This window comes from Medicago sativa, chromosome 5 (assembly GCF_051527215.1).
Source record: "Medicago sativa cultivar Bolivia chromosome 5, Bolivia_mono, whole genome shotgun sequence".
NCBI classification, from domain to species: Eukaryota; Viridiplantae; Streptophyta; class Magnoliopsida; order Fabales; family Fabaceae; genus Medicago; species Medicago sativa.
In genome coordinates this window covers 61,831,054-61,901,500 of record NC_140753.1, presented here as the reverse complement: position 1 = coordinate 61,901,500, position 70,447 = coordinate 61,831,054, and the positions used below count along the sequence as shown (strand labels likewise).

At 36.1% G+C, this 70,447-nt stretch overlaps 3 protein-coding genes, 1 long non-coding RNA gene, 1 other non-coding gene and 1 pseudogene across 7 annotated transcripts; 5 read left to right on the top strand and 1 right to left on the bottom strand.

The window, feature by feature from the left end:
- The first annotated feature begins 11,966 nt into the window (after window positions 1–11,966).
- Window positions 11,967–13,445, top strand: LOC146923796 (F-box protein SKIP23-like). The gene is made up of 3 exons (XM_085711780.1): window positions 11,967–12,373; window positions 12,536–12,720; window positions 12,806–13,445. Exons 1-3 carry the CDS (start codon window positions 11,987–11,989, stop codon window positions 13,119–13,121), a joined length of 888 nt encoding a protein of 295 aa, XP_085567906.1. The 5' UTR covers window positions 11,967–11,986; the 3' UTR covers window positions 13,122–13,445.
- Window positions 13,446–27,383: 13,938 nt separating this feature from the next.
- Window positions 27,384–27,490, top strand: LOC146923795 (small nucleolar RNA R71). Its single transcript, XR_015012952.1, has one exon. It is a non-coding gene; the product is annotated as a small nucleolar RNA R71 (small nucleolar RNA).
- Window positions 27,491–33,657: 6,167 nt separating this feature from the next.
- On the top strand, window positions 33,658–36,553 carry LOC146923794 (uncharacterized). Of its 3 annotated transcripts, none has more exons than XR_015010928.1 (7): window positions 33,658–33,731; window positions 34,565–34,676; window positions 35,026–35,062; window positions 35,195–35,261; window positions 35,518–35,587; window positions 35,885–35,963; window positions 36,276–36,553. It is a non-coding gene; the product is annotated as an uncharacterized LOC146923794 (long non-coding RNA). The 3 variants fall into 3 exon arrangements; XR_015010926.1 differs by having other exon boundaries at window positions 35,505–35,587; XR_015010927.1 differs by lacking the exons at window positions 33,658–33,731; window positions 34,565–34,676 and having other exon boundaries at window positions 34,699–35,062; window positions 35,505–35,587.
- A 2,820-nt stretch (window positions 36,554–39,373) lies between these two features.
- Window positions 39,374–41,953, bottom strand: LOC146923793 (uncharacterized; annotated as a pseudogene).
- Window positions 41,954–54,589: 12,636 nt separating this feature from the next.
- Window positions 54,590–55,264, top strand: LOC146923792 (uncharacterized). Its single transcript, XM_085711779.1, has one exon. The coding sequence runs from the start codon at window positions 54,590–54,592 to the stop codon at window positions 55,262–55,264; it is 675 nt and encodes a 224-aa protein (XP_085567905.1).
- Window positions 55,265–69,428: 14,164 nt separating this feature from the next.
- LOC146923791 (uncharacterized) lies at window positions 69,429–70,317 on the top strand. Its single transcript, XM_085711777.1, has 2 exons — window positions 69,429–69,634; window positions 69,861–70,317. Exons 1-2 carry the CDS (start codon window positions 69,429–69,431, stop codon window positions 70,315–70,317), a joined length of 663 nt encoding a protein of 220 aa, XP_085567903.1.
- Window positions 70,318–70,447: the final 130 nt, after the last annotated feature.

Below are 70,447 nucleotides of genomic sequence, written 5' to 3'. Positions count from 1 at the left end.
AGTTTTTCTCATCTCTTTTTGTCTTTTATGCTTATATATATTTCAATTTTTTTTGATAATGACAAAAGGGGGAGTATATGTGACAAGTATTTAAAGGCTCTGAGCCCCATTAATGGCATTTGAAATTTTTGAAAAACTTCTATCATCTTTTTTACCTTATTGGTATAAGCTATGAACGAACGAAGGAGTATCAAAATTCAAGTAAAGTTAATTGAACCATTCTTCTTATCTACAAGTTAATTCTTTCAATGATTCAATTTTGTTTTTAAGCTCTGATAATATTATTGCGCGAAAAATGAATTTAATTAACCTGGATAGAACTTAGGGGGAGCTTACAAACCTCACCTTAAAGACTATCAGACTCAGGGGGAGTTTGAGCTTACAAACCTCAGATTCTGAGCTTACAAACCTCAGAACCCCAAAGTCAACTTGTTAATTAGATTAACAACAATTGATCAATTTTAAATACTTTTGTTTGTCATCATCAAAAAGGGGGAGATTGTTGGAACAAAATGTGTTAAACAATAAACCTTAAAGAGTTTTGATGATAACAAGGTATTAAAAATTGTAAATTGGACTAGCTAATATTTGTTCAAGTGTACAGGACCATAATTATAAAGTTACATCATCATTGGTTCTGAATGAGCAAATAAAGAGCTAAGGAAACAACAAAAATTTGAAGCTTGGACGCTCCTGAAGGCAACTTGTTACTGAAGAGGAAAAGCGCTTCTGAAGTTAAGTCGCTTCTGAAGTTGGAATAGTGCTCCTGGAGTTAAGACGCTTCTGAAGTAAGAATAGTGCTCCTGAAGACAAGAAGTTCAGAAGTCATATCATCAGAAGCTGTATCATCAGAAGCTGCATCATCAGAAGCTGTATCATCAGAAGCTGCATCATCAGAAGCTGCCTCATCAGAAGCCATTTCACCAGAAGCTGAATTTCAACTGGATTTGCAAAGAATCAAGAATTGAAGAATTATCAATGCAAAAGCTGTCTATTGGATTCGAAAACACAAACAAAGGATTAGTGGAATTTTGCAACGGTCATTTCAAAGGTGTTTGAAGGCCTGTGCTTGCAGTTTGAACGAAAGCGTTGACATTGTACCCTGTACGAATTGTACAACCACGTTCTCCACTACTCTGTTTTGTGTCCGCGCTACAGGACAAGAAAACAGCTCCAGAATACGGTTTCGCCTGCATAGATGTTCCTTTGGATAAGGAATGGATTTCGAATTTGTTCTTCATAGGACAACAACCAAATCAGGCAAAAGATCATTGGTGAAAGATCAAGCTTCAACAACGACTCTTTGGTGTGCTGGCAATTTCACAACGTCTCTTTCACACCTCTATATAAAGGAGTGAAGACCTAGAGAATTGGTAATGCAAGAACGCTGAACGAAAGACTCACAAGATTTTCACAAGTACCAAACCTCTGCTGAAATTGTTCTGCATTCACTTAGAATTTCTGTGTCTCAAAGTCATATCTTAGAAATTCTTAAGTCCATTGAGTCTGTATCTGATTTGTATTGTGAGCACCTCTGATTGTATATCAAGTGTTCAACCTTAAACAATTTTCTGTGTAATTTTGTTTAGTTAGGAAGTCTCTTGCAATTGTGCTTGAGCAGGAAGTCTCTTGATTGTGTTCTTGAGCAAAGGAAGTCTCTTGCTTGTGTGCTTGAGCAAAGGAAGTCTCTTGCTTGTGTGCTTGAGCATTTGTGATCAGATATTACTCATAGTGAAATCTCCTTGGAAGTGCAAGGGGGACTGGACTACTTCCGGTTTGTGGAAGGAACCAGTATAATTGCTTTGTGTCGTTCTTCTTCTCTCTCTCTGTTTTATTCTGCTGCACTTAGATTCTGATCATCACTTCAGAAGCTGTCTCACTTAGCTTCTGATCAGTGTATTCAGTTGTTTAGAGAAATTGAAGAATTTTTCAAAACACAATTCAACCCCCCCCCCCCCCCCCTTCTTGTGTTTTTCTCACCTTCACAGAGGATTATGGCTCTCACTCCTAATGAAGTGGTTTGGCTCACTCCCGCTTCTAGGGTTAAGGAAATCATCTTTGGTGGTGGGAAGTTTCTTAATGTACCTCTTCTTGGTACCCGGGGTGGAATCAACTATAACCCGGAGCTCGCTTTGCGACAATTTGGTTTCCCGATGAAAGGAAAGCCCATCAATCTTGCTACATCTCCTTACTTCTTCCACTACTCCAATGCTCCCACGGGAATAAAAGAGGATTTCATGGAAGCTTGGTCTAAACTCCGAAAGAAAGAGGTGAAACATATGGGTATAAGATCCAGTGTTGCTCATGAGGCCTATACACAGTGGGTGATAAACCAAGCTGAGGAGATTGGTATGCTTTACCCCTCTATGAGATATGTGTCTGCATCTGTTCCTACCATGCCTTTGCCTCTACTCCCACCTACCCAGGAGATGTATCAGGAGCATCTAGCTATGGAGAGTCGGGAGAAACATCAGTTGAGGGCTAGATACTATGAGGCAGAGAACTTGATCATGACTTTGGATGGAAAGGATGAGCAGCAGACTCATGAGGTGATGACACTGAAGAAAGAGTTAGCTAAGGCTAGGAGAGAGATTGAAGAGAAAGATAGGTTGCTTATGAGAGACTCTAAGAGGGCTAGGGGTGCCCGTGACTTCTATGCACGATACTGCAGCTATGAGTCTGAGTCTGAAGATGACGCTTCCACTTCCTATGCTTGAGAATCTCCATTTCCTGTTGTTATTTCCATTTGTTTATGTTGTTTTACATTTCAAAGTCTATCCCTTGGCTTAATATTTCAAAGGGAATTGTTTTGTAAAACTATATGTTGGTTGTTTGTTTCCCGTTTATGTTAATTGTTGTTTAGTAATACTTACAAACTTCTAATTTGTCTAAAACCCTTCGATAACACAAAAAGAGTCCTTTTGCATATGCATTTACACATTTCATGCATCATATGCATTCAAATCGTATCACGATTGGTTGAATCGTACTGCGATTAAGCTTCTTCAAAAACATGCGTTCTGACTTCAAGAAATCGTATTGCGATGGTGCAAATCGCAATACGATTGGCAGCTTGCAGTTGTTCCAATTTTCTTGCTTTTCTTGCTCTTCTTGCTACTTAAACTTGCTTGTGAACTCAAAAATATCATGAAAAAGACTCTAAAAATAGTGCATGACTGACTGTCATCAGCTAACAAGAACATCAAGAAGATTGTTCAGAAGATGGTCATTACTTACAAAGACTGGCATGAAATGCTACCTTTTGCCTTGCATGGTTACCGTACTACGGTGCGCAGTTCAACCGGGGCAACTCCTTTTTCTCTTGTGTATGGCATGGAAGCAGTTCTCCCTCTGGAAGTGGAGATTCCATCTCTTCGAGTAATCATGGAAGCAAAATTAACTGAGGCTGAATGGTGTCAAAGTCGTTACGATCAATTGAATCTGATTGAAGAGAAACGTATGGATGCTATGGCTCATGGACAGTTGTACCAAGTGCGGATGAAGAATGCTTTTGACAAGAAAGTCCGACCTTGAGAATTCAAGGAAGGCGAACTTGTATTGAAAAGAAGGATAAGTCAGCAACCCGACCCAAGGGGCAAGTGGACACCTAACTATGAAGGTCCTTATGTTGTCAAGAAGGCTTTCTCTGGTGGTGCTTTGATTCTTACACACATGGATGGTGTTGAACTCCCAAATCCTGTTAATGCCGATATAGTCAAGAAATACTTTGTCTAAAAAGAAAAGAACAGTGTGGTAGGTCGAAAACCCGAAAGGGCGGCCTAGGCAAAAAGGCGCTTCCCGGTGGATTGAAAACCCGAAAGGGCGATCCAGGCAAAAGTTAGGGACAAAAAAAAAAGATATGAAAGAGCTCGCTGAGATTGTACGCAACTCAGGCAAGAATGAGCGCCTCGATGAGCCGAAAACCCGAAAGGGCGGTTCATGCAAAAATGAGGTTGATAAAAGACAAGTAACTATATCTGGCAAATCACCATCACCCCTTGGGGCATCTACAACTGTCAATGATCATCTTCATCAGAAGCTCCTGTACTTGTGAATTCAAAATTTCTATGAAATGTAGCGGTCAGCGTGTTCAATGTACCACCAACCAATAAAATTACCATTTTCCAAGCTTTGTAAATCCGTGGAGTTATGCCTTTGGCTAATTTTCACTCTTCTACATCAATTTGAGCCTGTGCTATTGTTTGAAACTCTATTTTTCTTTCTACTTTCAATTCTATATACAAAACACTTCCTTTCTATTTGATAATGTCAATGTCTGAAACAAACATTTTTGAAAATTGAAACATCTTTTCCTGTCTATTTTGAAACCAAACCTGAGCAATAGGGTACATTTCAATGAAACATGCATGAATGAATGAGTGTCAATGTCTATTTCAATACATGTTACAAGCAGGTTACTCCCCAGGATGATCTGTGGTCAATGGCAAGAATGAAAAAATAGAATGAAAAATTTAAAAAAAATAAAAAGCTCGCTAAGTTGAAAACCCGAAAGGGCGGCTTAGGCAAAAATGAGCACCCCGCTGAATGACAACCTATGAAGGCAATTCAGGCAAAAATGGGGCAATGAAAAGAATCTTATTCCCCGGTGAATCGAAAACCCGAAAGGGCGGTTCAGGCAAAAATGGGATTGAAAAATGAAAAATAAAAAGAATATAAAAGCATTGACCACATATGCGATCCAATGTTTACCCAGCACTGACACGCCTAACAACGGCGACCTGTATCCAAGAATCTTCCAAGGGTCCCTCCTCTACAAGTTTTATTGCCCTCGGCCATGGTTTTGATACGTCTTCCAAATGACGGTCTCTCCAAAGAGGATTTCTATGTGAATATGTTGCAGCACGAGCCACTACGTGCCAAATCTTCCAATGTTTCATCTGCCTCTGTGCAACTTCTCTGTCAAGTTACGAACCAACCATGCATTTCAAGCATTCATACATGCATAATCATGCATTTTATGTGCTCATACATTCAATAATCTTGTTATACCATACATACATGTTGCATTTCCAATTTCAATTTTCAATCTAAATCAATTTTCATTTTCAATCCAGTTCAATTTCCACTTCAAATTCAACCCAATTTCAACCTCCAACTCACTTCCAATTTCAATCTTCAATCTCAATTTCAATTCAATCCAAATTTCAACTGCCAAACTCAAATCCAATCTCCAATTTCAATCCAATCACAATCCAATTTCAACTGTCAAACTCAATTTCAATCTCCAATTTCAATCCAATTCCAATTTCAATTCAATTCAATTTCAAAATGTCAAATTCAACTCAATCTTCAATTTCAATCCAATCTCAATTTCAATCTCAACTGTCAAATTCAATTCAATTTCAACTTTCAATTCAATGTCAATGTCAATTTAACTCAATTCAATTTCAACTTCCAATTCAATTCAATTTCAATCTCCAAATTCAATTCGATTCCAATCCCTAATTCAATCCAATTTCAATTCAATTCAATTTCAATCTCCAATTCAATTCAATTTCAACTTCCAGTTCAACTCAATCTCAATTTTCAACTCAATCCAACTTCAACTCTCAATTCAATGTCTATGTCTCTGATTTAATTTCAACTTTCAATCTCTCTTTCAATCTCAAACTTTCAATTCAATGTCTTTGTCAATATTAATCAACTCTCAATTTGCTTTTGGGCCAACAATAATGGTCATGTCTATTTTCAAATCAAGCCAGTATCAACTTACTCTCAATTTGTATCTTTCCAAATCAAACTTCCAATTTGTATCTTGTGATCGGTCAAGTGACTAGTTTGATCCAAAGAACAACTTGTACCTGCTTATATACCTATATTTCCGGACAAACGACAAGTTCGATCCAAAGAACAGTTTGTACCCAGCTTATGCTTTGTTCTCAGTCAAACGACAAGTTCAATCCAAAGAACAGTTTGCACCTACCCACTGGATGTGGTGATGATCCAGCGGCAAGTTCGATCCAAAGAACAGTTTGTATCTACCCTTTTGCCTATATCTCCAGCCAAACAGCCAGTTTGATCCAAAGAACAGTTTGTGCCTGTCTATCTGTTTGTATTTTCGATCAAGTGTCAAGTTTGATCCAAAGAACAACTTGTATCTGCCTATATGTCTATGTTTCCGGTCAAGTGCCAAGTTCGATCCCAAGAACAGCTTGCACCTATCTCTTGTTTTGTATTCCTTGGTCAAGTGGCTAGTTCGATCCAAAGAACAACTTGTACCTTATTTTCTATCCCCTGGTTTGTCTACCCTGTCAATGTCCACCTGAATCCCCAGTGACATGACATGTTCCATAGACTCCAGTCGTTTGTCTTGCATTCATAATCAAAATGCTGCATGGCATTCATATTTTTGAAAATCTGAAAGCGTATTTTTATGTCCAAAAACAGTGCAAATGTTAATATTTAAGTATCTTCGTCCCGTCAAATCAAAGACTTCGCCTCTTGACTCTCCGGACAAAGAAACTTAAATAGGGGCAGCTGTTATACCCTAATTTTGGACCTAAAAATACTTGTTCAATTACTCTTTTCTTGCACTTCAAGTCATTTGAACTGTCTCTGATCAATTACATCTTTCTCTGTATTTTATTTCACTGTTGTCTGCAAAATTCACATGAAAGGGTATTTTAGTCATTTCCTATGTTAAAATTTCTTTCAGTCTTTTAAAAATTTGTTTGAGTCCTTTCAAATAGTTTGAATAAGTCTTCATTTCAATTCTATGTCAAAATCCTTTTCAAAGATCGCATTTGAAGTCATTTTGAGTCAGTTTAACCCCTAGGGGCATTTTAGTCTTTTCATGTGTTAAAGCTCTGTTTAATCTCTTAAAATTGTCTCTGAGTCTTTTAATTCGTTTGTAAAAGCTTTTGCTTCAATTCCCTGTTAAAAATCCATGTTAAAATTTGCATCTGAGTCATTTTTAGTCATTTTAGCCCCAGGGGCATTTTGGTCATTTCACACGAAATTTCGGCAGAGAGAGGTTACTTTAAAGTACCTCATTTAGGTAATTGGTTCATTTTACTCCGTTTTGTCAATTTTAATCGTTTCACTTTACGTTTGTTTCAAATTACTTTTTTTAATTCAATTTTATTATTTTTTCATTTTTTAGTCCTAAAGTTTCCAAAAATTGCATTCAAGTCCTTTTAGTCCTTAATAATTTTCTTTTTTTTTGTAGAATAGGCCTTTTAATTTTGCATTTTGCATAATAGTCCTTTTGTCTCAAAATTTTTTAAGTCTTTTTATTAAAATTGCAAAGCAGTCCACGTTTGTCCAGGATTATTTTCTAGTCCTTGTTTAAAATTTGCAGGTTAGTCCCTTAATGTCCAGAAATTGCACAAAGGTCCTCAGGTTCAAAATTCAGCAAGGGACGAGTTAGTTACAAGTCCAGGACACATGTCACCATTTCAATGGGTCTCAAGTACACATGGCAGGATATAAATAGGGCACAGTGTCAGAATTGGCCACAGAATCAACGCCACATCACAGACACAAATCCAATTTTTCTCTCAGCAAAATCAAGATCAAACACAAAAAACTTCCAAAAAAAACTTCAAGAACATTCATAACAGAAACCCTAACCGTTTCCAGAACTTCAAAATTCATCAGATTCATATCAGTTTCATCAACACAAAGCTTAATTCAGCAGTTATTGTGCAAAATTAATTCGAATTGATACGAATTCTCAGAGATTCATCAAGAATCTTCATCATTGAATTCGTACCTTCGCAATTCAAGCACAAAGTGCGATCACGAAGGATTTTCTTGAGAAGAGAAGAAGAGAAATTGAAGCAAAATCAAACCAGTTCGAAGAAGAAGAAGATCAAGCACCGATTTATTTTCGGTTTTGAAGCTTACCAGAAGAACCAAAAGCTCGCAAGGATCTATCTGTTCGAATCTCCGAATCAAACTCAGGTAAACACACAAATCTTCCTCGTTTTAACTTTAAATCATCATCGAAGGTTCGTAGTAAAAGATAAACGGTGAATCGAAGTGAAGATCCTGAAAAGCTTTCGAAAAATTTCAAAGTCGAAACCCTAAGATGTAAATTCTCCAAGATTCACCGTTTATTTCATGAATCCAAGCTTATAATCATCATCAGCATAGAAAATAAGACGAGTTAGGGTTTAGTTTCGAAAAGATTAGGAAAATTTTTGAAACCCTAAAACGTAGATGCAAGCGAAGATCTGTTCAAATCCATGCCTTATTTCGAAAAACAAGTTTAAGAATCATGGAGAAGAGACTCAGACGAACACAACGATGAGAAAAAGTTTTAGAAAAAGTTCAGGCATGGCAAACCGCCGTACCGTCGCCGTTTGTGTTCGTCGGAGAAGATGACGGAAAGATGAGAGAAGTTGCAGAGCTTCTCTCTCTAGAGAAGCTTAGAGAGAGAGGGAGAGGTATGAAATGAGGCTTGGACCGGTTTATGTGCTTTTATAGAGCGTAAACCGGACCGGTTCTTGCAAACCAGTCTGGTTTAACTTCGGTTCATCCTCTCCCCTTCCTTGTGACCGTTAGATCCATCTCTTGATTACGTGTACGCTTCAGATCATTTGTTTCTGTGCACCTGAACCTGTGTATTGTGTGCCTTGTGTTCCTGGCCATTAGATTTTGGGTTTTGGTGGAGTTGGATCTATCCAACGCCTCTGAGGCACCTGGATAGTCCAAGATCCATCTTTAGTTTGGGCCTGGGACTGGATTTCTTGCTGCTTTCGTTTTTAGTGTTTTTTTTTTGCTATTTCATCACTGATTCTTGCTTTTTTACACTACTGTCCTGCCCAAAATTGTTGTAAAAATTCCTAAAAAAAAAAAATACTGTGTTTTTAACGAGTTGTTTGATGAATTTGTGACATTATTTTTTTTTACATGATAAAATTGATGAAAATATGTGTGATGATTCCTTGATTAATATCTTGCTTTTTTTGTTAAAATTGTGTGAAATTTTACTATAGTTTGGCCACAATGCTTTGACATATGATATGAGTGTTTGATGTGTGATTTTGTAATGAATATTACTCTGAATTTGTGATTGTTTCACTGCCTTATGAGTTGATTTGTGAATTTCTAGTGTTACAAGATATGAAAATGCTTTAGTGTGTGAATAAAGTGTAAAATATGTCTAAGAGTGAGTCATGATTTCTTGGCTTGGTACTTGCTTCTAATTCTCATGATTATGATGGAAATAAAACCTTTGTAAAATGTCATAATGTGAGGATTAGAGGTCATAGTATTTGCCTCATTGTTGTGATGAATTCTTAGGTATATTTTACTACCTTTTGTTAAGTCTAGCTATTTCTTTTATGGTTGTTTTTGGTTGTTTTACTATGCAAATTTTACTTGCTTACATTTCATTTTATGCCTTAATCTACTAACATTTTCATTTCATGTTTCATTCATTCATGAGCATTCCATACTTCATCTCCTCCTTCACTTTAATTTCTTGCACTTTAAGTTGTACCAAGACTTAGAATGTAACATTTAGGACTTCTTGTACTTTACTTTTATGCAATTTTAATTTCTTGCAAGACCATAGAATGTATCTAGGCCAATGATGTAAAGGACAATGGACTCTAATAATGTACACCGACACAAGCACCGACACATGCACACACCTCACTTTAGATATATGCTTAGGATATGCATGTTTAGATGTATGTTTAGGATTGTATGTTTAGATGAATGCTTAGGATTTACACTTAAAAAAATCAATTTTCCAAAAAAATATGAACAACATCACTCAAAATATTTTTCTTAATAAACCTTGGGATCAAATTCCCATTGAATTTTCCTTTTATTTTCTTAATCAACCTTTAATGAATTTTAACCATACTTAGACCACATTTTGCAAAATAACTAATCTCACCTCACATTTTTCCAATCTTATGCCCTTGAAGCCTCTCAATCTCCATTCTTCAAAATTCCAATTTTCAAACTTAAAATCAACCAACAAAAACAAAAACATTTTTGGAAGAGAACTACGGTGGATTTGATCCCTTAAACGGGTACGTAGGCAAGGAATCAAAATTCCTTCAATTCAAATAAAATAAAAATTCAAACACATTCTTCTCCCTCCAATTCTTCACTTAGTAAATTCTTAGGTGTAAATAACATTTTCAAATAGCATTTAAAAATAAAGCGCGCGCGTAGAAATTAAAGACGGTTCCTATAGGATACTATAGTCGTTATGGGTGCCTAACACCTTCCCGTAGCGAAAACAACTCCCGGACCTCGATTCTCAAGGGTTTTGCTTACTTTTTCCCTTCCCAAGAAAAAATAAGATATCACCGGTTAAAAAAGTTCAAACGTAATCAATGTTTGATACCCGAAAACCAAGATAAAACACTATTATACTCATCTAAGCATAGTTAATTCTAATAGAATTCGGACTTGGACATGTTAAATTCAGCATTTTTCTTTGGTACATTCAGCATTTGTCTTGATTTTGTAGTTTTCATGTAAAAGGTAATTAACTGAGTGAGGAGAAAATCTGGATCAGTCTAAATCCATCTTTATATACTACTATTAGCCGGAAACAAGTCAAGCCGAGTCAAACTCCGATTAGTTCAGCTCGATAAGAATTAGATTTGCTCAAAACTCAACTCGAGTTCGTAACAAACTTTTTTTCTAACTTGAACTCGATTCACACTCATGAACAACTCAATTCACTCGGTTCAACTTGATAGCTCGAATAAAATAAAATAACTGGAAAAAAAACTCCACTAAGCACAAAAGTAGCTCAAACAATTTCAACCAATCTCAAAAGCAAATGAGAATTAAAGGCAGCACTATGAATAGTCATAGTACTATTGATATATTCCCATAACATGTAAAACACCGTTTCTTTTAAAGGCAGTACGTCTTGCTCTATACTGTTCACAATCTTGCTGTTGTGGGACTAAGTATGTTCACACTAAATATTTTCTTTGATAGCCCCCACTCATGCGGACATATGAATGGATAAATAGGATAGTATATCATAAGAAATTATAAGAGAATTAAAATTAGAACTGAGAGACATTTCTAAAATAAAAGTTGATTTATATATACAAACTCATAAACAGGATATATCATAAGCAATTAGTTGAGTTCATAAACGTGGTATATATGTGTTCGTTTGTTTTTTCTAATGACATTTGTAACACAAAATATGACAATATATAATATTATATATTGTTACTAGATTACAGACATAAAGATTATAGACCTAAAGAGAAAACAACTTGACTTATGAGAGTATAATTTTCTTCCTCCAATGGGGTCTTTAACAGGAAGTGGTAATTGTTAAGTAAAGAACCCCATTGGAGACGCTCTTATGTCAAATTTAAAATAATTTGAGATAGGAAGTCCAAAATATTTCAGTAGTAATTTAATCCAAACAAAATTTTCCCCGTATTAGTATACAAACTAATTAACTCTCTTATTGCCTTAATATAATAGAATCGTAAAATACTTCTCTAATCACCCAATGTAGTCCAACTGAATACTTAATACGTGTGAAGTTCAAGTCTCTCCTCAGCATCCTAACTAATACTATCAAATTAAATTTCTTGGATTCCTACTATATCTTACCAAATTATAATTCGTAGATTTCAATTTAATCATGGACATGGATGGTAAAAGCTAGAGTGTTGAACTGTCTTATATGGTACATGTGGTTGTAAAATGAAAGGAGTCTTGGTGGCTAGAGTTACTAGTACTTACTTAGTACTATTAATATCCAAGTCTTACCGGATTTGATTTGAAATTATAAAAGCGTAGGGTAAGTCAATATTTAATTTATTGCGCTAGTTGCTTGGACTTGTGGTCCAATGATTACGAACATAGTTAGAAGCCACCTAATAAATCCTTTCAAGTTTTTTTTAGTATATTATTGGGGAAGGAGGAGATAGAGATTAAGAGAGAGAGAGTTTTTAGTACATTATATTGCCAAAACTGGAAACGGATCTGTAAAACATTATATCTTGCTTCATCTAGAATGGGTTCTTGCTTGAGCAGCAGAGCCACAGCACAATCCATGTCAACGGTAAATTGGAGTGAGCTACCAATGGAACTTGTGAATCTCATATCGCAATTCTTCGACAATGAGGTCGATCTCATTCGCTTCCGCTCGGTTTGTTCCCATTGGCGTTCTTCCTCCATCATCAACAACAAAGACAACACTTTCTTCTGCGGTTACCTCTCTAAACAAAGTGTCTTCCTCATCAAACCACAACAACAATTAGCCAAAACTCGTCCTTGGTTGATAGGAATTAGCCAAAACTCAAGTGGCCAAAACAAACTCTACTCTACCACCCACTCCCCCCATATCACCGAATTAGTTTCCCTCACGTTTTCGATTTCAACAAAGTCTCCATCCTCCATTTGAGAACCGAATTCAGAAGTGACTTTATGGACTACAACCACACAAGTAAGGCCGTTGCTGTCACGTGCCAAGGAAAAAAAAACTCTTGTTCTCGGCATGCTATCCTCCACCCCACATTCCCCACATTCATTACTTCTGAAATGCGGTAATGAGAATTGGAAGGTGATCCCTGGTATGTCAATAAAATCCGGAGATGTCTGCCGTTTTAAACGCCGGCTTTATGCTGTTGACAAAACTGGACAGACAGTTGCTGTTGGACCGGACGACTCCACTGTTCAGTTAGTGGCTAAATCTTTGGTTGGTGGTGGAGACGTCAAATTCTTAGTGGAGAGCAAGGGTGATTTGTTGTTAGTGGATGTTTATGATTGTACACGTATCGGCTTCCCTGGTCACAATCCTGTAAGGATTCATTTGTTTAAGCTTAATGAGAAGGAGACGGCCGGAGTGGGTGAAGTTAAAGAGTTTAGGAGATATTGTTTTGTTCTTAGGGGCTGACTGTTCCTTTTCTGCATCTGCTTCTGATTTGTCCGTTGCCAAAGGGAATTGTGTCATCTTTTTGAAAAATGTCTTCCCATCATTTCAACACTTCGGATTTGTCCATCGCCCAAGGGCTTTGACTAGTACAACTACAGGATGTATCTTGGACTTGGATAAACATCACCTTTCACCTTTGTCCGATTATCCGGAATATTTCAACTTGTTCCCGCAGCCTCCAGAGTGGATCGTCAAAAGCTGCATTCGTAACTGAGTACGTTATCCTGCATTTGATATAGCTTTATTGTGCTTGGTTTATGTTGTTAGATTGGAATAAACTTTTCCACTAGTAGTACTTATTGTGCAAGACTTCACCATGGCAAGTTATTTTTATTATTATTATTATGAAGTTTCTAAACTAGCCGCAACAATCAATGTATTTTATTGTTCCTTTTGGAGACTAGCTATATGTTTACTAAAAAGCTACTAGCTCTTAATTATTACATGTTCATATGTAATGATGCTGGAAAATGATTGAGTTGCCGGATAAACGTTCTAATGGATTATTCAACACTCCTTTGTAAGAAAGTTGTGATTATTCAGTGTTTGTTATGTTATTTTCAAGCTCACCACTTGCATTATTATGGTGTTGTAAAGTTGAAACTTATTTCATCAGTTACACTTATATCTCAAGTAAGTTTACTTAATCTTGATCTTGGCTGGTGAATTTACAATTTCAATATATTATATTTAATTGTCTACAATCTTTCTATCAAATGACTTTCAAATGTGTGACTTGCTCTATACCTATGTACTAAAAGGCTGTCTCCTTAACTCTTCCCAATTTTAAAAGGGTCGTTATAAACTTGGATTAGACGTACCGCTCCATCATTTACCAAACTTTACGTTTTTATTTAAGAGAGATAATTTTTGGGATATAATTTACCCTCTCCCAGTTTTGGAATCCTATTCTCTTCAAGATGTGTTGTCTTCAAGGGCTCTATGCGTTTGACTTCCCAACATATGTTACATAATTATGACGACAAACTCTATGTTTCTTGCTTGCGTTGTTGGAATAAGCAATTTGAAAATTCTGTTCTAAATAACTTATCTTCGACTGACCATGTCCTCTTTGTTTCTAGTTTACTTAGGATCAGGTTTTGATAGTTCATCCTTTATATGTAGCTTTTGGAGGTTTTCTTCATTGTGCATTGTTAGGGACTTTAGTATTATTCCCAAGTCCCACATGGAATTGCATGAGATGATAGGGACTTTAATGCCCAAGAAACTTTATGATGCTAGTACGCTAATTTCTGAGTTACACACATACATCAAGAGTTCTCATTTTAATTAGATAAGCATAAATTATCATGGTACTAAGAAGATGCTTCCCCAATAATGTAATTTGTCCCAACATGTGAAAAATATTATTTACTTGCCATCTCTGCAGGAACATCAATCTGGCCAAATTATATTGCTGAAGTAGTTCTTAGGAGTCTTAAATAGCCATAATCATTCTATGGCTCCTTGCAGAAACAATTTGCTATTGGGATGGGTTGCCATATTTTTACGACTATAGGCTAAAAACTTTTCAAAATCATCTACCAAAACATTTTGAGTATACAAATCTACAAAGTTGAGTCAGATGGAAATGTTTTACAATGACCATATATTAGTCTTTACAATAATTTGCCTAATGCTCCACCTTGTTTTTTGCTACTTTTGATCGCGTGATCAGGTTTAACACATATCCAACCTCCTATTCTCTCACTCTTATAATATTTCTGCTTTGCTTTGCTTCTTCGTCCTACTTTTCATCTGCTGATCTATGCCATTTGCATTCTCTCCCCAAAGAACTATGTTTAGTACCATAATGAAAAGGAACAGATCTGCAATTATAAAAGAATAGTACCAGTTTAAAAGTAATCAATATATCCATTCAATAAAGAATACTAATCTAACTTCCAAAATCAAGTCGTGTACGTAAATATTCAAAATTGTCTGAAATATATATATATATATATATATATATATATATATATATATATATATATATATTCTCTTGCTGTATCAATATTTTGAAAGCGTCTATGACTTTACAAATTATTGATCGGTTTGATCTCTGTTAGTGTCAGTCAGGTAATAAAGATAAGAGCAATGTTAGTAGGACTGAGTTAGGAGCAATTCTGATATCTGCTTTAACTTGCCTTTTGGCATAAAGCTTAAGTTAACATTAGTAGTGCATCCTGCCACAAAGACTACAATGTCCATACTTGTAACAAGAATCCAGGTGTAAGTGCATCTATGAGCATGTAATAAGAAGATGGAAAACTATTGAATTTGTACGGAGATTTCAACAAATGGGCTTTTGATTTGATGCTCTGACTTCGAGGGGAAGCTGGAGTCAGTGATAGTTGTTTTAAAGGTATTAAAAGAAGGTAGGTCTTTAATACCTTTAAAATAAGGGAAACTCATTGAAATATGTTTCACTTGAGAACTCCCGTAAGATAGAAAAACTAACCCAAACTGGGCCATACTACCTATAAATAAGGGACTAACAAATATTGCATACGAATACTGTAAGGATCGTAGGTCTTTGTCATAGTTCATTCATTAGAACCTAGGTCTCTACAGGCTTATATTACATACCTGAAACATGGAATGCACATACTAGTTTACCTACAAAAGAATACTGTGTTTTTGCTTGGATAATCGTCAGATTTCGCATTTGTCTGATTTACCGGATTATTCTAAGTTGTTCTGTCCACCTCTAGAACGGGCTGGGTTGGGTATTGACAACAACACAGTATTAATCTTGGACTGAAAGGTTCGTAATTTAAAACTGTTGAATTGTGCTGGAAATAACCAACACTTATTGGTTAGTACTGTTTTATATGTATATAAGCTCTACAAAACACCAAACGATATTATTGTTACTATTTTTGTGTTAATGTACACATTTGCTTTGTTTCTGTTGCTAGATTAGATAAATTTTTCAACAGGAACTTGTAGAAAAAGAAATGTTGAAATGTTCTTGCAACGTCTCTAACTTTTTGTATAAATTGAAACGTCTCTAACTTTTTGTATAAATTGAAACGTCTCTAATTTTTTGTATAAATTGAAATTGTCTTATCTAACTTCTTCATAAGCAGCTTTAACTTATGAGAGTTTTTTCTTTAGGAACTAAATGCTTAACTCACTCGGGAAGTTCCTATAAGATACAAACTAACCTACTGAGCCATACAACATATAAGTAATGAATTTTTTTTATGGAAATCCAAATGTTGGTAAATTATTAGATTTGTAAGATGTTAGTTGAGAGTGGGAGTTTTACACTAGCTCCTTTATCTCACTCCCCCAATCACCAAGCATCTTTATGACTCGCTTTTAATTAAGGGATTGACAAGTATTGCATAAGAATTACTGTAAGGACCATAGGTCTTATTCATAGTTCATTCATTAGAACCTAGAAGGGATTTTACATATACAAATTATGAAATGACCTAGAAAAGCATTCCAATGTACCTTTACATTCATTTGTTTTGCTCCTAGTGAAATAAGTTTGATTTATTCTAAATAAGAATGAACTATCTTGCATTGGTGTCTGAATTCTGATTGCAAACATGTTCATATATTTTAAGGTGCAAGAGTTAGTGGAAAAGTTACAGAGGCACACCCAGAATGCTATTATTACAAAGAAATAACTCAGCTAACTTTTGAACTTTTAATGAAAGTAGGTTTTCAAAATAGTATGATTAAAAAATGATAGGGTGGATGAAAAAAGTACTTGTAATAAGCCTCTCATAGTGGTAAGTATTTATTCCTAAGACCTACATAAACAAAATGAAAAGAAAATAAATCGAATTGCTGCATTGCTACTATTACATTACAGAAGTAATGCACGACTAACAACATCTTCCATCTCTCTAGAACAAATGTCCAGCATCACTTGATCAGCCGAAGAAAGTATCTGTGTGCGATTCTGCAGAGTGTGCGCCAATCCTGCAATATCCCAGTATTCTGCCATAGTTTTGCAGTGAAATAATAAGTGCCAATCGTTCTGTACTTGATCCTCACACTGCACAGTTTAGTGGACCCTGTACTCGACGCTCATGCAGCCTACGTCTAGTTGGAAGGCATCGTCTGCAAATCCTCCAGGCAAGGTTCCTGGTTTTTGGTGGTACACGAGTATGCCACAGACTGCTCCAGTCCCCGGTGACATGATTCTTACCCTCCACTGCTAATCTCATACCAAAATTGTACCCCGACCTAACAGTATAGACTCCATTCATGTCCGCATGCCACATCAAAGCATCATCTTATAAAGGATGAATAAATGTTGTATTGGTATTATAAAAGAGAAAAATAATTCGAGACAAAGAAAAATAGTAAAGGAAACACCTATTTTGAGAGGGAGTAAATTAATTTCCTTAATCATTAAGTCAAAACTCTTTTCTTTTTTTAAACATTGATTAATTAGGCATAAGGTCATTTATTTTATTTTAATTTTGGTATCTAAAGTAACTTATTTTTAATGAAAGGCTAATTTCTGATTCTTTTTTGGAAATTAATTTCACCATGAAGTAGACATAGGAACTGTTTGAACAAAAAGTAATCCGTTTGTTTATCGTGGATGAACTTATAGCTAATAAATTATAATGAATAAACTAATTGATTGAATTTGTAGTGTTTGATAAAATTAATATTTGAACAAACTTATAATTGTTTAATTAATAATTTATGATATGCACTGCAGGTTGTATTGTATTGTTATATGATATCATACTTTCTCTAGCTTATCCCTAATAATTAATTTCACTAATTTTAGGTTTAATTAATTCTATTATGTTGATGAAAAATTATTTATAACGACTCAATGCTTTTTCTTTTTCAGGTGTGGTTATGACTTCTGCTACTTGTGTGGTAGGTATTGGCAACTGTTGCATCATTGCAAACATTCTTCACGGTAACTCTATGAAACTCTTTGCATATGGAATTAAAAATAAGGCATATAAGAATGCATGTAATCCTAGTACCACACCAACAAAATTACACATATATTCACTCTAACAAAGATCACTAATAAAGCTAAAGGTTCAGTTAAAATATTTTTAGAAGTTCTTTGTCAAAGAATTTTTCTTCAACTAATACAAAGTGCTTTATAAGAAGGCATTGAAGATAAGCCACAAAGAACTGACTAATTTTATTCTAAAATGTTGTCTGATCTTCCAGATTTCTGGAGCCGCTGGATTTTGTCGGACTGTTTCAATTACTGATTATCTTTTTAAGGAACTCAACAAACAACAATATTTACATTCTCAAGGCATTTCTGATAGTTTGCAAGCTCAAGAATTTCAAACCTAACTTGATCTTTCTCAATCATTCTTATCAAGAAACTCTTCCATATTTTCTGCCAAAATCAGTCATGTGGACTATTGAACATGTTCTTAGGTACTTGGGTTATTTTTATGCTTCTCCTAATTTTTGTGTGCTTAACGACTTGATTTATTTTGTGATCCCTTCTTTTAAATTTTTGGAGATTAACTGTTGGATTATCATTATCGCACAAGTTCAATTGTAGTGTAAATTTTTGTGTGCTTAACGACTTGATTTATTTTGTGATCCCTTCTTTTAAATTTTTGGAGATTAACTGTTGGATTATCATTATCGCACAAGTTCAATTGTAGTGTAAAAGTACAATGAGTTATTGTGTTATAGTGTGGAGGCACACATTTTAAAGCTTGAACGAATGGACTCAAACTTTCCATTATTTGGTTTTCTTGTTCCCTCATGCGAGATTTCTTCCTTTTCTTTTTGGGCTTGTCCTCAATGAGGAAGGGTCGTTTGGCTACATATGTACGGATGTACCTATCTATTTATGTTTTTTTAGTGGTTGTACTTATTCTGTGTTCCGTGGTAGAGACCCTCCTTGCCATGGTGATGACAATGGGTATGGGTTATTTAGTGGATTATGGCACATGCCCAATTGCAGTGTAGAAATATACAGTAGAAACTCTTTAAATTAATACTCGGTAAATTAATAAACTCTCTAAAATAATAAATTTGTCCGGTCCCGACTTGGGCCAATGTAAAAAATTGAAAAACTCATAAAATAATAAGATAATAATTTTTCGGAGGATCCCTTTATAATTTTCGGTCCCAAGAAAATCATAAATTAATATTTCATAGAAACTGAAAAAAAAAATATATATTACACTCTATTGAAATAAGATTCAATAGTTGTCTGTTTTCCTTTAAAGTTCAAGTCTGTTTGGAGCTCATCTCTAACTTTTCTTATCTCATCCAATAGCTCAGATGTTGTATTTTTGTATTGCATCTCTAATTTGCCTTTTTGTTTGGTATGTACAATATAATTACTTAAAAACTCTTTAAATTAATAATTATTAATTTATCGATAAATTAATAACTCTCTAAATTAATAAATTTCTCTGGTCCTGACATTATTAATTTATAGAGTTTCTACTGTAATGTGTTTTTAGTGTGGAGGACGACAATTTTAAAGTTTGAACGACTGCACTTAAACTCTCCATCACTTATTAATACTATAGGGCAAATCTATAGTAGTAGTAATTAATTAGGCATAAGGTCACTTATTTTATTTATCGGGACTACCTTCGTCCCTAAATATAAGACATTTTTGTCTAAACCACGGGAACTAAGAAAATTGATAGTACTATTAAATTTGTTTGTAATTATTGTTTTTACAATTTTATTCTTTTAAGATAGTAAAGAGTTTGTTTATGTTTTCGACATACTCCCTCCGGTCACTTATTTAAGCAAAAAAAACTGTTTACACACATATTAATGAATTCAGTTAAGTGTAGTTAATGCTTTTGACTTGATGAAAAATATGAGTAAAATTTACTAAATTAACCTTGATACAAAAGCAGACAGTTTATTCCTGTAATAAATTTGGCTATTGAAAAGTTCAATTCAATACAACTCCATCATTTACTCTCGCTCAACTAAAAGCCACACGTGCCCAACAAAAGCATTGGTTCTATAACATGTGAACTTGTTCCTAGAGCAAAAAAGGACAGAAGCAGACTGCACACGTGCTCAACAAAACAACAAAAGAGAACTTCAAATTGTAAAACTCTTTGTCTTCCTCTTCATTTCATCACTAAATTTAGCAATTCATTTTTTCCAACAACAACATTCATTTAGCGGGAATAAAAATGAAATTCAAATTTTGTCAAAATTTTTCAAAAATCTGAAGCAGTTCATTTTCTTGTTACCCGCCAACATATTCAAAGGAGGTTCCTTTATAAACTAAACACCTATTCACCATTTTTTCCCAAGGTCACCATGGTTTTGGTTATTGACTTGAATGAACCATACAATGATTTTGATGCTAGTGATGGTGCATCGGCACTAAACGAAAACAGAGCACTAACACCAATCGACTTAAACGTGGTTGTGTCGTCCATAAATGAGTATAGAGCTCCACTAGCCATAGATTTATACGTGTGCCCTTCCTTTGAAGAAGATATTTTCGACTTGAATGTTTATCCTCCACATGAAGGTGAGTTTGGAAATGAGATTGAAGATGTCATTGGTGAAATTGATGATCTCTTTGAAGATGAAGCTATCGAAGAAGATGAAGATTTACGTGACATTGAGGGTGAATATGAATATTTTAATGACATTGGTGGAGAATATGAAGATTTAAGTGACATTGGTGGAGAATATGAAGATTTAAGTGACATTCATGTTGAAGATGAAGATATAAGTGACATATTCGGTGAAGGTAACACAAATGATCCATACCTTTAGTTCTTCAATTACTAGTATCAGAAGAGAAGATGGAAGGATACATGCAGAAGTACCTTGGAACTCATAAGAAAAAAAGTGGATAGATATACTAGCACGCTGCACTATAAATGAGTGGAACTCATAAGAAAAATAGTGGATGTCTTAAAAACCCGGCATAAATGTCTTAAAAAAGTGCAATATTAAATGAGGATAAATTAGGAATAGTAGTATTAAATACTTTAAAAGTAGTTAAGTTTTGCTTATATTTGTGACCAAGATTTGAGAGTTTTTTTTTGCTTATATTTGTGACCGGAGGGAGTACCAGCATTAGAAATGACATGCTCAAACAAAAACATATACTAAATGCAGACATAAAATCATGTGAAATAAAACGAACAAAAAAATCACCATAAACATCATTGATTAGTTCATTAGTGTATGGAGAATCCAAAATAATGCCCCTCCAATTAATTTTGGCTTTCAATTCAACTTAGAAAGTGATACTCAACTCACTCAAATAAAAACTAAAACTTCAACTTCAATTCGAAGCACTAATGTTGCATTGTATACAGTACCTTCAGATTGAAGGTGTGTTTAGTGAAATTAAATCACTTTCATTTTCTTAAATTATTATCGGTGTCTACTTGTCAGTACTAGTGTCGTATCTGATGGACACTGATACATATGGTTACATTTAATTCCAGTTGTGATTTATGATAGGGCCAAACCGCAAGTGCACGGCCTATCGAAGTAATAGTAGTAAGTAGAGTTATCGTTCCGCTAGGGAGTTGTTCAACTTAATTAACTTTTAGTGAATGATTAGAGGAGAGAAAGTTAGAAAAAGGGAGTTTTATTGCTGAAGGTAAAAACAATAATAATAAAGGGCCTCGGGATCATTGGTTCGTCATAATGACAAATCCTTCACTAGACAAGACCTAAACATCTAATTTCATGGTTTACACACTAATTTCTAAAGACCGGTTTCCCTTAGCCCCTCACCTTTCCGATGAAAGTCCGGTGAGGGTTTACTTCTAGCAACCAAGCCTATTTCGCTGACATGATTACTAGAAGATGCATAGAGGATTGAAACTACTCTTTGTCTCAATAATTGCAAAGACTATTTCACTGTTTTGCAATTATTGTCTAGATTCACTTGTTCCAACATCAAGACTCCGCTCTCGCTTTATGAATTGATGTTTGGGATGATGGATTAACGATTATCAAACCCTCCGCTTTCGCTTCCACAGTTTGATAATTGTTAATCCACGTTAAGACGGTGAATCTAGATTAGAAATTAGGGTTACATAGAAATTAGGGTTTAGGCTTGTTTTGTTTAGGATTGAGTCATTAGACTCCCCAACAATCCCAAGACGAAGAAGTCTACTCACTCATGTTCATCGTAGACATGGGGGAAGAAGAGAGATAAACAGTAAAATAAATTGCAAAGAAAGTAAAAAGGAAATAAAGACTTTTTATTGAAATAATACTTGAAATAAACAAAGTAAAGGGTGATTGTTTATGGTGGAGAGCTACTCTATTTATAGCTTTGCATCTGACTTAGAAACTAAGCAACTAAAAGGATAAAACGGTAAAGCTGCAACAGGGTAACTTGGGCTTGAAGAAAAGCAGCAAAACAGGTCCTGGAGACGGGCACGGCCGTGCCACATGTTGGCACGGGCCGTGCCAAGCTTCTGACTTTGGGGGGACATATTTTTGTCCCGTATCTTCGTATTCTTGCGCTATATTTGTTCCAGCCCTCTTTCTTTTGCTCCAAGGCACCTTCCACCATATATTTATTCCTAAAATAAAATAAAACATAATTTGAAGTAAAATATTCTAAACTAAAATAAAATGCAATAAAATAAAATCAAATCTAAAATAAAACTAAACTAAATAAGGCAATAAATAAGACTATCTATGACTCATCAAACTCCCCCACACTTGAATCTTTGCTTGTCCTCAAGCAAAAGGCAACAGACATAGCAGCAACAAAAGATTTGATTATGGCAATATTAAGAACAAATGTCTCAAAAGAAAGGCTTTGCTTCAAGTACACTAATTACAACTTCAAACACTTCTCATGAACCTATTCTACCCAACATCAAGTCTCAAGTGAGTGTGTGTGTGCAGTCCAACCCTTTTCTTGCTCCTGTATAAGACATATATTATGAGGAATAGGTTCTATCCCTAATGCTAAAGTAACCAAGAAAAGTCCTTTCTTCATTTCATATAAGAGTGATGGGAATTTAAGTTAAGATTGAATTAATTTAACAATTAAGCACAAGGGGCTGCAGATGCTTAGGGGCTATCTATCCTCGTAGGAAGTCTTCTCGGATGTAATTGTCCTTTCCCCCTAGATTCAAAATCACCCTAAGCAGTGCTGCAAAATTATTATTTGTTTCATCTCCGCGTAGGAAGTCTTTTTGGATGTAATTGTCCTTTCCCCCTAGCATTGATGAATTTGTTTCACTTTAAGTTCAAATTAAGGAGTCACCACCACAATTAGGAAGTTAGGATGTAATTGTCTTTTCCCCCATATGTTGGTGCCATTCTCCCGCCCCCATTTAACATTAACAAATTAATAAGAATATAACAATTAAGAACAATTTGATTAATTTTCCCACACAAACTTATACTACTTTTACTCTTAAGATTTTAAAGGGTCTATGTTAACACTAAAGATAGAACGTGTTCCTTAAAATACCTATTCATACATTTACTCAAGGATTGCAACCAGGTGCTTTTCTCATTGGAGAATTTCACAATAAAACATGACATGGGCATAGCAAGAACATAAGAAACACAAGAAACTACTTTTATGTACAAGAGGCAACCTTTAAGAAAGAGACAAAACAAAAATTTTCATGCCATATTTACATTAAAAACAAGCTACTAGTCATGCCTCTTGCTATAAAAACAAAACAAAAGAATAAAGTTCAAGGGAGTTTGGGAACACTACGACTCTAGACACTTTATTAGGCCCCCCCACACTTAGGGGAAGCATTGTCCTCAATGATTCAAAGAAAAAGAAATTAAAATAGAAGAAGAAGAAGATGGAGTAGAAGAAGAGTAGTAGGAAGAGTGAAGAGAGAAAGGAGAAGAGGAAGAGGAAAGGGAAGAGAGGAAGAGGAAAGCTCACATGTTCTCATTGAGGTCCATAAGGAGGACCTTGGAGATTGAATTGGTGCATCATCCTTCGGAGCATTTCATTGTTTTCTTCCGACAAGCGGTTGCCCCTTTGGGCATCATTTCTCAGCCCCAAAAGTTCTACACCTTGCCTTTGTTGCTCGGTGCTTATCCTCTCTATCTCGGTTCGCATCCATGCCCATCTTTCATCATCATTGAGCTCTTCGGCATCATGGTCATGGTGTTCCTCCTCAGGGTGCAAGTTAGCACCTTCTCCCTCATCATGGTGCAAGTTAGCACCTTCTCCCTCTTCATCATCTTGCTCACCAAGAACCTGCACATCATTAACATACAACCAATTTTCTTCCACCTCGGTGGTAGTCCGAGATGGGTTAGGCAATAAAAACATGATTGGCACATTTAGCTTAAGTTGGTAATGGAGCGGTGGACGATGTTTGATGAAATTCATAGCAATAAGGGTTTCTATATTAAGCCTATTGTTTCCCTCAATTGGTTTGATCCCCTCATCTTCACCTACTCCAAAACACCTAGCTATATATGTAATGATGCCACCCACCACTATGTCTCCTCTACCGGCCGGTCTAGTACCGACAAAGTCTAGGTAATCAATCAAATAAAAACAAGTATTGACGGGGTGGTTGTGGAGCATTGCCCATAGCATGAACAATTCATCGGTTCTAGTGTTTCCTAGCTCGGTTCTACCCCAAATAGTGCAAGCCATTACCCTTTGGAGGTACCTAAGTACGGGGTTGTGGATGTTGCTAGCTTTGTTGGCTCTAGGAACATAGTTGGAAACGCCGGTGATACGTGTCCAAAAGGCAGCTGGGTCATAGTTATCCGATTTTAGGCTAGGATCCCAATGATCATGAATATATCCTTCATTTGCAAAACCTAAGGCCTCACAAAAGTGCTGAAGTGACATGTCATAATCAATATTCATTAACCGAAAAACAACTCTATGGTTAGGGTTATCAAAATTCAACTTATCTTTAGTGAAAACAATTGAGCTTTAAAAATTCATAAGTGAAGTTTTCATAACCCCGCATAGGTTTCAGCAAATCAGTCCAACCTAACTTTCCTATCATCCTAGAAACATCATCAAACAGCTCTAGCACATCTAAAGTATTGGGATCAGGATAACGAGAAGGATGCAAGTGTTTAGAGATTAGAATTTTATACCTGTCCCGTTGCTTGTTGTTTTTGAAGTTTATTCCATGATTCTTCACTTGTGCTTGCTTCTTTGGGGGAGGTCCTCCTTGAGAGCTTGCTGGTTCTTTACCACTTCTTCTTGAAGCCATTGACCCTTGTTGGAATTGGTTTTGAAGGTTTAGGGTTTGGGAGGATTTGTGGTGGAAAGGATTGGTTTAGGGTTGGGGTTGATGTTTAAGGAAGGTTTGTTGGTTTGGATGTGGAGATTGGTTAAGGTTTTGTGGTGTTTGGGTTAGGTTTTGAAAGATTAGGGTTTTGGTGAATTATGGGTTTGAATGGGTGAAGGATGTTTTTGATTGGTGGTTTTTGTTTTGGATGAAGTTTGTGGTTGATTGGTGAAAGAATTGAGTATTTGGTTAAGTTTTGAAGGAGATATGAGGGTTTGAAGGTTTGAAGGTTATGGAGGTTTAGAGAGAAGTTTGAAAGATGAAAGAGGGTTGTTGTTTGTGAATGAGGAAGAAGAAAGAAAAATTTGTATATATGGGCAACAAGAGGTCGGGCACGGCCGTGCCACCTATTGGCACCGGCCGTGCCATCTTTCTGACTTCATCCATCATTTTTTTGCTTCAAAACTTGGCACGGCCGTGCCATACCTAGCACGGGCCGTGCCTCTTCTCTGGTCCTGGGGCTTCAAAATTTTTCCATTTTTTTCGAATCAACTTGGACAATTACCTACAAAAACGCTTAAAACAAAGAAAAACAAAACAAAAGCAATTAAATGCGTGGGTTGCCTCCCACGAAGCGCTCTTTTAATGTCATTAGCTTGACGGTTAGAAAGAGTCCTTAGAATGGATCAAAGATATTATATTGTGTAGATGACGCTATAAAACGTTCTTTCACAACATGATCGTTAAGCATGCAACAAGAGTAAAGAGAGGGACCCTTCATAACATTTTCCAACTCGTATCCTACCATTTGATCACTCACTTGAAAGACTATCCTACCAAGTTTAACATCAATGAGAGCTCCCGCAGTTGCGAGGAAAGGTCTACCTAGGATTATAGGGACGTCATCGTCCTCTTCAATGTCAACGACTACAAAATCAGTGGGGATGTATATCCCCTCTATCTTAACAGGTATGTCCTCGACAAATCCTACAAGTTTCATGGTAGAACGGTCAGCTAACTTTAATTCCATTTCGGTAGGTTTCAACTCTCTTATCCCTATCCTTTTAAGAAGAGACAAAGGCAGCAAACTAACACTAGCTCCTAAGTCACATAAGGCTTTGTTTATGGTTTCATTCCCAATTTCACATGGTATGGCAAAGCTACCTGGATCTCTAAGCTTAGGGGGTGCCTCTTGAATGATTGCACTAGTGTCCGTAGCCAAGGCTATTGTCTCATTATGCTCTATAGCCCTTTTCTTTGAAAAAATTTCCTTTAAAAACTTGGCATATAGAGGCATCCTAGACAAAGCTTCAGCAAAGGGAAGTTTAATGCAAATCTTTCTAAGTATGTTAACAAATTTTTCAAACTTACCCTCTAGTTTAAGCTTATCAGGATTTAAAGGGGATGGAGTTTTGTTTTCTTCAAGCGGTTTTGCTTCTTCTATCACAACTTTATCACCTAAAGGCTTGACATTTTCCTTCCCAATGTTTTTAACCTTAGCAAAAGTTTCGCCTAACTTACTACCCCCAAAAGATATGACATTAACTTGGGCTTTGGGATTGGCTTCGGTTTGACCAGGAAAGACTCCCGGTGTTTGGGAAGAGGTAGCCACTTGTTGGGTTATTTGGGCGATTTGAGTTTCAACCATTTTAGAGTGAGTAGCAATAGAATCGACCTTGGTATTGAGCTTGGAAAGAGAATCATTCAGAAATCCAGTTTGGTTTTTAAGTTCTTGAAGTTGTTTGTTTTGGTTGGCAATATAATTTTCCAACAAAATTTCCAAATTGGATTTTTGAGTGAATCTTTGGTTGTTTGCATAACCGGGTGGTGCTACTTGTCCATAGGGATTTTGGTTTTTATAAAAATTTTGATTTTGTCTCATCCCTTGGTTGTATTGAGCATAATTCATTTGCTCAACACCATTAATAGCACTACCTAGTTGGCAATCAACACCAGCATGACCAGTTATACCACAAATTTCACAAGAGGGAGTAGAAGCAGAATTGACAGCACTAACATTGAGTTTTTCAAGTTTTTCAGTTAGTGTATCAATTTTAGAAGCAAGGTGGTCATAGTTAGAGACTTCGTGTATACCTGCCTCCCTTTTGGAGGATGAAGAACTAGAGATGGCTCTCTCGTCGGTCCATTTGTAATGATTTTGAGCCATGTCTTCAATCAAGGCATACGCCTCCGTGTAGTTCTTGTTCATAAGTGCTCCACCTGCAGCTGCATCAACAGACATCTTAGTGGTATAAGATAAGCCATTATAAAAAGTGTGGATTATAAGCCACTTCTCTAGGCCATGGTGGGGACAAAGTCTTAGCATTTCTTTGAAACGCTCCCACGCATCATAGAGAGACTCCCCATCTTTTTGGTTGAACCGCGTAATTTGGTCTCTAAGTTTAGCGGTTTTAGATGGTGGAAAGAAACGGGCAAGGAATGCTTGCCTCATCTGATCCCATGAAGTAATGGAACTGACTTCGAGGGAATGGAACCAAGCGCTAGCTCTATCCCTTAAGGAAAAGGGAAAGAGATGAAGTCTTACGGCTTCTTGGTTCTCCTTCATGGTTCCACTAATTCGTAGGAAAACAGAGATGTGAAGATTGGGATCCTCAGTGGGGGATCCCGAGAATTGGTTTTGCAGCACCAAGTTAAGTAGGGCAGGCTTAATTTCGAAATTGTCATCCTCAACCGTTGGGTACACAATAACGGCTTGTGGCTCAGCCGTAGACGGCGTTGCATACTCTTTGAGAGTGCGATTGGCCATGGCGGTGTTATTTCGTGCGTCTCTCTTTCGTCTATGCAAATGTGATAATAGAAAAATAAAAATAAAAATAAAAACAGAAAAAGAAAGAGAAGAAGAGAGAATTCTAATCACTAAGAAAAAGCTAATTAAATTAGTTAACTCCCCGGCAACGGCGCCAAAAACTTGATAGGGCCAAACCGCAAGTGCACGGCCTATCGAAGTAATAGTAGTAAGTAGAGTTATCGTTCCGCTAGGGAGTTGTTCAACTTAATTAACTTTTAGTGAATGATTAGAGGAGAGAAAGTTAGAAAAAGGGAGTTTTATTGCTGAAGGTAAAAACAATAATAATAAAGGGCCTCGAGATCATTGGTTCATCATAATGACAAATCCTTCACTAGACAAGACCTAAACATCTAATTTCATGGTTTACACACTAATTTCTAAAGACCGGTTTCCCTTAGCCCCTCACCTTTCCGATGAAAGTCCGGTGAGGGTTTACTTCTAGCAACCAAGCCTATTTCGCTGACATGATTACTAGAAGATGCATAGAGGATTGAAACTACTCTTTGTCTCAATAATTGCAAAGACTATTTCACTGTTTTGCAATTATTGTCTAGATTCACTTGTTCCAACATCAAGACTCCGCTCTCGCTTTATGAATTGATGTTTGGGATGATGGATTAACGATTATCAAACCCTCCGCTTTCGCTTCCACAGTTTGATATTTGTTAATCCACGTTAAGACGGTGAATCTAGATTAGAAATTAGGGTTACATAGAAATTAGGGTTTAGGCTTGTTTTGTTTAGGATTGAGTCATTAGACTCCCCAACAATCCCAAGACGAAGAAGTCTACTCACTCATGTTCATCATAGACATGGGGGAAGAAGAGAGATAAACAGTAAAATAAATTGCAAAGAAAGTAAAAAGGAAATAAAGACTTTTTATTGAAATAATACTTGAAATAAACAAAGTAAAGGGTGATTGTTTATGGTGGAGAGCTACTCTATTTATAGCTTTACATCTGACTTAGAAACTAAGCAACTAAAAGGATAAAACGGTAAAGCTGCAACAGGGTAACTTGGGCTTGAAGAAAAGCAGCAAAACAGGTCCTGGAGACGGGCACGGCCGTGCCACATGTTGGCACGGGCCGTGCCAAGCTTCTGACTTTGGGGGGACATATTTTTGTCCCGTATCTTCGTATTCTTGCGCTATATTTGTTCCAGTCCTCTTTCTTTTGCTTCAAGGCACCTTCCACCATATATTTATTCCTAAAATAAAATAAAACATAATTTGAAGTAAAATATTCTAAACTAAAATAAAATGCAATAAAATCAAATCAAATCTAAAATAAAACTAAACTAAATAAGGCAATAAATAAGACTATCTATGACTCATCAATTTATAAGAAAGAGAATGGAAAGAAAATAAGTATCAAAGGGCCTCTTCTTCCATTGTGAAGCGCTTGCGTGTCATTTTGCTTCTTCTTGGAGGAGAGAGAGAGAAGGATATGAAACACGTCGTCGAGCCCAAAACTGTTTGGTTCTTCTCCTATTAGGAGGAAACCTTCGTTGTGCTACGCTATGTGCATCTCCACCGCCACTATCTAATCGATGCCACCTAAAAAGACAAACATGCCCCTCCCCAGAACCATAAAGGACGAAAAACCCATTAATTAAGTACTCCAAAGTTGGAGACACTGATGCTTCGTAGATGCATTTTTTTATTTTTTTTATTTTTAAACATTTTATCGAGTATTTTTAAATTATTATCTACATGTCAATATTTCAAGCACTATATTTTTACATTCTTCATCAATTCTAAAAAAGATGAAGCGTGTAAAAATGTTGCAGGAATTTAATGAAAATGTATATGATCTTTTGAAAATGATTTTAGACTTTTTAAATTGACAAAACTAACTTTTGATGAATCAAACATAAAAGTCACGTTTTTTGTGTGTTGGTGACAAAAGAGAAGTATCTAAATAATTTAGCATTAGACATAATTCTTAATTCATAATGTTATATAAGGGGAAATCGGTGAGAAACGAGGAGAGCTGGCGTGGGACATAGGGAAAATGGTCCCGCTTTCTCCCAGGTGATAGCTATATAAATACATGAGCCATGTTCCTCCAAAATATCATCACACTCATAAATCATAAAGAGTTAAGTTATTTGAAAAACCATTTTGGTGACAACCTATGGCACAACTTTAGATTTACAAAGAAAAAGTAGGTATTGACACCAAAATCAAAGCAGTGGAGAGATAAAATAAATCTTGATGTGAGTATGAGAGATAAAGTTGTAACAAAAGTTGTCATAAAATGGTTGTACAAATATCATTTCTCAATCATAAAACACTCAAACCCTTGTTAAGCACATTTTTGGCAGGGTAGATACTATTGTGCTTACCACAAGTACAATTGACGTCCAATGTGGGTCTTAAACAAGAATGATGATGGAAAATGTGACCGAAATCATGCGAGATGTGTATACTTTTGGATAAAAGAAGCATATAAATAGGAATTATGATATTTCAGGAAATCAAGTATAGGGATTTGTTTGATTGTTAGTGTTTAACGTCCGGACATTGCTATATGGTGCGAAACTATTTGTGCGAAAAGTGACGAATGTGTGTAATGGATGCACTATACTTGCACTTTTTAATTGTAAGCTAATAAAAACATAACATTCACTTCACGGAATGCACGGGTGGTTATAGACAGAATTAATTTTTAATTAAAAATAGTACTCCCTCCGGTCATATTTATAAGCAAAAAACAACTTTTTAGGTACATTGAATAACTAATGTATCTAACATATAAATGTGACCGGATACATTAATTATTCAATGAACCTAAAAAAGTGTTTTTTGCTTATAAATGTGACCGAAGGGAGTATTATAATAGTTCCATATAAGGAATACATGGGGTGGATGGAAACAAAAATATTGAATTAACATTTTCGTTGAATTTCGTGTTAAGCATTTCGCACTACAAATCATTATCCTTAACGTCCGGGATTCCATCAGCCAAAAGGGCAGTTGGAATTCGATCAGGACCGTTAGATATCACTTTGAACTTTGAAGGGTCGTTGATTATGGACCACTTGATGTGCCACGTTACAATATGGTACATAGGAGCTTTTTATGTAACGAAAGCCCTCAAGGCCACACACGCCGCTTGAGTAAGAGTGTGACGAGACATATCGCCACCACGACAAATCAAAAGATATTGCAGATTGGCTGCTAGAACAAGGCTTATGGTGAAATTAATTTCCAAAATAGACTTAGAAGAAATTAGCCTTTTATTAAAAATAAGTTACCTTTGATAGTACTACATGTGTCCCTAATTATAAGACCTTTTTTACAACACTTTTTTGTCCTTTTTGTAAGATTTTTTTGATATTTCCAACTACATTTACCAACATGTTCATATTTATTTTACATGTTTTTCTTCGATCAACAATAAATACTACTCCCTCCGGTCACAAATATAAACAAAAAAAACTCTCAAATCTTGGTCACAAATATAAGCAAAACTTAACTACTTTTAAAGTATTTCTGCTAGAACAAGGCTTATGGTGAAATTAATTTCCAAAATAGACTTAGAAGAAATTAGCCTTTTATTAAAAATAAGTTACCTTTGATAGTACTACATGTGTCCCTAATTATAAGACCTTTTTTACAACACTTTTTTGTCCCTTTTTGTAAGATTTTTTTGATATTTCCAACTACATTTACCAACATGTTCATATTTATTTTACATATTTTTCTTCGATCAACAATAAATACTACTCCCTCCGGTCACAAATATAAACAAAAAAAACTCTCAAATCTTGGTCACAAATATAAGCAAAACTTAACTACTTTTAAAGTATTTAATACTACTATTCCTAATTTACCCTCATTTAATATTGCACTTTTTTAAGACATTTATGCCAAGTTTTTAAGACATCCACTATTTTTAAGACATCCACTATTTTTCTTATGAGTTCCACTCATTTATAGTGCAGCGTGCTAGTATATCTATCCACTTTTTTTCTTATGAGTTCCAAGGTACTTCTGCATGTATCCTTCCATCTTCTCTTCTCATACTAGTAATTGAAGAACTAAAGGTATGGATCATTTGTGTTACCTTCACCGAATATGTCACTTATATCTTCATCTTCAACATGAATGTCACTTAAATCTTCATATTCTCCACCAATGTCACTTAAATCTTCATATTCTCCACCAATATTAAAATATTCATATTCACCCTCAATGTCACGTAAATCTTCATCTTCTCCGATAGCTTCATCTTCAAAGAGATCATCAATGTCACCAATGACATCTTCAGTCTCCTTTCCAAACTCACCTTCATGTGGAGGATAAACATTCAAGTCGAAAATATCTTCTTCAAAGGAAGGGCACACGTTTAAATCTATGGCTAGTGGAGCTCTATACTCATTTACGGACGACACAGCCACGTTTAAGTCGATTGGTGTTAGTGCTCTGTTTTCGTTTAGTGCCGATGCACTATCACTAGCATCAAAATCATTGTATGGTTCATTCAAGTCAACAACCAAAACCATGGTGACCTTGGGCAAAAATGGTGAATAGGTGTTCAGTTTATAAAGGAACCTCCTTTGAATATGTTGGCGGGTAACAAGAAAATGAACTGCTTCGGATTTTTGAAAATTTTGACAAAATTTGAATTTCATTTTTATTCCCGCTAAATTAATGTTGTTGTTGGAAAAAATGAATTGCTAAATTTAGTGATGAAATGAAGAGGAAGACAAAGAGTTTTACAATTTGAAGTTCTCTTTTGTTGTTTTGTTGGGCACGTGTGCATTCTGTTTCTGTCCTTTTTTGCTCTAGGAACAAGTTCACATGTTATAGAACCAATGCTTTTGTTGGGCACGTGTGGCTTTTAGTTGAACGAGAGTAAATGATGGAGTTGTATTGAATTGAACTTTTCAATAGCCAAATTTATTACAGGAATAAACTGTCTGCTTTTGTATCAAGGTTAATTTAGTAAATTTCACTCATATTTTTCATCAAGCCAAAAGCATTAACTACACTTAACTAAATTCATTAATATGTGTGTAAACAGTTTTTGTTTTGCTTAAATAAGTGACCGGAGGGAGTATATTGTTTTGGACTGTTTGCTGTCAACTTTGCAGAAGATGAAACGAAGGTGGGAACAATTTTCAATCACCTAGTGATAATGGTTTTGATCATAAGATTATGTCCAATGACAATTACTTGAGTGATTGATGATAATACTTGATTTCAGGATCACTGACCGCAATATCTAGGGGTCACTACCACAATTTTGGCTTTTAATAGCACAATTTTAATAGCGCTTATGAATAAATGCTATTAAAAATGCAACTCATAAACCTGTTATAGCACTTTTCAGAAAGCGCTAAGAAAAACATGTTAAAAACTGGGTTAGATAGCGCTTTGAGATAAACGCTATTATAAAGGTACCGTTTGTTAGCGCTTTTGCAAAAGCGCTATTAAGTGGCTGTATATCAAAATAAAATAAAAAACACGCAGCTTATTAATTTTGCCTTCAAAACTCATAAACCCATCTTCCACAAAGAAAACCCATTACCTCTGAAACCCTTCTTCTTCCTATTCTAGTTCAATCTGAAACCCTTCTTCTCTTTTGTTTGTCTCTCACCCATGAACTTAGAACTCACCATCTTAAAACCCTCTTTTCTTTCATTGTTATTCACCCTCACTCACAAACCCATTAAAACCCTAAAATCAAGAAGCTTTCCATGGATTGAACCAGGATTCGTTGAAAACCAAATCAAATTTAGATCTCGTCGAATTCCAAACCCGAATTCTGATTCATACACGAATCATAACCCAGATCTGCATCATACAACGAAAGGTAAATCATGTAAGGTATGTTTATACTACTCATCTATTCTTAAGGTCAAATCTAAGAAAACCAACATGCTATGGTCTATCTAGAATGCTACAGGAAGGTCTCTCTCTGCATTTTTTTTTTGTTTCAATTTTTTTGGGGTTGAATTAGAAAACACGTGAAATGAAATTTTGTGTGTGGATGTTTTGAAAATTTGTTATTGAATATGCTGTGTAGTGTTTTTTTGAGTTAGGAAAAACAAGTATTGATGTACAATTGTGTTTTTATGTGTTTAATCTTAATTTTAAAACCTGAAGCTCATACAAAAATAATGTGGTGGTCATGTATAGGTAATTGAACAGCGTAGGATTCTTAAAAGTCTTGGTTCTTCAAATTTTATTTTTTTTGTATATATAGTCATCATTGATCTACTACTTGAGAAATTTTGAATGTGAATAATAGCCTTGAAATTTAATATTATTCTCTGGTCTCTATACAACTTATTATTTCATATGTTAATGTACTTTTGTCCTTCGGTGACATCTTTGTAAGTATTTGTTATTAATTACAATTTCATTGCTAACCAAATACTATGAAGCACAAATACTCCTCGGATTAGGCGTATCTCAGTGTCGGATATGTATTGTGTTTGACACCGACACGACACTGACACATATGTTTATATTGAATTATATAAGTTTAAAAAATATGTCTACGTCGTGTCCGATGTCCGTGTCCATGCTTCATAAATTTGTACAATAGACACACGCAAACGAACTGTTCATTGTTCCAGTAAGTTTTTACTATAAAATGGTCTGGTTTCTTTCTTAGCTTATGTGATTTGTTTGGCTTAACATATGTTTATTGTTAGCTAATGGAGGCTGCAACGCAATTATATGAAGTTTTGGAGAAATGTGAGGATATAGTAAGCATTGAACAAGCTTATTAAAGCATAGTTTGTCACTCTCGTTAGATTTGATGAGGTATAGTCACCCTTTATGTGTTTCAAAGTTAGTAAATGATGGGACCTACCTATATTTGTGGACATGTCATCTAGGAGATTGTTGATGAGAATATGAAATTCATGCTTCTGATGATATATTATTCTATTTTATCAATTTCTCATATATTGTATATATATGCTACATGCCTCTTAATAGTTTATTCTTGAATAATCTCATTAATTCACAAATCATTGTATTATATTCTCTGCACAAGTTGACATCTTAGAGTAAGTGCATTATTAAGTTCACATCATAGTTTTATGCAGTGGACTACAAATGTTGCCTAGGCATAACATTATACACTTTTCTATTCTATTTTGCATGACAGTCCTGGAGAAGAATTAAGGATCAGGGTGGGCTGCAAAGTAAGTTCATAATAGTTTGTATTTACTAAATTTTAAATGATCTGAGTTGGTGTTATGTGGCATAATTTTGCTATTCATTTTTCGCTATCGATCCTAGCGTGATCAATTTTTGTTGTTGCTAAGATGCTCAAGAATTTTGGGGTTCTGTTTTGGTGCATCAGCTTTGATCCTTAGCTTCTTTCCAGCCATGTGTCCTAAGGTACGTACTGAGCGAGTGAGCTTCAGGTTATGATTGGTAATGCTCAAATATATGTTGACTACTATGATCAAAATCACACTTAATAGTTTTTTGTCGTTTCTGGTGGCTGGTTAAAGTCATGTAAACTGTAAAGTGTTGATGGCATGTAAAATTATACATGTTTCTATGGTGTATAGTGTGTACAAAGTATTGATTTTGACGCTTTTTCAATCTATATCTGAATTTTCTTTTTGTTGGTCCAAGTTTTCTTTTTCAGGGAAGCATCCATATCACGAGTCTTGTTTTAAAGAGTTAACTCTTCCAAATGTGATGTTTGCTTCCAATTTGTAAGATCAATCTTTCTTTGTTTATTCAATCTTCCAATTATGTGTGAAAAGCGCCTTATGTTGAGAGTGAGAACTTATAGAAAAAGCTTATGACATGTCCACAAGCTATTTTCAACTTATTTCCATAAGCTCTCCATGATAGCTTAAGAGAACAACTTATAGTTATATAAAAACAGTTTGACTTTATTTTACCATTTATTAAAGAATTAACTTGTGCAAACCTTGGTTGGAAGTAGAAATTAAGCATAAATATAGTTTATAATTATTATTTTTGCTTTTTTTTTTTTTTTTTTACAGTTTTTACAGATGGAAGGCATATGGTCCGTCTAAGCTTGCTAACATTTTACATGCCAATGAACTTGCAAGATATCTTAAGGTAATATGATATTGCTAACATTTTTTGTACATACAATAATATGATTGTGCCATTGTTCTTTTAACAATAAAGCAACTATTTAAAAGGTTATTGATGGCCAATAAAAGATTGAATTTTTGTCTTCTGGACTCTACCTTATTGGTTTTATTTCTATAGGATAAGTAACTTTGGTATATATTAGGTCATGTTTGGTCCTTCGGAATATGTATTCTTTATGGAATTTGTTTAATTTCTCATGTCCCTTATGGAGATTTTTTGGACTTGTTTATGCATTGCTGAATTCATTTTGTATACCATGCAATCTTACTTCAGGTTCGTTGGAATGCCCGTGGTCAACCAGTTGGGGAAGAAAGGCAGGGTTTTGTCAGTTAAATTGGAATCATTAGTCGGGAGGTTCCAATTAGTATGGAAAATTGGAGGAAAAAGCCAAGGTTTTGTTAGTTACTTTAGGTTTGTCATCGTTCATATATATACGTATTGTGTCTAGACTTTGAATTTTTATGCAAGAGTACATTTGATGTCATTTGTAATTAAGTTTATGATCAACACATTATTGTTGTTTATTTCTATTAATGGATGATTAGTGTTTCTGATAAGTATGTATATTTTTTGTCTGGTCGATACCTAATTATGATGCATTTAGGTGTAAATGTAATTTTTAAAATAAAAAAATAGGACTTTTTTTAGCGCTTTTATGAAAGCACTATTAAAGGGGGGATAATTAAGATAGCGCTTTGCGAAAAACGCTAAGAAACATTTGTATAAAAGTAGCACAAAAATAAAGCTATATTAGCGCTTTTCTAAAAGCGCTATTGAAACACTGCTGTTTAATAGCGTTTCAAAAGCGCTATTATAGGCTCCTGACCTTTTATAGCGGGGGCTTTCTTAGCGCTTGAGAAGCGCTATTAAGAGCCAAAATAAGTGCTATTAAATGGGGTATTTTGTAGTAGTGGGTGCTGTAGGGAAGCTTGTACGTCGTGCTAAAAAAGGTGCCACTTCCAAGAAAAAAACAACGGTTGGTTCCCTGTAACTTCCCGTTGCTTTTACACAATTTGTTCAGTTCATCTCTTATGGTGAATTTGTTACATAATTTAACTTCATTGTTAGCTTTTGAAATTGTATAACCATAGGTTGATTTTGAGCCCGACATCATCACTTCATCCGACATAACCATTGCATCACTTTTGAAAAGCCTCTATTTTCACAATCATGTTTAGTACTTTATGAAATTTTCTTTTGCAAAATTTTGAATTTATTACTAAGGAATAAATTAATTATGAATTTTTATGTTTTTAGCGTTTAATAATTCATATTTAATTTATGTTTTTGCTAAAAAATTCTAATTTTTACAAAGAGAGACTTTTATAATATTTGAATGGTATACATGACCTGACTTGAAAACAGACAACAAAAGTGTGGACGAAAAAAAAATTAAAGGACTAAAAGTTGAAGAGATTTCTTAGCAGGACTAAAATAAAAAATAAAAATATTTACGGCAGGTTCCAACATGTAGCTTCAAATATTATTACCTATTGGTTTTATTAGATTTATTATTATTATTTTTGGCTTTCCCCATAAGAAATCTGATTATTATTTAATTTTTTTATTTAGTTGTGCTTATTTTACAAATGAATCTTTGTTTTTGTTAGATATTTTATAATTGAATATTCGTTTTGACATATTAGACATGATTCATAAAAAATAAATGAATCTTTGTAACTTTTAAAAAAAAATAATTGTTGTTACTTTTTTTTTACAAGAAAAAATTGATGTTACTATTAGATATATTTTGCGGGTTCATGTTTGGTCCCCCTCTTGTACAATTTTTTTTTTATTAATAAAATTTGGTTTAAATGTGTGATTAATCCCTGCACTTTCGCCCAGTTTTGGCATTGGTCCCTGCGCTTTTTTTTGTTTGGCATTGGTCCCTGCACTTTGTAAAACTTTTGACTTTAGTCCTTCCGTTAACTTTCCGTTAAAAAAAAACACAAAACTAACGGTGTGCCACATGGGCCAATCATGACATGCCACGTGGCACACTAAAAGAAAAAAAATATTTTTTTTTTGAAAAAAAATAATCAATTTTTAATTATTATTTCATTCATTATTTTTTACTTAAAAATATCATTAGTCCCTGCACTTTGGTATTGGTCCCTAAACTTTTTTTTTCCTTAAAAATGAAATTATTATGTTTTAATTATTGTTTTGTTCATTATTTTTATTGAGAATAATCGTAAAAAAAAATTAAGCTTTAATTGTATCACATTGCAAATGAAAATTGTATCGTATTAACAACGTGACAAATAGATAATTAAAATTAATTATTTTCATTTATTAATTAAAATTTTGTCTTTTAGTGTGCCACGTGGCGTGTCATGATTGGCCCACGTGGCACACCGTTAATTTTGTGTTTTTTTAACGAAAAGTTAACAAAAGGACTAAAGTCAAAAGTTTTACAAAGTACAGGACCAATGCCAAACAAAAAAAAGCGCAGGGATCAATGCTAAAACTGGGCGAAAGTGCAGGGACTAAACACACATTTAAGCCATAAAATTTTATGAACGTTGGGGCAGAGGATGGAGGTGGTCTTGGGGTGTCAACCTAGTTGGGATGTTTTGACGTCTTATGATGTCTTTCATTGCTTTTAATTCAGCTATTAGATATAATTTATAAATGAATAATTGGTTTTATTAAATTTATAATTTTTTTGTGGCTTTTTGCAAAGGAAATCTGATTATTATTTAGTTTTATTTTATTTTATTTTATTTTATTTAGTTACTAGCGCAAAAATGTGCTGTCTTTCCGCTCTTTTTATTGTGTTAACGTTTAAAAATTATGAACGGTGTTTTTTTAATGAAATTTTGATTTTGATTAAAACTAAAAACATAAATGTTTGTTGCTTTCAAGTTATAACAAATCACTTGTCAAAAAAAAAAATTATAACAAATCAAACTAACCATTATTATCTATTTCAATGACATCAACACTATAACAAAAAGAAATATAATATAAATTCTTTTTTTTAATGACACCAACAACAATCTATATTATAGAAAATGTTGTTTAAGGGTATAATTGGAATAATAAAAAAGTAAGTATAAATATAATCATCTATTTTGTTACACTTTTTAAGTGGTAAAGGAAAAAAAAAACCAAACATATATATAGATTCATATCGTGTTTGTTACATTTGTTTTAATATTTAATTTTTTTTTTTTGAACAAATCAAAAGGATATATATATATATATATATATATATATATATATATATATATATATATATATATATATATATATATATATACTCAAAAGTGTTTCCCCTCGCACAAGATGCGTAAGAATGAAACACAACCAAAGTTACAATGTTACAGTGTCAGATTACCCTGTGAAAGACCAACTAAGAAACAAAATTAGAGGCACACACCCATACAATAGAGAGGATGTTTCCACCAATCATAAAAAGAATAAGCTAATGTTGTCTGTTTAGATTTCAACCATAAAAATGAATGCTGCTTTACTTTTTCAAGGAGAATGGATGAAGTAGCTGACGTGTTTTGGAACACACGATTATTTCTCTCCTTCCAAAGCACCCAAATAGTAGCAAACCATATTACAGTTAAGAATAAATGAGTTGATCTAGGCAAACCTGACATCCTGGTAAACTGAATGAAATGATGTCGAAGTTCTCCCGGAGAAACCAAATCAATGCCCAACCAACACCGCACATTAGACCACAAAGAATCAAAAACATTACAATGCATAAAAAGGTGTGAAGCCGTTTCTAATACATTACAGCCAGCCACACAATTGCCATCTGTTAGACTAAGAATGCCCCGGCGAACCAAATTATCTTTAGTAGGAAGGCGGTTGCGAAGGAGACGCCAACCCAATAAAGACACCTTTAACGGGATATGCTTTGACCAGACGTCATCAACCTGAGACCTGTTCACCATGGCACCTGTATCTGTAATATAACGATATGCTTTTTTCACTGAGTACCCATGAGTCGGGTTTAACGCCCACCTCCAAGAATCTTGAACAGAATCCTGCAAAATAATGTTACATAAAAGAGCTACACACTCCCTCACACTCTCCTCCTCCCATGCATGCAAACGGCGTCTCCACACCCACGCCCGACCATTACCGTCCCACCCTAACCTCATCTCGTCTACCTTACTACCCTTCTCCACCGCCAACGCAAACAATCTCGGAAACTTTACCCGCAACGGAGTATCTCCTAACCAAGTATCATACCAGAATAAGGTATTCCTCCCATTTCCAACCACCCTTTGAACATTCTCATCAAACCACCTTCCAACTCCCACACCTACTCCTTCTCGCACTCTACAAATCATGTGCCACCACCCCGATGCATATCTATCACCTTCCCTAATCTGCCCCCCCACCTCGCCATACCGAGCCTTTAACACTCGATACCATAACCCCTCTTTGTCCACCAACATCCTCCAACACCATTTACCTAACAATAATAAATTAAACGCTCCCACCCTCCTAACCCCCAACCCTCCATCCTCCTTTGGTAAACAAATTGAGTTCCAATTCATCCAAGCAATTTTTCTAAAATCTTCACCACCCCCCCAAAAAAAAATTTTAAAAATAGATTCAATAGAAGAGATTATACCTGGAGGGGCTTTGAAAAAGGAAAGAAAGTAAACAGGAAGCGAGGATAGGACAAACTTCAGAAGAACCAGACGGCCACCCAAAGACAAATATCTATTATTCCAAGAAGACAATCGCGCCACAATGCGGTCCACAACAGGTTTCCAAAAACTCAATCTACGAAAGTCCCCGCCAATAGGTAAACCCAAATAGACAAAAGGAAGTGTCCCTCTACGACAATTCATAACAGAAGCCGCAGTCGCCAGCCAAGAATCAGAGATATTCACACCCGTCAACATGCTTTTATGAAAGTTCACCTTCAACCCCGATACTTCCTTAAACAACAAAAGCACCGCCCGCATGGAGCGGATATTCAACCAACTTTTTTCACCTATAATTAAAGTGTCATCAGCAAACTGCAGGTGAGTCAGAGTCACCTCACCAACTCGGCCAACATGGTACCCATTAAACAAATCCGCCTCCACCATTTGATTCATTAAAACATTGAACCCTTCGACTGCCAGCAGAAATAAAAAAGGAGAGAGTGGATCCCCTTACCGAAGCCCCCTCTCAATAGAAAATTCCTCCGTTGGACAACCATTCACCAAAACTGCCGCCTTCGCAGTCCCAATACATTCTGAGATCCATTTGCACCACAAGGTTGGAAAATTCATGTTTACCATCACTGCATCTAGGTATTTTAAATCTACAGAATCGTAAGCTTTCGCAAAGTCGACTTTGAACATCATAAGTTCTTCATCCAGGCGTCTAGCTTCATCTACAACTTCATTAGCAATCAAAATTCCATCTAAAATTTGTTTTCCTCTAATAAAAGCAGACTGCGAATCAGATACCACACTCCCAATGACCGAAAGCAATCTGTTAGCTAGAACCTTCGCTAACACCTTATACATGCAACCCACCAAGGAAATAGGCCTGTAATCATTAAGACGCTGGGGACTGTTGATCTTCGGAATCAAGGCGATAAAAGTAGAATTTACCCCTTTGGTCAATTTGCCGTTTCGATGAAAATCCACCAAAAATTGCATAAAATCATCCTTTACCAACTCCCAAAATTGTTTAATAAAATCAAAGCTAACACCATCCGGTCCCGGACTCTTAAAACTGTCACACTCCCACACCGCTTGCTTTACCTCATCAAGAGAAAAAGGTTTAGTTAAATTACCTGCCTCACCACAAGAAAGCTTGCGAAAAGGAAGAGCTTCCACACTTGGCCGAACTGACGCTATACTTTTGAAATGGGAAGAAAAATGATTAAATACCGCTGCCCTGATATTGTGAGCACCTTCAACATTAACACCATTAACAGACACCAAATGAATAGAATTTTTGCGCCTTCGGTTGGACATGACACCACGAAATTTTTTTGTATTTGCATCACCTTCTTGCAGCCAGTTCATTCTCGACTTTTGCCAATTCATGCCACTCCTTTAGACTAGACTTCATCTGTTTCAGTTTCTGTCTCAGAACGAAACCACCCCATCCAGTAACCGACAAAGACACCCATTTTTTCCGAACAAACTCTTCATAACCAGTAAAATTTGCCCAACATTTAAGCATACGAAGCGGACGAGGACCCCAGTTTGCTTCATCGACATATAACAACAAACGGACGTGATCGGAAAGGCCCCGCTGACAAGCAACCTGAATACAATTAGACCACACTTCACACCACCTTGATGATAATAAAAAACGGTCCAGTCTGCTCATTGACACACCATCTCCTCTATACCAAGTAAACAACCGCCCACAAATAGGCAAATCTATCAAGGAGCAATCTTCAATAAATTTATTAAAATGATCCGCCTCCACCTGTCTGAATATCGACCCCCTCCCCCTTTTCTCTTCACTGTTTCGAACGGAATTAAAATCCCCACACACATATAAACAAGCATCACTATAATTACTGACCAGCGACACCAAACTCGCCCATAACATCGTTTTCCTAATAGCATCACAAGGAGCATACACGTTAATAATAACAAAATCCTCTGATGTCGTAAGAACCGTACCTTGAATAACCAAAACATGAGGCAAACTCATACAAGACCAAACCATAATCCGAGTACCATCCCACACCGTTATCAATCCTCCGGAAGCACCCACTGACGGTTTATAAGAATATTTAAATTTATTCTTATATATTTATTACATGTGTTATTTGTATTGAAAACTGAGGGTATTTTTGGAAAGGAAAAAGTCAGCCCAAAAATGCTGAAAGGGGTAGTTTTCTTTATAAATAGTACAAATACATATTTTGCAAATGAATCTTTGTTTCTATTAGATCTATTTTATAAATTAATATTTGTTTTTATTATATATGATTTATAAAAAAATAAACGAATATTTGTAACTTTTTTTTAAATAAAATCTTTGTTATTATTGGATATATTTTATAAATGAATAATTGTTTCTCTCAACCTCCCAGAACCTCTACACATCTTCCATTTCCATCTGATTTTCACCGCCTTTTTTCTTCCTGTTATCTTCTTCAATCAATTTTCCCCTGATTGTTGATAGTTGTCTTCTTTGTTTTCCCCTCTTTTGGGTTTGTTTCACCTTGTGGTGATTGGTTTCTTCCTGGTTTAATCTATCTTTTATCCTTTCTTTCTTATCGTTCCTTTCTTCTATTTTTTTCTCTCCATCTTTTCTTGTCTTTGCTTACTTCTTTTTCTTCCCTCTCCATTATCGCTTTGTTGCCTCTCCTTTCTTTCTCATTCTCTGGTTACCATTCTTTTTCCTTGTTTCTTTCTTTCCTTGATCCCTACCGTTTTGGATGTGGGTGTTTATGATTTCCCTGATAATGCCAGAACAGTCAAAGTAAAAATTCTGTTTAATACCTCCAACCCCATTAGGGCAGGTATGTTCATTGGAAATGACCGTGATGGCATTAACTAGGTTGATTTTCGTTTTGAAAACCTCCCCATGTTCTGTTTTGGGTGTGGTTTAGTAGGACACATGGTTGAAAATTGCAGAATCACCTCTACCCCAGCAGAAGGTACTGTGAATCCCAGAGGAGCTTGGCTAAGGTCAAAAAGCTATGGACGCAGATTCATAGAAAGAAAGGAAAAAACGTTCTGTAGAAACCCCTTGAAGTCTATTAGTGGTGGTCCTTATAGTCCTATACCTAATGGCTTACTCAACAAAATGGCAAAGATAAACTTAAATATGCCTGGCCCCAACAACTCTCCTCAAGCAGGAAATCACTCTAATGGGTCAAACTCCTCTCCCAAGCAATATCATGTTATACCCTAATTTTGGACCTAAAAATACTAACTTCATTCTTTTCTTACATTTCAAGACATTTGATTTGTCTCTGATCAATTACATCCTTCTCTACATTTTATTTCAATATTACTTGCAAAATTTACATAAAAGGGTATTTTAGTCATTTCCTATGTTAAAATTTCTTTCAATCTTTGAAAAATTGTGTGAGTCCTTTCAAATAGTTTGAATAAGTCTTCATTTCAATTTCATGTCAAAATCCATTTCAAAAATTGCATTCGAAGTCATTTTGAGTCAGTTTAGCCCCTAGGGGCATTTTAGTCTTTTCATGTGTCAAAACCCTGTCTAATTCTAAAAATTGTCTCTGAGTCTTTTAATTTGCTTGTATAAACTCTTGCCTTAATTCCCTGTTAAAAACCATTTTAAAATTGCGTCTGAGTCATTTTGAGTCGTTTTAGTCCCTAGGAGCATTTTGGTCATTTCACATAATATTTTGGCAGAAAAGTCTTTTAAAATAATTCATTTTGTAATTGTTTCATTTTAGTCATTTGGTTGATTTTACGGTATTTTCAATTTACATTTTTTTATCAATTTTAGTTTAATTACGTTATAGTCCTTTTGTTTTAGTCCTTTAGTCATTTTGGTCCATTTTTTTAGTCCAACTAACTTTTCAGGTGCCACATGTCCTACTCCAATTGGTTCAAAGCCATTGAGTTAGCCTATAAATAAGTCCCATTGGTCAAGGTCAATAAGAATGAACCATTTTCACAAAAACTCCACAAAAATCATCAAAATCCATATTTATTTTCTCTCAATTTTCCCTCCCTTCTAACCACTTTTTTCTCCCTTCTAACTAACTTTCCACCACCACTTCCTCCACCACAACAAACTCTAACCACCTCCATCACCACCCTAACAAACTCTAACCACCTCCATCTTCATCTTCAACCTCACTTCAACCACTATAACCACCACAAAAAACTCCATAACCCACCATAACTAACCTCCATTTCACCACCTCCAACAATCATCCTCACCAAATCTTCAATCGAAGTCATCATCTCACAACAATTGCGAACCTATCCACCACAAAATGGTGAATTCAAATCATTCCATAACCAATCAAGTGAAACCGAGAACCAGCGGCATAGATACAGAGCCGAATCAATCAAAGCAGTGGTTCTTCAAGACTGTGATCACCACCGATCCTATCAACAACAACAACACATCTCGAAACCGGTTTGAAGGTGAGTCACAAAACTGAAGCAAGTTCCAGATTGAAGAAGAAGGTTAGTCTGTAACAAGAAACGGAAGCGTGAAATAGAGAAGAACGAAATCACAAACCAGAGAAGGAAAGGATTCGAGGTCGCATCAAAAGCATAGTGACGAGATCGCAGCAAAAGCACGGTGACGAGGTCGCAGCAATCAACTCGAACTCAGAAACGAACTTGAATCTGGAATCAAGAGGAGGTCGCAGCAATCAAATTGAATTCGCAAACAACAGTGACGAACTCGGCAAAAGCACAACTGAGTCGGTAACGTTCTCTTCCCTTCCTTTCCTTGTTAACGTTTTTGAGGCTGTTCTTGAGGATCCATGCGTGGTGAGATTTGTCTTGTGAAAATCAAGCGATTGAAATCGAATAGAGAGAGAGGAGAGGGAGCGAAGCTTTGAGAGAGAAGAAGAGAATAGGTGAATACGTTTTGTGGAATGAAGAAGAAAAGATCCAAATGAAATTCAATTTCACCCATAAATCCATGACCCTGACCCGTTTAAACAAATCCGACCCGTTTTCATATTGGATTGGGCTTGGGCCCCTATGTTGTTGTTAATTTCATTTTGTATGAATTTTTTCGCTGTTCGTATACTGCAAATTGTTTTTTACACCTCCTGCTGTGCTAATTCTCATGATAAAAACTCCAAATGATTTTCTATGTGTTCTTTAATTTTTTTTTCCTCTATATTTTTGTGGTTTCTTGCATATTAAAAGACTGTGAAAATCATTGAAAAAACATCTTGCAATTTGATCCAATACTTTTGTTTAATTTTTGTGCGAATTTTGTTAAAAAACTTTTAAGCTTTTGTGAATCTTTAGTAGTAATTTTAGCATTTAAAACCCATCTTTTGGGATGTGATTTCATGCTGAAATTCACTTCAAGATTATGTGCAACCTTCTTGTACTTTTGGCTCACTTTTTCTTGTAAAACTTTGTGCCATTTTGAAGTGATTTTGGCTCTTGAATTTAGCACATAATAGTGACTTTGAATACGCATTTTTTTGAGTGAGTTGGCCTCTTGATTTTGTATATACTTGCTGTTTGATTTGGTTTCTTATTATGAATTTTGTACTATGTGAATAATGTGTATTTCTTGTGTCAAATAAAGTGCAAATAGGCTTGGAACTACCATGATTGTATTGCATGCTAATGTCACTTAATTTCTCACATCATGATGGATTTAAAACCTTTGGAATTTTACCATTAGTGTGAGGATTATAGGCCTTGGTTTTGCCTTAGAATTTTAGTAGTTTTCAAGTACAATTTCATCATGTTTTTGGTTAGGTTTTTGCCTATTTCCTTGTTAAATCCTAGCTACTTTACTATGCTCTTTTGCTTACTTCCATTTTATTTTACATCTTATACTACTAACCCTTTTGTTTCATGTTTCATAAGCATCTTATCTTTCATTTCCACTTCATTCCTTACACTTTAAAGTTCATGCAAAATTAGAATGTAAAAAACTTAGGAATTCTTGTACTTTACCTTATGCAATTTTTAATTTCTTGCAAGACCATAGAATGTATCTAGGCCAATGATGTAATAAGGACAATGGACTCTAATGATGTACACCGACACAAGCACCGACACATGCACACACATCACTATAGATATATGGCTAGAATATGCATGTTTAGATGTACGTTTAGGATTGTACGTTTAGATGAATGCTTAGGATTTACACTTAGAAAAATCAATTTTTCAAAAAACTTGAATAACATCACTCAAATAATTTTCCAAAGAAACCTTGGGATCAAAATCCCATTGATTTTCCTCTTATTTTCTTAAATAAAAACCTCAATGAATTTTAATCATGCTTAGACCATTTTGCAAAATAACTAATCTCACCTCACATTTTTCCAATCTTATGCCCTTGAGGCCTCTCAATCTCATTCTTCAAACTCCAATTTTCAAACTTAAAATCAACCAACAAAAACAAAAACATTTTTGGAAGAGAACTACGGTGGATTTGATCCCTTAAACGGGTACGTAGGCAAGGAACAAAATTCCTTCAATTCGAATAAAATAAAAATTCAAGCACATTCTTCTCCCTCCAATTCTTCACTTAGAAACTCTTAGGTTCAAGTAATCACTTTCAAATAGCATTTAAAAATAAAGCGCGCACGTAGAAATTAAAGACGGTTCCTATAGGATACTATAGTCGTTATGGGTGCCTAACACCTTCCCGTAGCGAAAACAACTCCCGAACCTCGATTCTCAAGGGTTTTGCTTACTTTTTTCCCTTCCCAAGAAAAAATAAGATATCACCGGTTAAAAAGGTTCAAACGTAATCAATGTTTGACACCCAAAAACCAAGATAAAACATATCAACATCAGATTTCTAAGGTTTCTATGGTTTTTCATCCTGGACAAACATACCTGAAGACTGTTCCTAACCAACAAAGAGCTACTAAAAAGGAAACTGGAAATTTCAGAAGTGGTGGAAAATGTTGTTACCCCCTCTATCACTCATGAACATGGATTGGCAGGCCTTGATAACAAGGCCAACCAGCAGCTATGAAGGTTGTTTCTTGGAACTGCAGAGGGTTAAGAAAACCCTCTGCAGATAGAGCTCTTAAAAAGCTCCTTAAATCTACTTGCCCTGATATTGTTTTTTTTTATGGAAACCAAGCTACACTCTTCAGACAAAAAAGTTAAGTATGTTCTCTCTTGTGGTCCTCTCTCCCACTCTTTTATGGTTGATGGCAATATGAATAATGGTAGCAAATCTGGAGGACTAGTTGTCCTCTGGAATGATTGTATTCAAATTGATTTTCTCCAATCTAATAAAATGTTAATTGATATGTACATTACATCTTGTAATTCTAATTTTGAGTGGTTTGCTACTGGCCTTTATGGCCCCCTTACTATAATCAAAAACATTTGACCTGTGAAGCTATTAATGACCTTTATCTCAGTAAAAAATCTCAAAAGTGGCTTATTTTTGGTGATTTTAATTTGATTCTTAATAGTTCTGAGAAGCTTGGTGGTAATGGTGTGGATTTCAATCATAGGTCTCTGTTTAATAATACTCTTAACCAATGTGATCTATATGATTTAGGATATCATGGTTATAAGTTTACATGGGCTAATAATCAGGCAGACTCTGAGCATATTAAGGAAAGATTAGATAGATTTTGTGCTAACTTTAACTGGTTAAACACCTTTCCCATTTATGTTAATAAGCACCTCATAAGATATACGTCTGATCATTCTCCTATTTGCCTTGAGTTTTCTGACCTTATCAATTGCAGCACTACTCAAAGAAAAATCAAAATTAAGAGATTTGAGCAAGTCTGGACCAAAGACAGTGATTGCCATGAAGTGGTAAAAAAAGCTTGGTCCACCACTTCAGGAGATAGTGTGCTAAAGCTTAATAATACCATGAATCAATTGTTTGACTGGGGGAACACTAAGTTTGGTGTCATTCCTAAAAAAGTTAAACTTCTCCAGGAACAACTAGATAAACTCAAAAACAAAATTCCTACAGCAGACACTCTTATTGACATCAAATCCATAGAAAAGGAGTTAGATTCTACCCTTAAAGAGGAGGAAATTTGGTGGGCACAGAGAGCTAAAGTGAATTGGTTACAACATGGAGATCTAAATACCAAATACTTCCATCACAAGGCCAATCAAAGAAAAAGAAAGAACACTATCTACAACGTAAAAGATAACATGGGTCAGCTTTGGCAGGACAATATTCATATCAATGCTTGTTTTGAAAGTTATTTTAAAAATATCTTTGCTTCTAATAATTGTCAGCCTAATCAAGATATCTTCAGTGTAGTTCATAACAGAGTGACTCAAGCTCATTATGAGTTCCTTGATGCCAATTATACTGCTCTGGATGTCACCAAAACCATCAAAGACCTGAAAAGCAATTCTGCTCCAGGTCCTGATGGTTTAAATGCTTTATTTTATCAGAAATATTGGGACATCATAGGGCAGGATATAATTGATTATTCCCTTAATATTTTAAATAATAATGGGAGCCCTAAAGATATCAATCATACTTATATTAGTTTGATCCCTAAGCTCTCCTCTCCCAATTTTCCCACTGATTTTCGTCCTATTAGTCTTTGTAATGTTATCCTTAAAATAGTCACCAAAACTATAGCTAATAGGATTAAAAATGTCTTTCCCTCCATCATTAATGACCAACAAAGTGCTTTCCTTTCGGGCAGATTCATCACTGATAATGCTCTTATTGTGTTTGAGGCCTTTCATTACATTAAAAGACCTAGAAAGAAAGACAATGGCTTTGTTGGCATTAAATTGGACATAGCCAAAGCTTATGACAGCTTAGAGTGGAACTTTATAGAGAATACTATGAGAGCTATTGGTTTTTCTCTTAATACTATTAATGTTATTATGAATTGTACTATGATTGTTTCTTTTTCTATTCTCATCAATGGTCAACCCACTGAATCTTTTTCTCCTAAAAGAGGCATCAGACAAGGAGATCCCCTCTCCCCTTACATTTTTATTATTTGTGCTGAAGTCTTATCTGGCTTAATTACTAAGAATTTACATGAAGGGCACATACATGGTGTTACCATAGCTACTAATGCCCCTCCCATTTCTCATTTACTCTATGATGATGACTGTATCCTATTTTGTAAGGCAAAACCTGAAGAAGGGCACATTATTAAGGAGATCTTGGATCAATACCAGGCTGCTTCAGGTCAAAAGGTTAACCTTGAGAAATCAGAAATGTATTTCAGCCCCAACATCAGTCTGGAAGCCAAACTCCTATTTCAGGAAAAACTCCCTGTCCAAATCAGTGACAGTATTAACAAATACTTGGGCATGCCCACTCACTTTGGGCACTCAAAAGAGCAAGACTTCAGCTTTATTATGGACAGAATCTAGTCCAAACTCAAAGGGGAGTTTTAATTAGGGCAGTGGCCCAGGCTATTCCTACTTACATCATGAGTTGTTTCCTTCTGCCTAAGGGTATCTGTGACAAAATTGAGAGAGCTGTTTGTAATTTTTGGTGGGGTAATTCAAGCACTAGCAGGAAAATTCATTGGGTTCGCAAAGATAAGATTTTCAAGCCTAAGCATGAAGGTGGTATGGGTTTCAAATCCCTAAGGGACTTTAATTTGGCTATGCTGGCCAAACAAATTTGGAGGATGCATACTAATCCAGATTCTCTTATAGCTAAATGCTTCAAGTTTAAATACTTCCCTAACTCTGATATTCTACAGTCTACTATTGGTTGTAGCCCTAGTTTTGCCTAGAGAAGTCTGCACTCTGTTATACCCTAATTTTGGACCTAAAAATATTTGCTCAAAATGTTTTTCATCTCTGATATGTGTCTTTGACCTTTAAGAGATTGCCAATTTGCTACTGTTTACTCTGACATTTTACTCTGCTTTATTGGCACATTTCTACTGTCTGTGTTTGAAGATATTTTCAATTGTGATTTTGTCTGTGTTTTCTTGCATTTAAAACCATCCAAAGGGTTTTTCTTGCATATCAAGTCATTTAAAATTGTCTCTGATCAGTTGCATATTTCTCTGCATTTTATTTCAATGATAGTTGCAAAAATTCATAAAAAAGGGCATTTTAGTCATTTCCTATGTTCAAACTCATTTTAATCCCTGAAAATTGTCTCTCAGTCTTTTCAATTTGTTTGTATAAGTCTTTGTTTCAATTCCATATTAAAATCCATTTCAAAAATTGCATTTGAGTCATTTTGAGTCAGTTTAGTCCCTAGGGGCATTTTGGTCATTTCACATAAAATTTTGACAGAGAGGTTACTTTAAAGTACCTCATTTGGTAGTTGGTTCATTTTAGTCCTTTTTGTGTTTTTTAACTGTTTCAGTTTACGTTATTTTCCATTTTTTACCCAATTTTATTTTTAATTTGCATTTTAGTCCTTCAAAGTTTTCAAAATTGCATTTAAGTCCTTTTGGTTTTAAATTTGCATTTTTTAGTCCTTTTTTCAAAATTACAGTTTGGTCCTCTAAGTTTGTCAAATTGCAGAAAGGTCCCAGGTCCCAAAATTCAGCAAGGCCGAGTCATTTAGTCCAAGTACAGGTGTCAACAATTCATTGGTCCAATGGTACACTTGGCAGCCTATATAAAGGCCATATCATCAATGCACATTGCCAAGAATTCCATTCACAACGCGCCACATCACAAACACCTTTTCTTTCTCTTTCCAGAATCATCAAGGATCAAACTCAACCAATTCCAGAAACTGAGATGAACATTTAAGAACATTCATCCCCTTTCTAAACCCTAACCAAATCAAATTCCATCAAAATTCCACAAATCACCACAGTTAAACATCAATTCTCATCACAATTCAACGAATACAACACAAATTTAAACAGAAACACAACAAATTCTCAGAGTTTCGCGAAGGTCGCGAAGAAGACGAAGAGTGAGAAGACGAAGAATCTCCGATTTATTTTCGGAGATTAAACCAAAACACTTACCGGAAGCAAAAGCAAGGCATCAAGATTCTTTTCACCGTTTCTTTGCTCGAATCTCCGAATTACAACAAGGTAATCCGTTAATTCTTCTGTGTTTCACAGCTTCCTTCGCATGTGTGTGATTTCCTCACGAAACGATGTAGATCTACGGCGTTTAAAGCGTTTAGTTTCGAATTTCGTTGAAATTTTTTGAAAAGAATTTAAACCGAAGAATTTAGAAGTAGATCTACGTCGTTTTGTGAGTTCATTGTCCTTTTGGGTTGTGAATTCGTGTTTAGTGTAGAAAGACGAGTAGAAAGACGTTTAGATCGTTTTTTTTAGCGAAAAAGGTGGCGGTTAGGTTTCTGTCGCCGAAATCTTCACCGGCGGTGGTCAAACCCGCCGGAGAAGACGATCGGAGAAGAAGAGAGAGGGGAGAGCTTCTCTCTCTAAGTGTAACCCTAGAGAGAGAAACGAAGAGTGGAAATGAAAAAAAACCGGCCTCTTGTGCTTTTATAAAGGCGTGAACCGGACCGGTTCGTTCGAACCAGTCTGGTTCACCTCTGAACCAAGCGTTTCCACCATTAGATCTAGGTTTAGGCTGATCCGGTTTGATCCAACGGCCTCTGTTGCTTCCCTGATGATCCAGATCCATTTCCCCTTGGGCTTGGGCCTAATCTTTCTGCAAATTTAATTGAGCTCCATATTTTTACTATTTTGACACTATAAGTTGTTGTTTACACCATTGTTTTACCTAAAAATCTTGTAAAAATTCCTAAAAAATTCCTATGTGCTTTTAATGTGTTTCTTGATACTTTTGTGGATGTTTTACATGTTAAAAATTGATGAAAAGTAAATGTGATGTCTCTTGTGATTGGTTTCCTCTCTTTGTTGAATTCTTGTGATTTTTTTTCTTCTAGGCTTTGCTATGATATTTTGTCAACTTGATATTGGTACTTGAAATGCAATTTTGTGATGTGTTTTATCCCTGATTTGTGTCCTTTTTACTGTTTGTAAATGCAATTTGTTAATTCTTTGTGTTGCAAGTTATGTGAATTTTGTTTGTATAAAGTGTAAAATATGTCTATGAATGTGTCATAATTCTTGGCTTGATACTTTCTCCTAATTCTCATGATTATGATTGAAATAAAACCTTTGAAAAATTGTCATGATGTGAGGATTAGAGGTCATGGATTTGCTTTGTTTTTGTGATGCATTCTTAGATGTATTTTGCTTCTTTTTGTTAAGTTTTGATGCTTTCTTTTTGTTGATTAATTTTTGTCATTATGTTATGCCATTTTTACTTGCCTATACCTCTATTCCCTTATGCCTTATATTACTAACAATCTCATATATTTGTTTCATACATTCCATAAGCATCTCATCATCCATCTTATATTCTTAGCTTTTATTTCTTACACTTTAAATTTTGCCAAGATCTAGCATGTAAAGACTTAGGGATTTTGTAATTTTCTTTATGCTTTTAATTTCTTGCAAGACCATAGAATGTAAACTAGGGCCAATGTAAACGGACAATGGACTCTAAACATGTACACCGACACTCACCGACACAAGCACACACCTCACATGGATACTTTAGATGTATGTTTAGGGTATGCATGTGTTAGATGTATGTTTAGGGTTTGAATGCTTGGATGTATGTTTAGGAACTTTGAAACTTAGACAAAAATCCTTTTTTCCAAAAAAATGTGAACAACTTCACTCAAATGATTTTCCAAAGAACCTTGGGATCAAAATCCCATTGAATTTTCCCTTTTATTTTCTTAATAAATGATAAAACAATTGCTAAATACTTTGACTAAAGTTTTGTAAATAAATTGACCAACCTCACTTTTTTCCATTCTCATGCCCTTGAGGCCTCTTTCTATTCTTCAAAATTCCATTTTCAAGCTTAAAATCAACCAACAAAAATAAAAACATTTTTTGGAAGAGAACTACATGGAGTTTGATCCCTTAAAAGAGTATGTAGGCAAGAGGTCAAAACCTCTCCAAGTCCAATAAAACAAAAATTCAAACACATTCTTCTCCCTCCAATTCTTAACCTAGCAAACCCTTAGGTGTAAATAACATTTTCAAATAGCATTTAAAAATAAAGCGCGTGCGTAGAAAGTAAAGACGGTTCCTATAGGATACTATCGTCGTTATGGGTGCCTAACACCTTCCCATAACGAAAACAACTCCGAACCTCGATTCTCAAGGGTTTTTCTTATTTTTCCCTTCCCAAGAAAAAATGAGATATCAAAGGTTAAAAAGGTTCAAACTTAATCAATGTTTGACAACCGAAAAACCAAGATAAAACACACTCCTCTATCTCTATTATCCTTAGAGGTAACTGTTGGAGAATAGGTAATGAAGCCAATGTTAAAATATGGACAGATAATTGGTTTCCCTTCCAATCTAAGTTCAGACCTATGACTCAGAATTTAAGCCCTACAAATAACTATCTAGTTAAAGACCTTATGGATAGAGATTCTAACAGTTGGAACAAAAACACTTTGGATAACCTTTTTTACCCTATAGACAAAATGCATATTGAGCAGCTTCCTCTCATTAACATCTATGAGCAAGATGAGCTAATGTGTATGTATGAACCTTCAGGTCACTACACTATCAGATCAGGGTACAGGGCTTTACAGCTTTGGAAAAGAGATCCCAATATTCAACCTCTACCAGCAACACCTTGAAACCTATATGGGATACTATTTGGAAGCTTCATACTATCCCAAGACATAAAATGATCCTTTGGAGGATTCTCAACAAAGCCCTTCATGTTCGATCTGAACTTCTCAACAAAGGTATTCGTGTCTCCCCCCTATGTCCCAGATGCAATGGAAAAATTGAGACAGACTCGCATACATTCCTCACCTGTCCTATGATTTCCAGAACTTAGTTCGGCTCTAATTTATCTATTCGTATTCCAAACCAAGCTAATTTAGATATTAAAGAATGGCTTTATCATATGATTACTACAAAGGAAGATACTATTATTATTAAAATTGCAGCCCTTCTTTATCAAATTTGGTTTGCTAGAAACATTATGATTTTTGAGGAGCATGTCATACCTGAAGAAGATATTATCTATCAAGCCGAAACAAGTATTCTGGACTTCTTGCTTGCGAATCCTCATCGTCATTCCAGCTCTCACCACGACACTGAGGGTACTCAACCTTGCATGCATCCTTCGAACACTTCGAAGACTAATTCCAGACATCATCCAGCAGCCCGTAATTGGTCTAAACCGGATCCAACCCTGCTGAAAGCTAATAGTGACGCTAATCTTAGAGATATGGGGATTTGGGGCCTCGGGAGCATCATTCAAAATGAAGAAGGTTTAGCTATGGCCATCGCGACTTGGAAAACAGCTGGTTTCGCCGATCCTGCTTCTGCTGAAGCTTTTGCCATCCTTAAAACCATGCAGCTTGCGTTGGAGTGTGGGTTCAGACGAGTGATCTTCGAATCAGATTGTGAATTGGTGGTTCAACTTCTCAAGAACGAGACAAGAAACCAGAGATCTTATGTTGATGCTATGGTTACCCAAATGTTAAAGTTGAAGACTATGTTTGACTATTGTCTCTTTAGTTTTAGTTCTAGGAAGTGTAATAGGGTGGCTCATGCTCTGGCCCGTTTAGCTCTATCTGAGCCCAATAGGGTCTGGCTTGAAGATGTACACCCCATTATTTCTCAATTGTATTTCTCTGAACTTTTGAATTAATACAGCTCTCTTTTATTTCAAAAAAAAAAACAAATTGATGATGTCTCATAATTAATAAATTTAGTAGATCATTTAAAAATAGTTAGAATAGTCCACCATTACCCTTAAAATATAGTTACATTAGACCACTAAATTTTTTAAAAAAATAAAAAACAATCAGCAGTCAAGTAGCAAAAGGGGTAACCTTGGCGCAACTGGTAAAGTTGTTGTCATGTGACCGTAAGGTCACGGGTTCAAGTCCTGGAAACAGCCTCTTGTGTAGAAACAGGGTAATGCTGTGTACAATACACCAAATGGTGGGACCCCTTCCCGGACCCTGCATATGCGGGAGCTTCAGTGCACCGAGTTGCCCATTTTTTTTAGCAGTCAAGTAGCACATACACCCAATAAAATGTTAACATCGATTGTCGTTTGCGGGATACCTTCTCCAAATACACTGTTTAACCAACATACAACTAATTTATAAAACCCAGGAGGTTGTTCATTTCATACACCATTCTCGTGCAAAAAAGGGCTCTATTGCGTTCAAAATTGATCTTGAAAAGGCATATGATAGGCTTAATTGAGACTTCTTGGAACTCACTCTTCATGATTTTGGTTTCCCCCTGGCAACTATATCTCTCATCATGAGTTGTGTCCGATCTAGCAATTTGAGTGTTCTTTGGAATGGTGCCAAAACTGATCATTTTACTCCATCTAGAGGTCTACGCCAAGGCAATCCTTTATCCCCTTACTTGTTTGTTCTTTGTATGGAGAAATTGTCTCTTAGTATTCAACAGAAAGTCTTAAGTGGAATATGGAAACCTATACAGGTATCTAAGGGTGGCCCACAATTATCTCATATTCTTGTTGCTGATGATGTTATGTTATTTTGTGAAGCCAGTACTGAACAGGTCAAAGTGGTTATGGAGACCTTGGAGGAATTTTGTTCAGCTTCGGGATTAAGGATTAATACCTTAAAGTCCAAAGCTATGTGTTCTAGGATGGTTCAAGGGGAAAGAAAGCGTGAGATACAAGATATTTCAACCATTAAATTTGTGGCGGATTTGGGACATTACCTTGGTTTTCCTCTTGTCCAGGGCCGAGTTTCTCGAAATGTTTATAATGACGTAGTTGACAAAGTTTCAAAAAGACTAGCTACTTGGAAAGGAAATATCTTGAATAAAGCAGGACGAGCATGCCTAGTGAAGTCTGTCACAACAGCAATTCCTGTTTATACCATGCAACTTCACTATCTTCCTACTTATGTATGCAATAGTCATAGGTTAGATAAGATGGCAAGGAGTTTCCTTTGGGGGGGCGATGGGCACTCTCGAACCTGGAATCATATTAGTTGGACTATGGTTTGAAGGTGAGAAAAACACAAGAAGGGGGGGTTGAATTGTGTTTTGAAAAATTCTTCAATTTCTCTAAACAACTGAATACACTGATCAGAAGCTAAGTGAGACAGCTTCTGAAGTGATGATCAGAATCTAAATGCAGCGGAAAAAACAGAGAGAGAGAAGAAGAACGACACAAAGCAATTATACTGGTTCCTTCCACAATCCGGAAGTAGTCCAGTCCCCCTTGCACTTCCAAGGAGATTTCACTATGAGTAATATCTGATTACAAATGCTCAAGCACACAAGCAAGAGACTTCCAATGCTCAAGCACACAAGCAAGAGACTTCCTTTGCTCAAGAACACAATCAAGAGACTTCCTGCTCAAGCACAACTGCAAGAGACTTCCTAACTAAACAAAATTACACAGAAAATTGTTTAAGGTTGAACACTTGATATACAATCAGAGGTGCTCACAATACAAATCAGATACAGACTCAATGGACTTAAGAATTTCTAAGATATGACTTTGAGACACAGAAATTCTAAGTGAATGCAGAACAATTTCAGCAGAGGTTTGGTACTTGTGAAAATCTTGTGAGTCTTTCGTTCAGCGTTCTTGCATTACCAATTCTCTAGGTCTTCACTCCTTTATATAGAGGTGTGAAAGAGACGTTGTGAAATTGCCAGCACACCAAAGAGTCGTTGTTGAAGCTTGATCTTTCACCAATGATCTTTTGCCTGATTTGGTTGTTGTCCTATGAAGAACAAATTTGAAATCCATTCCTTATCCAAAGGAACATCTATGCAGGCGAAACCGTATTCTGGAGCTGTTTTCTTGTCTTGTAGCGCGGACACAAAACAGAGTAGTGGAGAACGTGGTTGTACAATTCGTACAAAGTACAATGTCAACGCTTTCGTCCAAATTGCAAACACACACCTTCAAACACCTTTGAAATGACCGTTGCAAACTCCACTAATCCTTTGTTTGTGTTTTCGAATCCAATAGACAGCTTTTGCATTGATGATTCTTCAATTCTTGATTCTTTGCAAATCCAGTTGATATTCAGCTTCTGGTGAAATGGCTTCTGATGAGGCAGCTTCTGATGATGCAGCTTCTGATGATGCAGCTTCTGATGATGCAGTTTCTGATGAGATGACTTCTGCAGCTTCTGATGATGTGACTTCTGGACCTCTTGTCTTCAGGAGCACTATTCTTCAGGAGCAGCTTACTTCAGGAGCGCTATTTCTTCAGGAGCAGCTTGACTTCAGGAGCGCTTTTTCTTCAGGAGCAAGTTGCCTTCAGGAGCGTCCAAGCTTCAAATTTTTGTTGTTTCCATAGCTCTTTATTTGCTCATTCAGAACCAATGATGATGTAACTTTATAATTATGGTCCTGTACACTTGAACAAATATTAGCTAATCCAATTTACAATTTTTAATACCTTGTTATCATCAAAACTCTTTAAGGTTTATTGTTAAACACATTTTGTTCCAACAATCTCCCCCTTTTTGATGATGACAAACAAAAGTATTTAAAATTGATCAATTGTTGTTAATCTAATTAACAAGTTGACTTTGGGGTTCTGAGGTTTGTAAGCTCAGAATCTGAGGTTTGTAAGCTCAAACTCCCCCTGAGTCTGATAGTCTTTAAGGTGAGGTTTGTAAGCTCCCCCTAAGTTCTATCCAGGTTAATTAACTTCATTTTGCACACAATAATTATTATCAGAGCTTAAAAGCAAAATTGAATCATTGAAAGAATTAACTTATAGATAAGAAGAATGGTTCAATTAACTTTACTTGAATTTTGATACTCCTTCGTTCATTCATAGCTTATACCAATAAGGTAAAAAGATAGAAGTTTTTCAAAAATTTCAAATGCCATTAATGGGGCTCAGAGCCTTTAAATACTTGTCACATATACTCCCCCTTTTGTCATTATCAAAAAAAATGAAATAAATTTAAGCACAAAAGACAAAAAGATATGAGAAAAACTCAAACGTGAGAGAGTATGCTAAGCAATGAACTAAATAAATCAGAGCAAAAATCATGTATATTCAATTGTCAGAAGCAGCTAAACAGTCAGAATCAGTAAGCATTCAGAAGCAAAAGAAATAAGACAAGATGATTTCAGAAACAAGGACTAAGAAAATAAAACAAACAACAAACAAAGAAAAACACAAGGGTGTGCAACTAAGGGTTGGTTTGTTGTTGTTTCTTCATCTCTTCCATTTCTTCAATCTTCTTCTTCAACAATTCTTCAAGTTGTTGTTGCCTCTGAAGAAGAGCTTGTTCCCTTTCTCTAGCTTCTTGCTGCTGTTGTGCCATCTGTTTCTTCAGAAGCTTACACAGCCTTGCTTCTCTGGTCAAGTAATCCGTTTCAAAGAAGAAAGGCTGGTTTGCCAGGAGCAGTGTAGAGCTTCTTACTCTCAGACTCTGATTCACATGCTCCATTACCCTTCTGACTGAAGCTTGCTTGACTCTGATGCATTTGGCCCTTATGCTTTCAATTAGCTCAGTTGCCCTGTTCTGAAGAGATGCCCAGGAGTCTTCATATGCACCTGTGAGATCAATTGTCCTCCTTTGATCCACCAGATTGTGCATCTGACTCAAGATTGTCAGAAGCTCAGAATTGATATATCCAGATTCCAGGATGTTTGTGGGTGGATGTTCAAGGATTTCAAGATCAGAATCACTGATTTCTAAATCTTGAATAGGGTTAGGAACTGGAATGGTAAGGTGTGTTTGTGTGTTTGAAGATGTAGGCTGGTCAGAAACAATGTGTGTGGTGGAGGTTGAGGCTTGAACGTTGACTAGAGAGATGTCAACATCCATGGGAGTTGGTTCAGGAGAGTGTTCAGGTAAAGGTTGAAATTCAGTTTCAGATGGTGGTTGTTGTGGTGAAGTTGTTGTTTGATTGTTGAGTTGGGGGTCACTGATGGCTATTGGTGATTGTGGGGGTGTTGTGGGTTTTTGTGGTTCAGGTGTTTGTTGATGGGGGTTTTCTGAATCAACATTTTCAGAAGCAGTTGCTTCTGGAGTTGTTTCAGAGGCCTTTTCTGAAGTTTTGTCTAAGGGTAATTCACCTGAGTAGTGGAGAGCAAGATTGTCTAAGACAGAAGTGTCTTCTATTTGTTCAGGTGCAGATGGTGAAGAGGGTGAAGTGGGGATAGGGGTGACTGGAATCTGGATTACCTGATCTGCAGGGCCAGCTTCAGAAGTGATAGTACCAGGTGCTTTCAGAACCGCTTCTGAAGCTTTAACAGCCACTTCCTTGACTTCTTCAGACTTCTTCTTGAAAAATTCATCACAATTCTCCAGACCTGAAGCCTTGAGCTTTTGATCCCTCTCCAAATTGTATTGAGCTTCTTTCCTTTTTAACTCAGCTAGCATCTGAACAGCTTGCCCATCAGCTTCTTTCTCCATATCAGAAGTTACTTCAACCATTGGAGTGAAGGTTAGTTCAGATGCCTTCTTCTTGTGCTCATTTGCCTTTATCCCATTAAGAGCTTTATTCAGATGCTCTTCTGTGATGACTGACTCTGATCTGTCCTTGCTTCTTTTTATGGGAATAGAGGCAGCCCTAATTTTCTTCTTCTCCATTCTATCTGCTAACTTATCAGCAGCGTATTCCTTAGCCATCCTTTTCATGGCTGGAGTTACTTCAAACATAGAGTTTTTCAATTCAAGGGGAGCTTTCTTCTTCTTCAACTTGGGATCAGCTTCTTCTTTCTCTAACTCGTCCAGAGCTTCATCCAACTTCTCTTTATGGTAGACAGTTTCAGTCTTTCCTCTCTTTCTCTTAACACCTTTAAGTTGCTTGCCCTTGTCAGCAGCAGCTCCAGATGCAGTAGCACTCTTAACTTTCTTCACTTTAACAGGAGCAGCTTCATCCTGAGTGCTTGCATCTTCCTCCAAGATGTACTCAGCTACTAATTTGGCTAAGATTTCAGGGTTGCTTTCCTTAAAGATGGGAGGAAAGTCTCTGATTATCTCAGTCTCAGCAGTTGTCATCTCTAACCACTTTTCATCTTTAGGGGCTTCTTTGAAGAACTTCATAGAGTGTAAGCTCCTGCTACTGATAGTCCTTTCAGCAGTAGAGACTTCGAAACATTTATCAGAAGCACTCCTTGTCCTTTTTACGAACTCCAGCACCCTTCCTTGATGAAAGATTTCAGACAGCAATCTTCCATAGGGTACTTGTTTTCTTCCTCTTGTAATGCTTTCGTTTATGGCCCAGCAGAGATGATCCATTACATATCTTGGGAAGTTTATCTTTTCCAGAATAGCCATGAAGTAAATTGCTAGCTTCTGTTGATTGTTGGGTTGGTCAGATCCTCCTGCTCTTTGAAAGAAGCAATCATTACTGAACTTCACCAACATCCTGTTGTGAATCTCCATTTCAGAAGGCTTTGCATCTTTCTTCCCACCCAAAAGAGTGTTGTAGTAACCTTGTAGCAGGACATCTTCCTTCCTGACTATTTCTTGGAATCTTCCCTCTGCATGCCTTCTACAAGCTTTAGCTATAACTTCCTCAGTGATGGTTATAGGAATGCCCATCACTTCAGACCTTATTTCTAAGCTGTCAAATGATGTAGGATTCATATCCATGACCATTTTCCCTTTCTTTGACCCAGCTTGTTTGCTTACAACTTTTGCAGGCTTTTCATTGTACACTTCAGCTTTTAACCAAAAGTCCTTAACCAAGTTCACATATGTTGGCCCATTTAGCATCCTGAAATACTCAGACAGCTCCTGTGTCTCTATCAATCCTTCCATGTTTACTTCGTACTTCTTGAGTGAAGTGAAATCTACTGGTGACTCTATTTGAACTATCAAGGATTCCCATGGAATATCCATAGTCTTTTCTTTGTAGATGGACCCAGATTCTGATACGCTTTGCTTGTTTGATGTGGATTCTGAAACTTTTGAGCTTGATGATGCCATTTGATGATTGACGAAGATTTGAAGAAGATGAAGATTTTAGGGTTCTAAGTTTGAGGGAATGCGCTTACTTCGCAAAAGGTTTGAGAGCAAATGTGTTTGTTGTGAGTGAGTAGTGTGTGAATTGACAAAGTGTTAAAAGTAAAACGATTGCAATTCAAAAGAGACAAACAAACATAACATTAATGACAAAATTGGGGGCGCGTGAAAAGTACTTTCAAAGCTATTAAATCATCATTGCCCTTTTTAGTTATACACCAACACATACAGGCCACGTAAGAAGTTTACAGAGTAACTACCAAGTTAGTGGGCCAGAAGTTACTTTAAAAAGTAACTCCCAACGTTTCCACTAATTCAACTATTCAGAAGCAACAAATCCAGCTTCTGGACTTCAGATGCTGATGTCATCATCAGAAGCGAGTTTTCCTCAGAACCTCAATAAAGAGCTTCTGATGGACTACCGCTTCTGAACTAACTTCAGAACCTAAAATCCTATTCAGGAGCAAGCAAACATTTAATCAGACACGAAGTGCATGTTCAAATTTTTCTTTATAAAATCAAATCTTTCAACAGTTAAAGGCTTAGTAAATATATCAGCCCATTGATTTTCAGTATCAATGAATTGTATATCTAAAATTCCTTTTTGAACATAATCTCTGATAAAATGGTGTTTGATTTCAATGTGCTTAGCTCTTGAATGCAAAATTGGATTTTTAGACAAACAAATAGCAGCAGTATTATCACAATAAATGGGAATACTGTTAGCAGTTATCTGATAATCTTCCAACTGATGTTTCATCCAAAGTAGTTGTGTACAACAACTTGCAGCTGAAATGTATTCTGCTTCTGCTGTAGACATAGCAATAGTTGTTTGTCTTTTGCTAGCCCAGGATATAAGATTATCACCCAGAAATTGACAATTGCCACTGGTTGACTTTCTTTCAATCCTATCACCAGCATAATCAGCATCACAGAATCCAATTAGCTTATAATCTAAGGATTTCCTATAAAGGAGTCCAAGATTAGTTGTTCCCTTCAAATACCTGAAGATTCTCTTGACAGCAGTCATATGAGATTCTCTAGGATCTGATTGGAATCTTGCACACAAGCATACACTGAATAAAATATCTGGCCTAGATGCAGTGAGGTATAACAAAGAACCAATCATACCTCTATATAGCTTCTGATCTACTTTAGCTCCTTCATCTTCTTTGCTCAGGTTGCATGTAGGATGCATTGGAGTGTTCATCATTTTACAATCTTCAAGTTTGAACTTTTTCAGAAGCTCCTTTGTGTACTTTGATTGATGAACATAGACTCCATCTTTGCATTGATTGATTTGAATGCCAAGGAAGAACTTCAGCTCTCCCATCATGCTCATTTCAAATTCATCCTGCATTAACTCAGAAAATTCCTTGCAAAGAGATGCATTAGTAGAACCAAATATTATATCATCAACATATATTTGCACAACAAGAATATCTTTCCCAAGGGTCCTTCTGAAGAGTGTAGTGTCAACCTGTCCTCTTTTAAAATCATTTTTGATTAAGAAATTACTTAGTCTATCATACCAAGCTCTGGGAGCTTGTTTCAAGCCATATAGTGATTTCTTCAGTTTAAAAACATGGTCAGGATATTTAATATCCTCAAATCCAGGAGGTTGCTTAACATACACTTCTTCTTCTATGACACCATTGAGAAATGCACTCTTGACATCCATCTGATATAATATTATGCCATGATTAACTGCATAGGAAAGAAGTAACCTGATTGCTTCCAATCTTGCAACTGGAGCAAACGTTTCAGTGTAATCAATGCCTTCTTGTTGACTATACCCTTGTGCAACAAGTCTGGCTTTGTTTCTTGTTACTTCACCTTGCTCATTCAGCTTGTTTCTGAATACCCATTTTGTTCCAATAATGTTCTTGTGCTGAGGTTTGGGTACCAGATCCCACACATCATTTCTTTGAAATTGATTCAACTCTTCTTGCATAGCTAGGATCCATCCATCATCTGAAAGTGCTTCATCAACTGTTGTAGGTTCAATCATTGAGATTAGTCCAATCATTGATTCTTCTTGTCTGAAATGTGATCTTGTTCTTCTTGGACTATCTTTGTTTCCAATGATTAGCTCTTCAGGATGTGAAGACTTGTGTTTGAATGTGTTTCTGGGAGGATCTTCTTGATGTGAGCCATCTTGTGCTTCATCAGAAGCAGTTTCATCTTGCGCTTCTGATGTGGGTTCAGCTTCTGGACTATCTTCAGACTCAGCTATCTGATCAGGTTCTGGAGTAGCTTCAGGAACCTGTATCTCTGCAAAACTTTCACCTTGCTTTGAAGTTTTATCTTCAAGCTCTTTGTCATCAAATTTAACGTGCATAGATTCTTCAACACAGAGTGTTTCTGAATTATACACTCTGTATGCCTTTGACCTTTCAGAGTAACCTAAAAAGATTCCTCTTTGGGCCTTGGCATCAAATTTCTTTAGGTAGAGCTTGTTGTTCAGAATGTAACAAGTACATCCAAATTGATGAAAGTAAGAGATATTGGGTTTTCTTCCTTTAAAGAGTTCATATGCTGTTTTCTCCAAAATAGGTCTAATATAGATCCTGTTTTGAACATAGCATGCTGTATTCACTGCTTCTGCCCAAAAATGTTTTGGTAAATTGTTTTCATGAATCATGGTTCTGGCCATTTCTTGTAAAGTTCTATTCTTTCTCTCTACAACCCCATTTTGTTGTGGTGTTCTAGGAGAAGAGAATTCATGGAAAATTCCATGTTTTTCACAAAAAGCTTCAAATGGCTCATTTTCAAATTCTCCACCATGATCACTTCTGACTTTCAAAATTTTTGATTCCTTTTCAGATTGAATTTGAGTGCAGAAGCTGCTGAATACGTCACACGCAACATCTTTACTCTTTATGAATTTCACCCAAGTCCATCTGCTGTAATCATCAACAATGACTAATCCATATCTACTTCCATATAAGGATGCAGTACTCACTGGTCCAAATAAATCAATATGAAGTAGTTCTAAGGGTCTTGAGGTTGAAACAATGTCTTTGGTTTTAAAAGATGATTTCACAATTTTCCCTCTCTGACATGCACCACAGAGTGCATCTGAATGATAGTCAATGTCAGGTAGCCCTTTCACAAGTTGTAACTTACTAAGCTTAGAGATTAACCTCCAGTTAGCATGTCCCAACCTTCTGTGCCACATCCATTTCTTATCATTCACTGATAGTAGGCAAATCACCTTCTGATCAGCCAGTTCAGAAAAATTGATTTTATAGACATTGTCAACTCTCTTCCCTTTGAACACAATGGATTTGTCTTCCTTGTTGATTACTGTACAGTTGGGTTTTTCAAAAAGCACATCATAACCATTATCACAAAATTGACTAATGCTCAAAAGGTTATGTTCAAGACCATCTACCAACCATACATTATTAATTGAGGTAGAGGAATTACCAATAGTTCCTGTACCTATGATCTTGCCTGACTGGTTGCCTCCAAATTTCACATTTCCTCCCTCTTTCATTGTTAGGCTGAGGAACATGGACTTGTCTCCTGTCATGTGTCTTGAGCAACCGCTGTCTAGGTACCATGATCTTTGCTTTGGCACTGCTCTTAGACATACCTGCATCATTGACATTTTTAGATTTAGGTACCCATTGTTCTATGGGTCCTGGAAGGTTAGTACTTAAGGCTTTACTCTTCACTTCTTGTACCTTATGCTGTGAGTTGGGTTGCTTCTGATTAACCATCACCTTAGGTTTTGGTACTTCAGAAGCAGTAACTGTCTTCTTCTGAAACTTAGACTTCAGAACCCCAGATTTTGATTTCACCAGACTCTGAGGAATAGGTTCTGATCTTTTCAGGATCCTAACCTTTGAAGTTTTGGAATCAGATTTGATCATAGCCTTTGACTTAGGGTTCTTTGGCTTTGAAGTAATCTTAGCCTTAGAACTAGAAGCTTCAGGTTCTGATTGAACAACAGTTTCCAACTCAGCCCCTTCTGGTACAAAGAATGTTTTCAGACCTTCCTTGATGCATTCACAACAAGACTCTAGATTGGTTTTCTCCAGTTTCACTTCTGGAAAACCAATTCCTCTGCCATTGTTCTTGTAAATGCTATAAATCATAGAAGCCACTCTGCTTCTGTCAATGCCAGATATAATAAAATCTTCAAGAGCAATTTCATGGTTACTTAAAGGTTTTTCATTACACTTTTCTTGTAGCTTCTGACATAAGAACCTGAGCTGATCTTCATATGTTTTACACATGAAGTCAAAGCCCCTGAGTCCTTGTTCAGAAGCTTTCAGATCCAATAGAGTTGATTTTTGCTGTTGTACCAAATCAGCATATTTTTCTTTTAAATCCTTCAACTCATTGGTTCTTACTTCAAAATGTGTAAGAAGTTCTTTAAGTGACTCAACAAGTTCATCTCTGGGAATTTTGGAATATACCTCATTTTCATCTTCTGAGTCTGAATCTGATCCAGCTTCTGAAGTTGCTGTTGCTACCAACCCAACAGCTACCTTTGCATCTTCATCAGCTTCCTCTTTATCAGATCCAGATTCACTACCCAAATCATCCCAGGTTGCCATTAAACTCTGCTTAATCTGCTTCTTGAATTTGCTTGGTTTGAATGTAGACCTCTTTGATTTGTCCTTTGACTTTTCTCTTTGAAGATCAGGGCATTCAGCAATGAAGTGTCCAGGCTTCTTACAGTTGAAGCATCCCTTCTGATCTTCTTTCCTTGAGCTTCTGGAGTTACCCCTTTTGGCGAGAAACTTTCTGTTCTTCTTGGCCAGATATTGAAGTCTGTTTGAGAGCATGGCCATTTCAGCAGCATCTGGTTCAGAATCTGAACTTGACTGTTCTTCCTCTTCAGATTCAACCACTTTGAGAGCTTTTGATGACTTGCCTTTGGATGGAAGAGCTATTGATTTACTCTTCTTAGTAGACTCATGTTCATTAAGACTTAACTCATGAACTTTGAGAGAACTAACAAGATCTTCGACACTTAAAGTGTTTAAATCTTTAGCTTCCTCAATGGCAGTCACCTTCGGTCTCCATCTGGCAGGTAAGCTTCTGAGAATCTTACTTACATGATCAGAAGCAACATAGCTCTTCTTTAGAATTTGTAGCCCAGAGACTAAGGTTTGAAACCTTGAGTACATCTCCTCAATAGTTTCATCATCCTTCATCTTGAATAACTCGTACTGATGTACAAGCATAAGAGCTTTAGCTTCTTTGACCTTCTTGCTCCCTTCGTAGTTAGAACAGAGTGAAGCAAACATAGCTTTAGCAGTGGATTTGTCACTCATCTTCATGTACTCTGCTTTAGGTATGGCAGTGACAAGAGCTCCTCTGATAATATGATGCTTCTTGTAGAGTTTCCTCAGTTCAGGAGTATGTTTCTTTCTATCCACAGCAGCTCCTTCTTCATCAAGGACTAAATCACCAACACCATCTTCCAGAATATCCCATAATTCTTCATCAAGGCTCATGATGTAACTGTAAAAGTTGGTCTTCCACCAAGAGAACTCTTCAGCATCTCCATTGAACTTTGGAACTTTTCCAACACTGGTTTTCTTACTATCACTGTAATCATGTGAGACATGTTTATAGCTAGTATCACTAGAACCAGAACCATTAGGAGGAGGAGTAGTCATGTTTTTCTCAGATCTTTGACTGTTGCACGGTTAAGTGTTACACAACAGACCAAGGCTCTAGATACCAATTGAAGGTGAGAAAAACACAAGAAGGGGGGGTTGAATTGTGTTTTGAAAAATTCTTCAATTTCTCTAAACAACTGAATACACTGATCAGAAGCTAAGTGAGACAGCTTCTGAAGTGATGATCAGAATCTAAATGCAGCGGAAAAAACAGAGAGAGAGAAGAAGAACGACACAAAGCAATTATACTGGTTCCTTCCACAATCCGGAAGTAGTCCAGTCCCCCTTGCACTTCCAAGGAGATTTCACTATGAGTAATATCTGATTACAAATGCTCAAGCACACAAGCAAGAGACTTCCAATGCTCAAGCACACAAGCAAGAGACTTCCTTTGCTCAAGAACACAATCAAGAGACTTCCTGCTCAAGCACAACTGCAAGAGACTTCCTAACTAAACAAAATTACACAGAAAATTGTTTAAGGTTGAACACTTGATATACAATCAGAGGTGCTCACAATACAAATCAGATACAGACTCAATGGACTTAAGAATTTCTAAGATATGACTTTGAGACACAGAAATTCTAAGTGAATGCAGAACAATTTCAGCAGAGGTTTGGTACTTGTGAAAATCTTGTGAGTCTTTCGTTCAGCGTTCTTGCATTACCAATTCTCTAGGTCTTCACTCCTTTATATAGAGGTGTGAAAGAGACGTTGTGAAATTGCCAGCACACCAAAGAGTCGTTGTTGAAGCTTGATCTTTCACCAATGATCTTTTGCCTGATTTGGTTGTTGTCCTATGAAGAACAAATTTGAAATCCATTCCTTATCCAAAGGAACATCTATGCAGGCGAAACCGTATTCTGGAGCTGTTTTCTTGTCTTGTAGTGCGGACACAAAACAGAGTAGTGGAGAACGTGGTTGTACAATTCGTACAAAGTACAATGTCAACGCTTTCGTCCAAATTGCAAACACACACCTTCAAACACCTTTGAAATGACCGTTGCAAACTCCACTAATCCTTTGTTTGTGTTTTCGAATCCAATAGACAGCTTTTGCATTGATGATTCTTCAATTCTTGATTCTTTGCAAATCCAGTTGATATTCAGCTTCTGGTGAAATGGCTTCTGATGAGGCAGCTTCTGATGATGCAGCTTCTGATGATGCAGCTTCTGATGATGCAGTTTCTGATGAGATGACTTCTGCAGCTTCTGATGATGTGACTTCTGGACCTCTTGTCTTCAGGAGCACTATTCTTCAGGAGCAGCTTACTTCAGGAGCGCTATTTCTTCAGGAGCAGCTTGACTTCAGGAGCGCTTTTTCTTCAGGAGCAAGTTGCCTTCAGGAGCGTCCAAGCTTCAAATTTTTGTTGTTTCCATAGCTCTTTATTTGCTCATTCAGAACCAATGATGATGTAACTTTATAATTATGGTCCTGTACACTTGAACAAATATTAGCTAATCCAATTTACAATTTTTAATACCTTGTTATCATCAAAACTCTTTAAGGTTTATTGTTAAACACATTTTGTTCCAACATGGTTACAACCCCTAAACGCTTTGGTGGTCTAGGGATTTGTGAAGCTACACTTACTAATTTAGCTCTGCTCGATAAGTTAGTGTGGAACACGCTTCATAATAAAGATAAATTGTGGGTGAAAGTTATTTCCCATAAATACTTGGGCAACACGCCTTTATGGACGAATAAGAAACATAATAAACTATCAATCACTTGGCACGGTATTCAACATGCCATTACAAATTTTGCTGCCGGATATAGTTTTCGTGTAGGCTCCAGAGACTCATCGATTTGGAATATTGACTGGACACAACTCGGTCCCCTCTGTCAATTGGTCCCATTTGTTAACATCAGTGATTCAGTTATGTGTTTGAAGGATGTGTGGGAGGATGGTAGGTGGAACTTGCAAGGTCTTGCCACTATGATACCAACCGATATTGTTCAATACACTCATCAGCTTCCAGCTCCTAATAACTTGGATGCACGACTTCCAGATGCATGGACTTGGAGACATGCAAAGAAAGGCGAATATACTTGGTCGAGTGGATACTCTTGGCTTCTTCAACAAAATAGAAATTGGAATGTGAATTGTAACATGAATTGGCTTTGGCGTCTTAAAGTACCAGCAAAACTTCAACACTTTCTATAGCTTTGTTTTCATAATGCTCTTCCTATTAATACCCGTCGGCATCATTGCAACATGGTAGCTTCTCCAAGCTGCAACCGTTGCTCTTCACCCATAGAGGACATTCTTCACTGTTTACGTGATTGCCCGCACTCTAGAGAGCTTTGGCTCCGCTTGAATATGGGGCGCTATAATAATTTTTTCTCTGAATTTGATGTCAAAGTTTGGCTTCATGAGATGAGAAAGGGTACTTCTGCTATTTTGTTTATTACAGGAGTATGGTATGCTTGGTGTTGGAGAAACAATACTATTTTTGAGGATCAACACTGGCGTATTCAAGATGTGGTGCGAAAGACCTTTTTGTTACATGATGAATGCATTTTTTACTATCCCAATCTTGGGTTGGACCCACACTCATCACCCTCTTAACTCATTGGATCCCCCCTCCGGAAGGTACACTTAAACTCAATATTGATGGTAGCTTTCTAGAAGATTTGGGTTGTTTAGGTGCTGGCGGTTTGTTCGCAACCACGATGGAGATTGGATAGCTGGTTTTTCTCACTATGAAGCTGGAGGTGATGCGTTATTATCTGAGTTACGTGTTATCCATATAGGTATTGACTTTTGTAGTCTAAAAGGCTATGACAACATTATTTGTGAGAGTGATTGTTTGGAAGCAATTGACCTGATTATTGATGGTCGTGATCATACTTTGCACGCTTATGCTACTGACATCCTTCATATTAGAGATGCTTTATATGAAAATGGTAATACAACATTGGTGCATGTTCTTAGAGAACAAAATACGTGTGCAAATTTCATTGCTAAGGAAGGATCACATGCAAGGTGCTCTGCTCGTTGGAATTGCCCTCCGCCTGGCATGGAATCTCTCATTCTGAGAGATAAGCTTGGAACTTTTTTTTTTTTGAAGAAGCAAAAATGGAATTTATTAAGATCACAATGAGTCCTGACCAGCACAAGAAGTGCTAGTGTAGGAGTCATAAAGTAGCAAAATACAAATACAAATGATAGATCGGGAACACCGAAATGTAAACGCATACATCTGTGCGTCAAAGACAAAATCTAAACACGCC

What these genes read in the sequence shown, in the direction of transcription:
- LOC146923796 (XM_085711780.1), top strand. Translation starts at nt 11,987, where the DNA reads ATGGGTTCTTGCTTGAGCAGCAGAGCCACAGCACAATCCATGTCAACG. An exon ending in CAAAGTCTCCATCCTCCATT is followed by an intron (nt 12,374 to 12,535) that starts TGAGAACCGAAT and finishes GAGAATTGGAAG; the next exon opens with GTGATCCCTGGTATGTCAAT. An exon ending in GAGAGCAAGGGTGATTTGTT is followed by an intron (nt 12,721 to 12,805) that starts GTTAGTGGATGT and finishes CTTAATGAGAAG; the next exon opens with GAGACGGCCGGAGTGGGTGA.
- LOC146923792 (XM_085711779.1), top strand. Translation starts at nt 54,590, where the DNA reads ATGATTTTTGAGGAGCATGTCATACCTGAAGAAGATATTATCTATCAA.
- LOC146923791 (XM_085711777.1), top strand. Translation starts at nt 69,429, where the DNA reads ATGGTAGCTTCTCCAAGCTGCAACCGTTGCTCTTCACCCATAGAGGAC. An exon ending in TTGTTTATTACAGGAGTATG is followed by an intron (nt 69,635 to 69,860) that starts GTATGCTTGGTG and finishes TGGGTTGTTTAG; the next exon opens with GTGCTGGCGGTTTGTTCGCA.